Here is a 72,089-nt window from a genome sequence, read left to right as displayed (position 1 = left end):
AGTATTTTTCACCAAATGAGCAAGTGGAGCATTTCTACTAAAAAATTCTTTGAAAAAAACGTCTAAAGATAAGTTCACGTTTTTCAACATTGAGCACTATATTATTTGTTAGCACTTTTTGATTTAGGCAATAGAACTTACACTTGTGATTAAGAGTTACCCCTATGAAAGATGTGCTATGCCACCGGGCAAAACCAATGATATTGCCTTAAAATAGGTGGATTTTTCTGAGGGTACTCTTTTAACAAAAACATTGAGTGACTTATCAATTTACATCATGAGTACTGTGGTATAAGTATTGAATGGTATCAGGCACAGCATAAATAAGGCACATTGGAGCCCTTTTACTAAGCTGCGATAAGCACTACTGTGAGCTTATCACAGATTAAAATGTGTACCTCGGGACGCGCTGAGGTATCCTGTGGTAACTGCCAAATTGGCTAAAAATGGTTTTTATTTTTTCTTGGAGGGGGTATGTCAGGAGGCAGAGAGTGGGCATTAACTCTGACCTTAATGCGTGGGAATTCCTATGCATGGACGCGCTAAGGTCACTTTTCACCATAGCTTACTAAAGGATTCCTTTATTACTTACACTATAAAGTTCTGGGAGAGAATTTTCATAAGTGGAAAAAATAACATTTTTAAAAATCAGATGTTTCATTCGCTAGAGTCAAATTAGGACAGGATAGTTCATCATTTGGGTGAAAGTGATTATATTCTTTCATTTATTCATTCACAAGCTCTTGCCTATGATATCCACCATTAAATTAGCTACTTTGAGTCTAACAATTACAACTTTTTTCAGGCCAGGAGTACTGCAAGCATTAAAGTATTTAAATACACCAATTTTGGAGCTTGATAATTTTTAAATATGCAATTATCTCTTATTATAGCACGATTAGATTAAAATGAATGCACTATTAACCCATGATATGTTCTTACCACTGAAACTTCTGGATAAGCTCAGATAGCAGGACTTTCCTTTCTACCATTCGCAGGTCCAAGTTAATTAGATTCTCTTTAATTATAATTTACTTTAAAAGCTCCACTTTTACCATTTTTATATCTGCAGAACTTTGAAATTAAAGAAAGGGCTTGAAAATGGTCTTCTATAGGAACACTAAACTGTCAGTGAATTCAGGCAAAATTAATTATTTCAGCTTGATAAACCTTTTCATCTACTTGACTCCTTGCGCAGAAAGGCCAATTAATAACGTCAAACATGCTTTTGCCTCCAGGGACCAGCAAGTTCTAATGAGTCTGTTTACTGTAGACTGGCTAACAGAACGAGCTTCATGTAGAAAATTTCTAATCGAGACACACCTGTCAAGTTCAGTCTTATTATCTGTATACCAAGGGCAAACCTCATTTTGTCACTAGTGGTTTTCGAAGAACTAACAACTGCCTGGGGAAGCGCATGGGACTGTCGGCCAGTAGATAAGTCACTTAATTACCAATCAGAGAAGCACAAGTGAATGCCTAATGCGCTTTTGTACCAGCCCTGCTAATCGCTAGCAGTGAAATATACACGCAACTTACCTCCCCCATGTACCAGGGGCCAGCCATTTGTTTTCAGCGCCAGGCTTATTTACTTCTTCTCAGTGTGCGCTAATAATGACACAATCGATACTGAAATCCACTGCACTGCTAGTAAAGCTCTTCTGCATTGTAATATTGACAACCTGCTGCCAAACAGTTCTGAAACATGAAATCCACTGAACTTGCCCTTGACTTTAGCCAGTAAAGGAGATGAGACGAACTAACAGAAATAATAACAAAGCAACACAATAGAGATAGAAAAAAAATATATGTTCTGCTTACAATGTAAAACTTTGCACATCATGTTATTCCTTTAGAGAGAGGAAGTCTATCTTACTTGTACTTCAAAGTGCAAGCTCTCTGGCTTAGTAAACTCAGTGCGTTTTTTCTAACAGAAAAGGTGCCAGTACTCAAATGCCAGGCCATTCTTCAGGGGTGGGGTGATCACTGAGGGACCCACCCCACAATAGCCAGGCCCCCTGCAACCAGTCACAGAATCTATGACAAGGCAGAATTGGTGTATTGAACCTGAGCTTTTTCATTATAATTTGGGGACCATGGGTCAATTTTAGCAGACAATGGAAAAGGTGCCGGTACTCAGTACCTCCAAGTACCCCCTCAAAAAAAGCCCTGAGTAGATTAAAGTTAGTATGTATGATGCCATGGGTTGGACTGTGGAGTGGAGAAGTGGCCTAGTGGTTAGGGTGGTGGACTTTGGTCCTGGGGAACTGATGAACTGAGTTTGATTCCCACTTCAGGCACAGGCAGCTCCTTGTGACTCTGGGCAAGTCCCTTAACCCTCCATTGCCCCATGTAAGCCGCATTGAGCCTGCCATGAGTGGGAAAGCGCAGGGTACAAATGTAACAAAAATAAAATAGATACTATTGGAGATTCTACATGGAATGTTGCTATTCCACTAGCAACATTCCATGTAGAAGGCTGCGTAGGCTTCTGTTTCTGTGAGTCTGACGTCCTGAACGTATGGGCCAGCTTCTACATGGAATGTTGGAATAGCAACATTCCATGTAGAATCTCAACTAGTAGCAACAGTGGAGGAGTGGCCTAGTGGTTAGGGTGGTGGACTTTGGTCCTGAGGAACTGAATTCAATTCCCACTTCAGGCACAGGCAGCTCCTTGTGACTCAGGGCAAGTCACTTAACCCTCCATTGCCCCATGTAAGCCGCATTGAGCCTGCCATGAGTGGGAAAGCATGGGGTACAAATGTAAAAAAAAAAACATACTATAACTTACCAAGCAAGACTGCAGTGTGCAGTTTGAGTATATCTAGCTCCTCCTGATACCGGTGTTCATTTCAATATTATAATTCTGAAACGTTTATGCAGCTAACTGTACATTTCTGGTGCATGGACAGCACTAAGGAGCCCTTTTACAAAGGCACAATAGGCTCTACACGCATGCAGAGTGCACCAAAACAAAACTACCACCAGGCTAGTGTGCCCCCCCCCCCCCCAGAGGTAATTTTGGATTTGGCATGCCGGGACAAATTATTTTTTAATTTCCTACCACGTACCGTGCTTCCAGCATTAATCAGAAGTTGGCGTGCACCAACCGGTCACCATGCATGTAGCGCGTGAGCCCTTACTGCTAGATTAATGTGTGCCATTAAGGGCTCAGGTCGTAAATAAGCGCGTGCTGATTTCAGTTTTATTGCAGGCCCTTTTCCTGGCCCATTGTAAAAAAGCCCTTTTGGTAAAAACTCGCCCAGCCCATGCCAAAACATGCGCCCATGCTACCGCAGGCCACTTTTTGCCGCAGCTTAGGAAAGGACCCCTCAGTCTTCTAAAGGGAGGGGGAAAGAAGAAACAGTGCTGTTTTTATTAATATCCATGTATAATAAGGTAAATGGAGGCAAAGTGATTTGCTCAAAGTTGCATAGACATGGGCAAAGAAAAGACTTCATCTCACCACTCAACATTTCTCAAACTTGTATTTCAAACCTATAACTACTAGACCACACCTCCTTGCTACCAGAACACGCCTTCTCGCTACTAGACCACATCCCCTCATTTCTAGACCACACCTCCTTGCTACTAGAACACGCTCCCTCACTACTAGACCACACCTCCTTGCTACTAGAACACACCTTCTTGCTACTAGACCACACCTCCTTGCTACTAGACCACACTTGAATAGCAGGAAGTTTATCACAATTGGGAGGTTTTTTCTGGCCGATGATGAAGAGAAGATCAGTTTGATCTGGTTAGCTCTATTAGATTTTTATCATCTAGGAGCTCTTTGAGGCCTTTTTCCTTCCAGGTTTGAGCTATATGATTCGCAGATGGTGGGTCAAGCACTGTTATACATGTGGAGGGGCATAATCGAATGAAAACGTCTATCTCCATGGGCGTTTATCTCTGAGAACGGGTCCGTGAAGGGGTGGACCGAACCGTATTTTCGAAAAAAAAATAGACGTCCATGTTTTATTCAACAATGTGTGAGCTGGGCGTTTTTGTTTTTCAGCGATAATGGAAAATGAAAGCGCCTAGCTCAAAAACGAATAAATCCAAGGCATTTGTTCATGGGAGGGGCCAGGATTCGTAGTGCACTGGTCCCCCTCACATGCCAGGACACCAACCGGGCACCCTAGGGGGCACTTTTACAAAAACAAAAAAAAAAAGGTAAAAGAGCTCCCAGGTGCATAGCACCCTTCCCTTGGGTGTTGAGCCCCCCCAAATCGCCCTCAAAACCCACCGCCCAGAAGTCTACACCATTACTATAACCCTAAGGGGTGAAGGGGGGCACCTACATGTGGGTACTGTGGGCTTGGGGGGCGGTGTGGAGGGCTCCCATTTACCAGCACAAGTGTAACAGGTGGGGGGATGGGCCTGGGTCTACCTGCCTGACGTCCACTGCACCCCCTAATAACTGCTCCAGTGACCTGCATACTGCTGCCAGGGAGGTGGGTATGACATTTGAGGGTGAAAATAAAAAGTTGTGAAACGGCATATTTTGTGGTGGGAGGGGGTTTGTGACCACTGGGGGAGTCAGGGGAGGTAATCCCCGATTCCCTCCAGTGGTCATCTGGTCATTTAGGGCACTTTTTGGGGCCTTATTCATGGAAAAACAGGGTCCAGGAAAAGTGCCCTAAATGCTCGCTAAAAACGCATATTTTTCTTCCATTATCGGCGAAAGGCGCCCATCTCTGATCGCCCGATAACCACGCCCAAGTTCCGCCTTCAAAACGCCCCCATCAACTTTGTCCGCATCCGCGACGGAGTGCAGTTGAAAACGTCCAAATTCGGCTTTCGATTACACCGCTTTATTCGTTTTTGTGAGATAAACGTCTATCTCTCGATTTGGGTCGCAATATAGGCGTTTTTCTTTTTCAATTATAAGCTGGATAGCCTAACAAGGACATGTTCAGTTTGTGGAAATCTTTGATATTTTGTATTCTAGCGGTGGGATAATGTGGGATACAAATGTAATAAATAAAAAATATATTTCCACACCCTACTTTATTCAGGTTCATGCGATAAGTTGAACATTTCCTGCATGGCCATTTCCTTGCCCCAGCTCCCTATTGTGTCTGATAGCTTGCTGGCAACTGAGTATTATTGCTGTATGAGATAAGCTCTAATGCCTATTGGAAATTACATAGTAACATAGTAGATGATGGCAGAAAAAGACCTGCATGGTCCATCCAGTCTGCCCAAGATAAACTCATATGTGTATACCTTACCTTGAATTTGTACCTGTCTTTTTCAGGGCACAGACCGTATAAGTCTGCCCAGCAGTATTTCCCGCCTCCCAACCACCTGTCCCGCCTCCCATCACCGGCTCTGGTACAGACCGTATAAGTCTGCCCTCCCCTATCCTAGCCTCCCAACCACCAACCCTTCTTCCCCCCCACCTGCTCCGCCACCCAATTTCAGCTAAGCTTCTGAGGATCCATTCCTTCTGCACAGGATTCCTCTATGCATATCCCACGCATGTTTGAACTCCGTTACCGTTTTCATCTCCACCACCTCCCGTGGGAGGGCATTCCAAGCGTCCACCACCCTCTCTGTGAAAAAATACTTCCTGACATCTTTCCTGAGTCTGCCCCCCTTCAATCTCATTTCATGTCCTCTCGTTCTACCGCCTTCCCATCTCCGGAAAAGATTCGTTTGCAGATTAATACCTTTTAAATATTTGAACGTCTGTATCATATCACCCCTGTTCCTCCTTTTCTCCAGGGTACACATGTTCAGGTCAGCAAGTCTCTCTTCATACGTCTTGGAACGCAAATCCCATACCATCCTCGTAGCTTTTCTTTGCACTGCTTCCATTTTTTTAACATCCTTCGCAAGGTACGGCCTCCAAAATTGAACCCAATACTCTAGGTGGGGCCTCACCAATGTCTTATACAGGGGCATTAAAACCTCCTTTCTTCTGCTGGTCACTCCTCTCTCTATACAGCCTAGCAATCTTCTAGCTACGGCCACCGCCTTGTCGCACTGTTTCGTCGCCTTCAGGTCCTCAGATACTATCACCCCAAGATCCCTCTCCCTGTCCGTGCCTATCAGACTCTCCCCGCCTAACACATACATCTCCCTTGGATTTCTACTCCCTAAGTGCATCACTTTGCATTTCTTCGCATTGAATTTTAATTGCCAAACGTTAGACCATTCTTCTAGCTTCTTCAGATCTTTTTTCATGTTTTCCACTTCCTCCGGGGTGTCCACTCTGTTGCAAATCTTGGTGTCATCTGCAAAAAGGCAAACTTTACCTTGTAAGCCTTCGGCAATGTCACTCACAAATATATTGAACAGAATCGGCCCCAGCACCGATCCCTGAGGCACTCCACTACTCACCTTTCCCTCCTCCGAGCGAACTCCATTCACCACCACCCTCTGGCGCCTGCCTATCAACCAGTTCCTAATCCAGTTTACCACTTCGGGTCCTATCTTCAGCCCGTCTAGTTTATTTAAGAGCCTCCTGTGGGGAACCGTGTCAAAAGCCTTGCTGAAATCTAAGTAGATTACGTCCATAGCACGACCTTGATTTAATTCTCCTGTCACCCAGTCAAAGAATTCAATGAGATTCGTTTGGCACGATTTCCCTTTGGTGAAACCATGTTGTCTCAGATCTTGCAACTTATTGGCTTCTAGGAAATTCACTATCCTTTCCTTTAGCATGGCTTCCATTACTTTTCCAATAACCGAAGTGAGGCTTACCGGCCTGTAGTTTCCAGCTTCTTCCCTATCACCACTTTTGTGAAGAGGGACCACCTCCGCCGTTCTCCAATCCCTCGGAACCTCTCCCGTCTGCAAGGATTTATTAAACAAATCTTTAAGAGAACCTCTCTGAGCTCCCTCAGAATTTTGGGGTGGATCCCGTCCGGTCCCATGGCTTTGTCCACCTTTAGCTTTCCAAGTTATTGATACACACTCTCTTCTGTGAACGGTGCTCTATCCACTTCATTCTTAGGTGTACTTTTGCCAGTCCCTCTCGGTCCTTCCCCAGGATTTTCTTCAGTGAAAACAGAACAAAAGTATCTATTTAGCAAATTGGCTTTTTCTTCATCATTTTCTACATAGCGTTTCGCTGTATCTTTTAGTCTCACAATTCCCTTTTTAGTCTTTCTCCTTTCACTAATATACCTGAAGAAGTTTTTGTCTCCCCTCCTTACATTTCTAGCCATTTGTTGTTCCGCTTGCGCCTTCGCCAGATGTACCTCTCTCTTGGCTTCTTTCAGTTTCATCCGGTATTCCTCCTCGTGTTCTTCATCTTGAGATTTTCTATATTTCTGGAACGCTAACTCTTTAATCTTTATTTTCTCAGCCACTTGCTTTGAGAACCATATCGGTTTCCTTTTTCTCTTGCTTTTATTTACTCTCCTTACATAAAGGTCTGTGGCCCTGTTTATTACTTCTTTCAGCCTGGACCACTGCCCTTCCACTTCTTGTATGTCCTCCCAGCCCATCAGCTCCTTCCTCAGGTATTCCCCCATTTTGTTAAAGTCAGCTCGCTTGAAATCCAGGACTTTGAGTTTTGAGTGGCCGCCATCCACATGAGCCGCTATATCAAAACAAACCATTTGATGGTCACTGCTTCCCAGGTGTGCAGCCACTCAGACATTTGACATACTATCCCCATTCGTGAGCACCAGATCCAATGTGACTCCCTCCCTTGTGGGTTCCATCACAATTTGTCTGAGCAGAGCACTTTGGAAAGCATCCACAATCTCTCTACTTCTTTCTGATTTCGCAGACGGAATCTTCCAATCTACATCCGGCAGATTGAAATCTCCCAACAACAGCACCTCTCTTTTCTTCCCCAACTTTTGAATATCAGCGATCAGATCTTTATCTATTTACTAAAAAGAAGATCTTGAGCAATTCCATAAATTAGATCTTTCCTGAAATTTCCTGGTCCATTTGTTCCTATTTTGTTATCTACAACGTCTACTGAGTCATACGCCAATCTGACAATTTATGTTTTTTAAAATCCCAAGTCTATAATATGGAACCGGCCTAGTAGAGTCTTGTAATGGTGTTAGATTATATCAAACACAAATAACCCCAAAATCACTGGTTATAGTTCCAATAATGCTTTAAAAAAAAAAAAACAGGAAAAATGCTACAAAGTCTTTCTTTCAAAAAATATATACATTTTTGAGAAGAGTTCCCTCAGAGATATCCACTTTCTGTAACGGTTAATAATAACCTTTGCCTAGTGATATAGCACTTCATTCATCGGGTTACTCTTCAGTTAACACCATGCTCCGTGCTATTCGTGTCACTTGTGATTGTGTGATCCAACATAAAAAGCACACTTCAACACGCTATCCAAAAATACTAGGACTAGAGGGCATGAGTTGAAGCTACAGTGTGGTAAATTTAAAACGAATCGGAGAAAATTTTTCTTCACCCAACGTGTAATTAGACTCTGGAATTCATTGCCGGAGAACGTGGTACGGGCGGTTAGCTTGACGGAGTTTAAAAAGGGGTTAGATAGATTCCTAAAGGACAAGTCCATAGACCGCTATTAAATGGACTTGGAAAAATTCCGCATTTTTAGGTATAACTTGTCTGGAATGTTTTTACGTTTGGGGAGCGTGCCAGGTGCCCTTGACCTGGATTGGCCACTGTCGGTGACAGGATGCTGGGCTAGATGGACCTTTGGTCTTTCCCAGTATGGCACTACTTATGTACTTATGTACTTATGTAACACCTTCACAAACCCTTCTTAAACAATGGCCAGCTATCACTTCGCTGAAGTTGCAAAATCAAAAAACAAAAGTAAACATATTTTGAGCCTGCGTCCTTATAGATTGGACATTTTTTTTGTTACATTTGTACCCCGCGCTTTCCCACTCATGGCAGGCACAATGCGGCTTACATGGGTCAATGGAGGGTTAAGTGACTTGCCCAGAGTCACAAGGAGCTGCCTGTGCCTGAAGTGGGAATCAAACTCAGTTCCTCAGGACCAAAGTCCACCACCCTAACCACTAGGCCACTCCTCCACTGTTGCTACTATTTGAGATTCTACATGGAATGTTGCTATTCCACTAGCAACATTCCATGTAGAAGTCGGCCCTTGCAGATCACCAATGTGGCCGCGCAGGCTTCTGCTTCTGTGAGTCTGACGTCCTGCACGTACGTGCAGGACGTCAGACTCACAGAAACAGAAGCCTGCACAGCCTTCTACTTGGAATGTTGCTAGTAGAATCTCCAATAGTAGCAACATTCCATGTAGAATCTCAATAGTAGCAACATTCCATGTAGAATCTCCAATAGTAGCAACATTCCATGTAGAATCTCCAATAGTATCTATTTCATTTTTGTTACATTTGTACCCTGCGCTTTCCCACTCATGGCAGGCTCAATGCGGCTTACATGGGGCAACGGAGGGTTAAGTGACTTGCCCAGAGTCACAAAGGAGCTGCCTGTGCCTGAAGTGGGAATTGAACTCAGTTCCTCAGTTCCCCAGGACCAAAGTCCACCACCCTAACCACTAGGCCACTCCTCCACTGTTGCTACTATTTGAGATTCTACATGGAATGTTGCTATTCCACTAGCAACATTCCATGTAGAAGTTGGCCCTTGCAGATCACCAATGTGGCCGCGCAGGCTTCTGCTTCTGTGAGTCTGACGTCCTGCACGTACGTGCAGGACGTCAGACTCACAGAAACAGAAGCCTGCGCAGCCTTCTACATGGAATGTTGCTAGTGGAATAGCAACATTCCATGTAGAATCTCCAATAGTAGCAACATTCCATGTAGAATCTCCAATAGTATCTATTTCATTTTTGTTACATTTGTACCCTGCGCTTTCCCACTCATGGCAGGCTCAATGCGGCTTACATGGGGCAATGGAGGGTTAAGTGACTTGTCCAGAGTCTTAGGGCTTCTAAGATGCTGTAGCAAAAAACTGCTCTCCCCTGGAATCGCCCAACGCTGCGGGTTTCACACTGCTTTCCTCAGGGACTCGGGAAAAAGCTGGCATCGGTTAGATTATATCAGACATGTGTAAGCAAGACTGGTAGCCAGTTCAGCCAGGCCTGTTTTAAATGATGTTAATTTGTTGTTTGCAGGATAACTTCCTCAACTCATTACCTCCCAAAATATATGATTATTATGGCATACACTGCACAAACTGCTAATTAGCAATGTATATACAAGGGGTTGTTACTGTTGCATCACAATTCAGCAGTAACAGGGTGGAAAGGAACCAATTTCAAGTGATCAGTCACCACACCAGGATAAGATGCGCCAATGAAAATTTTATTTGGACCCAACACTTGTTCCGGTTGCATGCTATACCAAATTTTTACCAAGATATTAAAACGCTCCACTATCAATCGATACACAACTGAGCACTCATCGATTGACTCCTGAGGAAGGCTGTTATAGCCGAAACACGGGCCGTGTTGGGTCCAAATAAAGTTTTCTTTGGAGCATCTTATCCTGGTGTGGTGACAGATCACTTGAAATTGGTTCCTTTCCACCCTGTTACTGCTGTGTTCTGTCCTTGTGGAGAGTGCGAACCTGTTACAGTCATGACACTGGTCAGGGACAATATACCACATAGATATAGCTTAATGCCAGTATTCCCATTTCTGTATTGGTTGCTTCTGGGCAACCTTTTAGCTTTTCTGAGTGTGTTCTGAAACCAGAGGTGTCATGCCTGTGCTTAATAAGTTTCTGCTATCTGATTAAAGTTACTACTGAGCTACTACTGAAAAGGTGTGAGCAAAGTCTAAATAAAAGTGGTAAGAATCTTATGAATTAGCCTCCCCCCGATAGATGGATGCTTATGTAACATTGTAAGTTGTCAAAAGTTTAAATAAATTTGGGTCTTGGGAAGGAGTGATGAGCTGACTCTGTAAGCTGATCTGTCTCGAATCAATTTTATCCTTATCTTTGCCCGCTGTCTTGGCAGTTACATCACTGATACCCAAACTATCTGCACAAGATGAAGGTTTAGGTAAGTCTTCTAATATACTTAAGCTTCACGCAGCACAGAATGCCAACATGAAGGCTGTCCATATTAATGCAGTTTTGAATCTGGAGATACATGTGGATTCAAACTTGTGCCATAGTAACAATAGCTTTGTGTGTGTTACAGATCTCTTCTTGTCTGCTTGTGGATAGATATTGCATTCTTTTATCAGATTTATTAACTAGTAAAAAAGGCCCATTTCTGTTTTAAAGGAAACGGGCGCTAGCAAGGTTTTTTGTGTTTTGTTTTTAACCATACAGAGTGTGTCTGTGTGTGATAGAGCCCTCTTCGGTCCTACTTGAAGACAGGGATTATTGTATTTAGCGATGGTGCCCTCCCTACTTACCTTTCTTCTGTGTTTGTGCGCGTTGGCCAGCACAGCGTTAACTGTGGAGGGAGGGTGTTCATCGCGTGCGGGTTTTTTCTTGTATTTTTGTCGCGAACGCCAGCTGAATTGAGAAGGGAGTGTGTTCAGCGCTTCACTGGCGGCACCGGTGTTCCGAGGGGGGGGTGTTTTCAGCGCTTCACCTGCCGGCACCGGTGTTCCGAGGGGGGGGTGTTTTCAGCGCGTCACTCACTGCTTCTTTTTTCCGCTTTTGTTTTGTTTTCTTGTCGTCCGTGGGAAGATGAGCTGAGCGGTTTGCGGTTTGAGCTGGAGGGGGGAGGGGTAGGGGCTTGGGTGATTCGCCGGGGGGGGGGGGGGGGGGCAGCAGTGAGAGCTGGTTCATAGGCAGCTCAGTGACGTCAGCTGAGGCTTCGGAGACCCAAGTTACGGACACAGGCAGCCAGGTTTTAGAACGTTGGAGGTGAGAATTATTATATAGGATTATCTACACATGGGAATGACGAGTGAGGTGATTAAATTTGCAGATAACACAAAACCATTCAAAGTTGTTAAATGCACGCGGACTGTAAAAAATTGCAGGATGACCTTAGGAAATTTGAAGACCGGGTGTCCAAATGGCAGATAAAATTTAATGTGTACAATTGCAAAACATTGGGAAAAATAACCCAAATCACAGTTACCTAATGCTAGGGTCCACCTTAGGAATCACCATCCAACAAAAAGATTTAGGTATCATTATGGACAATAAGCTGAAATCTTCTGCCCAGTGTGTTGCAACGGCCAAATAAATGAAACTGAATGCTAGGAATTATTAGGAAAGGAACAGACAATAATACACAGCATATTATATTGTCTCTGTATCATTCCATGGTGCCTCACCTTGAATACTGTGTACAGTTCTGGTCGCCGTACCTCAAAAAAGATGCAGCAGAATTAGAAAAGATTGAAAGAAGGCTTAAGAGGTTAGGGCTCTTCAGTTTGAGAAAGAGATGGCCGAGGGGGATATGATAGAGGTCTACAAAATCCTGAGTGGTGTAGATCAGTTAAACGTGAATTGATTTTTTCCTCTTTCAAAAATAACAAAGACTAGGGTAAAGCCAATGAAGTTAAATGGTAATACTTTTAAAACGAATAAGAGGAAATACTTTCTCACAAATGAATAATTAAGCTCTGGAACTTCTAGCCACAGGATGTGGTAACAGCAGATAGCATAAATGGGTTAAAGGTTTGGACAAGTTCCTGGAGAAAATGTCCATAGACTGCTATTGAAATAGACATGGGGAAAGTCACTGCTTGTCCATGGGATTGGTAGCATGGAATCTTGCTACTATTTGGGATTCTGCCAGGTACTTGAGACCTTGATTGGCCACTGTTGGAAGCAGGATACTGGGCTAGATGGACCATTGATCTGATCTGGTATGGCTATTCTTATGTGTTATTTTTTTTTTGCATTTATTAATTATTTTATTTATTCATTTTATATTACATTTATGTCCAATACATAAATGGGAAAGAAAAGAGAAAATATCAATTAAAACAAACATTAAGGAAAAATATCATCTTTGTTAGTCCACATTATTGTCCACAATTGGGGGATCCAAAATCAGGAAAACAATCTCAAAGAAAATAAGAAAAACACGGAATGGTTAATCTTACAATTCATATTTTCTGAGGGAGGAAGGTTAATCGGTAATTGCAGCCAGGACAGTGGTAACTTAAAGGAAGTTGCTGCAGAGGGTTCTTCATCTGTTCTTTTAACTCCACAAACTCTTGTAATTTCCTGGGTTCAACAAATAAGTAATCAGGAAATAGAACACTTACAAAGGAATCGCTTTAGGAAGGTCCCACCTAGGGCAATGATTCTTGGCTTAAAAGCCAAGAGTTCACACCTCCTAGTCTGCGATTCCCTTGATATGTCAGGAAATATATTTATCTTTGAACCCAAAAAAACTATCAGCCATATGTCGGAAATACAATTTCAAAACATTGTTCCTATCTAAATCAAAGGCAAAAGTCACTAATAATATAACTCTATATACAGGGTATTTTAGGAAAATTTATCTTTCTCAAGTTATTGTTCCTTAATTGGTTCTCCAGTGTTTTAATCATGAAAACGTTACTGAGATTATCCTACCATTGACCTCAGCAAAAAAAGGAGAATCATGCTATCTGAAAGGATATGGTTGCATGATTAGATTATTTTAAAATCTGAGTTCCATGAGTATTTTGGAAAGAGCAGACCCACAGGAAAAGAGGTTGCTCTCTTCTCAGAGGACTCAGAGCACAGTAGAGGGGTTTTATTCTAGAAAGAAGATACCTGGGATTTATGCAGATTGATTCAGTGGGGAAGGTCATGATGTAGTAATAATGAAGAATAAAACATTATTTGGCACTGTATATAATTTCTTCCTATCCCCATCCAATAAATGATAGCCTATGATATTCTACATGTATTGTTCTGTCCTTTGTCCGTCTCTATCTTCTTTCTATTTTACATAGGGCTTGTTTTCTCTCCCTGATCTTGGAATTATCCCGTGGGACTCTATTTCTCCTTACAGCTATTTCCTCCCTGTAGGTTTTAATGCAGCTTGAATGGCTGCCATATTCTGTCCGTTGACTAAGGCATCTAAATTATCATCAACAAGAGGAGCAAGGCAATGAGATACCTTCCAAACTAAAGTTTATTAAACTTCACAAAAGTGGCATCATGTGGAGGAGGAAGGGAGGATTCGACATAAGGTTTTCATCTGCTCAGAAGATTACAGTGGAGACTGCACTGGCAGCGATATTGTCCCTGGAGAAATCAGTTACTTCATACAGACCAGGTTTTGGAGTAATTCTATAATGCACTCTGTCATCAGTGGGTCAGGAATGTAGCTTGGCATCTATTCTCAGCCAGAAAAGCCTCACTACCTACCAGGAAGCAAAAGTTTTGTGTTTGTTTCAAAATTGCCTCCAGAGCAAGGTGGATCCACTTTAGAAGATAATGAGAGCACCCACAAGGAGATTTTGCACCTTCTTTGGGCTCCCTACGGCTTCAGGGGCTGCTTGGGTGGAACCAATGTGAAATTTTCTGGGATTCAAACCCATGATCCTGTGTATCAGAGATTGAAGTTTTGCAGCTGAGCTGTTTACCTATAGCCCAAGTTCAAGGAACAGGAGCTGCGGTGGTAGAAGAAAAACCTGCTTCGTGGAGGAGCCCATTAGACTGCAAGAGGTACACTGCATAGTGATCACGTATAAGGAGAGCCAGGAAGACACAATGTTTCTGGTACATCAGTTCTTGGTGGGCCTGCCCTATGTTTACTGCTAACCAGCATCTTTTTACTACGTAGTAGAGATTTCTACCCTGCTGTTCTTGCTCCTAGTTCTTGCTTCATACGTGGTTTCTGCTTCACACCCATTTTCTGCTCCGTGCCTGCGTTGCTTTCTACTCCAGGGGCAGGCTGACCATTCGGGCAACCGGGCAGTGCCTGAGGGCCCAGAGGCCCGGTTGCCCTTGCCTGCCGCTGCTGCTTCCTTCACAGACTGCTGCTGCCTGTGTTCTGTGCCGGCTCCTGCTCTGCGGTTTAAAATGGTGACTGCAAACTCTCACAAGACTAACATAAACTGTGGAGCCACCACAGGCAGCAGCAGGGATGGAAGAAGGTGAGAAAGGGAAGAGAGCAGAAGATATGCTGCTGGACATTGAGGAAGGTAAGGGCTGTGGGGATGGTGGCAGCGTGTGAGGGGGCAGAGGCGGTGGGGGGCCTAGAGTACTGTCGGTGCCCGGGGGCCCAGAGTACTCTCAGTCCGCCCCTGATCTACCCTGCCTTGGACCTAGAAGCTCCATCTCTGCTTTAGCCCAGTTTATGACTCAAGCCACCAAAATTAAATGTGAGCACTGACTTTATTTTGCTTTATGACATTCTAAAACGTCTGAGCTGTAAATGAAAACCACACTACGCATCCCACAACACTGCTGGTGGCTCCCACATCACAGACTGGGTAACCATTGATAAAACGCAGAATTTCATTTCATTTCATTTACAGATCACATACATTGAAGCAACTCAATGTGATGCACAACAAGCAATTGAACAATTCAAATCGTTAAGACTCGGCATGCAAATTATGGTGAAAGAATGGCAAACATTTTTTCTTATCTCATTTATATTACTACTTGTTTAGTGAATGTAAAATTTAAATTGATTTTATAAATAAAAACTTTTTAAAAAGAGAGAATGCTGAAAGAAGAGCTTTCTGAGTCCCATATACCTTTGAAACATGTGAATATTACAGAAATATAGGTGGGCTAAACTTTTCATGTGTTGGTATTAGTTTTGTCACTCCATACATTTTAAGCTTGGAATGATGTACTTGGGTTTACCAGCTTGTCGAACAGGTAGTAGAGATGGGCATTTATTTCCAATGATATGCTATAAAAACAATAAAATGACCTGACGCAGTCCTGCGTTTTGGCGCCACATGTGCCTGCTTCAGGAGTTAAATAAATTATTTCAGCCACAGATGACCAAATGCAAATGTGAGAGCAAAAACCTCCAAAGTTGAGCCATTTTATTGTTTTTCTTCAATAAACCACCTGTTTTAGAACCACACTGGTCTGCCCTCTTCTTCTCGTTTTTGTACCTGCCAAGACGTATCACTGCATTTAGACAAGGTGTATTGGAGGAGATATAAAATAGGGGAAAATTTCCCAAACAGTTGCAGAATGAAGGCTTATAATGTCAGATCCCGGCCCTGGCTCCAATGGATCTGGAAATTTGGGTGACCTTTAAAGGAATCTGGGAGTGTGCTCTGCTTCCACTTACTCGCATAAGTTTACACTTACATGTTGTCAGTTTTCTGCACATTTCAGACTCAAGTGGCACTGAAATTTAGGTGCCCTGTTGTAGAATTATTCTTCACTTCTTTGTTTTGGCCCGGCAGTTTCCTCAAGCTTCTTTGAGGAAACTGCCGGGCCAAAACAAAGAAGTGAAGAATAATTCTACAACAGGGCACCTAAATTTCAGTGCCACTTGAGTCTGAAATGTGCAGAAAACTGACAACATGTAAGTGTAAACTTATGCGAGTAAGTGGAAGCAGAGCACACTCCCAGATTCCTTTAAAGGTCACCCAAATTTAAGCATGGAGCCCAGATATGTGCACAAACTTATTAGTTAATGAACCATTAATTATTGACGTTAATTGGCACTAATTAGGACTTAGAAATGCATCTGCCTGAGCGCTATTCAATAACAGTGTGTGCCTAAATTGTCTTGCGTGCAACTCAAAAGGGGGCATAGCCAGGAAGAGGGGCATGGGCAGATCAGGAGTGTTCTGAAAATTTAGATGCAGTGTTATAGAATAGGTTAATTTAGAGGGGCATAATCGAACGGGGCCGGCCATCTATATGGGCGGCCATCTCTAAGGCGGGCCCTTAAAGCGGCATACCCGACCGTATTATAAAAACAAGATGGCCGGCCATCTTTCGTTTCGATAATACAGTCGGGGCCGGCAAAATCTCAACATTTGGGTCGGCCTTAGAGATCGACGCCATTGGTTTCTGCAGATAATGGAAACTAATGGCGGTCATCTTAAACCCGGACAAATCCAAGGCATTTGGTCGTGGGAGGAGCCAGTGACCTAATGCTGCACAGGGAACACCTATTCTATAGTGACACTTGGGTGCCCTGATTCCATTATAGAATAAGGCACGACCATTTACTCCAGGTCAATGGCAGGTGCAAAATAGGCACATGTAACTTATGGTATTCTAAAAGTTGCGTACTTATGCTGGAGACAAATCCATGCCCCTCCCACGCACCACCCAGGTAACATAGTAACATAGTAGATGACGGCAGAAAAAGATCTGCATGGTCCATCCAGTCTGCCCAACAAGATAAACTCATGTGTATACCTTACCTTGATTTGTACCTGTCTTTTTCAGGGCACAGACCGTATAAGTCTGCCCAGCACTATCCCCGCCCCCCAACCACCCACCCCGCCTCCCACCACCGGCTCTGGCACAGACCGTATAAGTCTGCCCAGCACTATCCCCGCCTCCCAACCACCAGCCCCACCTCCCACCACCGGCTAAGCTTCTGGGGATCCCTTCCTTCTGAGCAGGATTCCTTTATGTTTATCCCACACGTTTGAATTCCGTTACCACAATAGAGTAGTCCTGGATGCACATGATGCACCCCAAGTTCAGGTGTACACCCCCTTGTAGATATGAACTGTAGTATTTATGTGCTCTTATAGAATCAAACATAGTGCACTTCCACATGCAAATGCCTCTTTTCAGTGCCTTTATGTGCACATGTGACTGCACATTTCCAGTTATAGAATTGCCTTTCATCTGTGTAGTATTGGGTGAAGTTAGGACACAGCATAGGTGGTAATGAATAGCTACATGGATAACAGCACAATATCACCGCTGTACATATATCCACTGGTGGTGACGTCATAGGTTCCATTAAGAGTAGCTGGAACAGTTCTCCCTGTAGAGAATCCAGGATCTCGTTACTTCTAGATGACACCACGACAGAGACTGCCCAATCAGCTTCTGGCAAATTGAAATCATGTATGATTAGCATCTACCCTCTCATAGCAATATTGTCTTCAATTAAATCTCTTATTACTTCTGCCCGTGAGAAAAGTCTCTGTATTACATCAGTATAAACAGATGTTCTATTCCATCTTTCCAGATTAATCCACAGTGGCTCTTCCTTACCTCGTAGAAATTAGGCGTGTGTGTTCTTTGAAACATTGGAGATGCCAACTACACATCATTTTCAACCCAAAAAAACCAGGAAAAATAAACCCCAAAATATCAGTTTTTTTCAGTATAGTTAAATTTCTGTTTGCTTTATCCTTTCTCCCAGAGCCACACAGTCAGTTCTGATGTGTTTGTAGAGAATACCTAGTAGTATAATTTGTGCTAACATGGACGGGCAACATCTGATCATAGTAGGTTTGATAAGTCTTGGCAACCTTTCCATAACATCTGTGATCTTTGCACCAGGCAGGCAGACCAGGACATCATATCTGTTCAGTAGATAGATGTGTTTGTATCACTTAGCGAGGAATCACCAATCACCCCTACTCTTCACTTCCTAATGATCAATACTGGTCACTGGTCTTGCAACTATGGGGTGTTTGAACTCCAGTTCCTTCTATTTTGTATTTGTATTTCCATTCATTCTCTTATAACCGGCTTATCAAAATTACTGCATAATGTATCACATAAAAGAGATAAAAAATGCAAAGAACAATTTTAAAACACAAACAATTATTGGCATATACATGGAGGGGCATTTTCAATATGACATCTAAATCCAAATTTGGATGTTTTGCGGAAAACTTTCAAAAATCCTGTAGTGAACATGGCTATTTTCAAACCAGAAAAATGTACAACTTGTTGATTTGAAACTGGCCATTTGCTAGATGTTTTTGTGCTCAGAGTGTCTAAGCATCTAAGGGAAAAAAGCATCTAAGGGAAAAAAGCATCTAAGGGAAAAATGCACAAAAACAAGCCATTGGGATGTAGGAGGAGCCAGCATTCTTAGTAGACTGGCCACACAGACATCCCAGCAGAGCATTAAGGCACTCTAGGGGGCACTGCAGTGGACTTCATATAAAGGTCCCAGGTATACATCTCACTGTTATCCTCCTATATTGTATGGTGAGCCCTCCAAAACCCACCAAAACCCTACTGCATCCAACCATACACCACTACAATAACCCTTATGTCTGCAGGTGTCACCTATGTGTGGGTACAATAGGGTTTTGGTGGATTTTGGAGGGCTCACATTTTCCACCACAAGTATACCAGTTAGAGTGGGATATGGGCCTGGGTCCCCTTCTCTACAGTGAACTACACTGACCACTAGGCCACTCCAGGGACTTGCTTGCTGCTCTAATAGGACTGGCCATAACACCTGACACTGTCATAGAGGCTGGTATGTACTGTGTCTTTCACATCTTTGAGGGGTTGGAGGGGGTCAGTGACCACTGGAGGAATAAGGGGGGTCATGCCTTAATCCATCCAGTGGTCATTTAGGGCACCTTTTTGTGACTTCAGTCATGATTGAACAGATGTAGACCAAAGTGTCTAACTCTAAATCCCGGATGTTTTTGCTTTGTCCCATTATGGCAGCAAAAGGTCCAAGTTTTGGTAATGCCCAAATCCCAACCACAACATGCCCCCCTTGTGATTCAGATGCACTGCATAGAAAATCTTATTAAAATAGGTTTCAAAAATAGCGATCTGAGACCCTTTATATGGCAACATAAATAAATAAATAAATAAAAAATAAACAAATAAACCTGTCTGCCACTTTGTAGATGTTTTTCTGTTTTGAAAATGAGCCACTAAATAGAATAACATTAACATAAAACAGAATAAAATACCAGTCTGCTGTGGTAGATACTTTACCCCTTCCTTGATAGGTGGATGGCATCTCTACTCAGCAGACCTTGGAATATCATCCTTTGGTTAATGGCATTGAAACACCATCTATGCAGCCATGCACTCATCTCCAGGATGCAAGCATCTCTGCCCCAGGCTTTTACCCTCAACAGGAAGGATCAATAAGAGCCCCAGCTGCCTACCTGTGTGCTTCACCCTCTCCTCTAGAGTCATGAAGGCACTTTTGGTACATTAGAGGGGTACCTAGCAGTATCATTAGTGTCAACATGAATAAGCTTCACCAGATAATAGTAGGCTTGATGATTCTTGGCAAGCTCTCCATAACACACTTCCTGGACAGACAACACACTTCCTGGCAGGGCCGTGCCTAGGGTCTCCGGCGCCACCCTGCAGTTGCCCCCCCCCCCCGAAAACGATCGCTACACTACCCGCCCTCTTCTCCCCAGATCCTTTTCCTTTTTTTTTTTGTTTAAATTTACCTCTGTCCGGCGGCAGCGTAGCATTAGTGAGAAGGAGGCAGCGCTCCCCCGCCCCGACGTGTCAGTCTTCCCTTTGCTCAGTGTCCCGCCTTCTTCTGACGTCATTTCTGATGTCAGAAGAAGGCGGAACTGAGCGAAGGGAAGACTGACACGTCGGGGCAGGGGAGCGCCGCCTCCTTCTCACTAATGCTACGCTGCCGCCGGACAGAGTTAAATTTAAACAAAAAAAAAGGAAAAGGATCTGGGGAGAAGAGGGCGAGGTAAGCATGGTGTGGCGGGGCGCCCACCAGAGGATGGCGCCCTCCTGCCATGCTTACCTCGCTTACCGTGTTGGCATGGCCCTGCTTCCTGGGGCATCATGTCTGTACGCAGATGGATTTCTGTGTACTCATCAGGTGCGAGCCATCAATCACCACTACCCTTTATTTCCTAGTGGCCACAGTTCTGGCAACTTAGGGATTTTAGAGCTCTGGATCCTCCTGTTCCTGGGATGACCTTGCTTCCTCAACCTATAGAGCTGCATACTGGTTCTTCAGCTCAAAGGAGGGTAGAGTTAGAGTGTTGATTCTGCAGGCTCAGGTGACCTGTATCTAGTTGTCCTCTTTCAGTTCATTTTCATCTTCCCCTCTGGTGGAGATCCTTGACTCTTTAGGAAGGATTTCATCAATGTATTGTTCATTTACTATGAATGTTTCTAAGCTTTGCTACCTCCTCTGCTAGTTCCTCCACTTGTTTCATGAGGGATTCAACCTGCAGCCATCTTGCATTTTTTTTTTGTTACATTTGTACCCTGCGCTTTCCCACTCATGGCAGGCTCAATGTGGCTTACGTGGGGCAATGGAGGGTTAAGTGACTTGCCCAGAGTCACAAGGAGCTGCCTGTGCCTGAAGTGGGAATCAAACTCAGTTCCTCAGGACCAAAGTCCACCACCCTAACCACTAGGCCACTCCTCCACTGTTGCTACTATTTGAGATTCTACATGGAATGTTGCTATTCCAACATTCCATGTAGAAGTCGGCCCTTGCAGATCACCAATGTGGCCGCGCAGGCTTCTGCTTCTGTGAGTCTGATGTCCTGCACGTCAGACTCACAGAAACAGAAGCCTGCGCAGCCTTCTACATGGAATGTTGCTAGTGGAATAGCAACATTCCATGTAGAATCTCCAATAGTAGCAACATTCCACGTAGAATCTCCAATAGTATCTATTTTATTTTTGTTACATTTGTACCCTGCGCCCCACTCATGGCAGGCTCAATGCGGCTTACATGGGGCAATGGAGGGTTAAATGATTTGCCCAGAGTCACAAGGAGCTGCCTGTGCCTGAAGTGGGAATCAAACTCAGCTCCTCAGTTCCCCAGGACCAAAGTCCACCACCCTAACCACTAGGCCACTCCTCCACTAACTAAGAATAAGTTCTAATAAGAACTAACCCCTCCTCTTGGATCCTGCCAACAATCTGGATGGAGGCAGAAGCTGTAGCGGGGCTGAGGATTGGTGACACAATATTTCCCAGCCATTCTTCAGCTGTTGGAACACTGGGACCTGTTAATAGAAAGTAGACAAAGACCTGTAAGTTCTGTACGTCAAAAGAAGCAGGTAACCTCTTGAATTTGAGATCTAACACCTGTGTTCTGATTCACTGTGTGCATTCCTGATTGCTTGATCACCTATTATTGGAGTATGTAACAATATATCTTATCCTTCAAACATAAAAAGTGTGTGTTTTGAGGTGTGAAATCTAATATGTTTGTTCCCTTTGTAGACTTATGTCACAGCCCCCTGAAATATAATTACCTTTTCTCTTTTAACAGATAATAATAATAATAATAATAATAATGATACACATCTTTTATATTCTGCATACTTCCAGTATGAGTTCAACGCAGATTACAAACAGAAGCAAGGTCAATTAGCCTGGAAATTACAACAATTTATTTTACATAAATTTAAAAAAATCATCAAATCGGTCTAGCTACCATTTCTTATACAGATTATAATTCAAGAATAAAGCTGTTTTTAATGCCTTTCTAAAAAGACAATAATTTGGTTCTGAAGTTGTCTTTATGGATAAAGAATCCCATATTTTTGCTGCCAAATATGAAAAAGAGAAGAGATAAATTTTGGATAATCTTGGACTTGGGGAAAATCAACTTTAATGGATTTCTAACAGATCGTTTTAACACTTGATCTGTAATATGAATCAAATTCACCATATATAGCGGGGCCATTCCATGAATGATTTTAAAAATTAAACAACATAGTTTGAATGTAATTCTTGCCTCAATCGTAAGCTAATGTGATTCAACATAATAGGCTGATACCCTATCCAATCTACTAAAAATGGTCTGCAGTAGTGTAGGCGGGGGTTATGGGCATGCGCAAATCCAATTTTCAGCGCACCTGTAAAAAAAAATGCCTTTTTAAAATTTTTGCTGAAAATGGACATGCAGCAAAATGAAAATCGTCACATGTCCATTTTGGGTCTGAGACCTTACCACCAGCCATTGACCTAGTGGTAAAGTCTCACACGGTAACCGGGCATTAATGACCTACACGCATCAAATGCCACTTGACGTGCGTCCAATACACGTGTCTGAAATTATTTTTCGGATGCGCATATTGCATGCATGCCAAAAAAGAAATTATCGCAAGAGCCATGCGGTAGCTGGGCGGTAACCTCATTTTGGCTTGCGTAGACGCTTATGTGGCTTAGTAAAAGGATCCCTAAGACAGTATACCAAATGAATAGCTGTATTCTGAATTGATGGTAGTTTCTTCTGGATTGTATGTGAGCAACCCAAATAAGTAATATTACAGTAATCTAGCTTTGATAACACTAGAGCCTGAACTATCAATTCAAACTTTTATTGATTTATCTATTTCTGGATCCTTCTAAGCTTTCATAATGCCCAGAGACATATTTTGCTAATAAATTCACTTGTAACTTGAAAGTAAGATTACAGTCAAGGTGGCAAGATGGCGGTATGTGAGACGCTGATCTCTGGCTGAGTTTTTTCCTGTTAATTTACCTTCAAAAATGCCTCATACAAAGAGAAAAGGGACGGTGAGGTTTGTTCCCCCGCCTACCTCAGTGTCGTCCCCAATCCAACAGAGATTGGATCGTTTCCTCACCGGAGCCTCTCCAAGTGAGCTGAAGGTGGTGAGTCCCGCTGCAGAGGAAATCGGAGGAGCGGAACCTCTGTTGGGACATGAAACATCACTTTCTCCCCCCTCTGCTTCCAACATTCCTCCTTGTCCGGCGTCAGCTGCTTCGCTGGGAGATAGCCTACACGTTTCCGGAAGTGTGGCGTATGAGGTCTCTGGCGAGGATCCTGCGTTGCAGTGAAAGAACCCAGAGAATGAGATCCAGGGTTCAATCAGAGTCTCAGATACGTCAACAGAGGTAAATCTTGGAAAGATTTGGTTAATGCTCAATAAGATGGGCTCAACTCTTCAGAAATCCTCAGGTGAGGTAACTGCTTTGCATCTTAAATTTGAAGATTTGGTCAAGACAATTGAGTCAGTGAAAGAAGATCTCTCCACTCGGATCAAACAAATCCAAAATGAAGTGGAACAGCTTCAAGATTTCAGGTTTATCGCGGTTAAAGATAATCTGGCTTTCCATAAAAAGATTGAACAGATAGAGAACTTTACGAGGCATTTGAATCTTCGCCTCTTGAATTGCCCTAAAGTCTCAGGGACTATGCCTGTGGATTTATTTAGAAGATATTTGGTTGAAAACTTGAAAATAGCACAGGATGCTATTCCCCCTATCAATAAGATTTGTTATTTACCTAAAAGTTCAAGGAAGAAAGAAGGAGAAGGTGGAGACGGAGAAAATATAAATATTGATGTGAACAATATATCTGCTATTTTGGAGCAATCGATAGAAAATGCTATGGAGAAAGCCACACTTTTAGTTTCCTTTGTGTTTGAACAAGATCTTAATACCGTTTTAAGACTTTAAACATTCAAATGTGTTTTTCGGAGGAGGGAAAATTTGGATTTATCCAGATGTTACCAAAGTGACCCAAGAACGGAGAAAAATTTTCTTGGCCATGAAACAGGAAACATTGAAACTGGGGGGGGGGGGGGGGGGGGACTTTTTTCCTTGCTTATCCATGTAAATGCTTGGTTCAATTTGGAGAGACGAAGTATATCTTTTATCCCCCTGAGCAATTAAAAGCTTTTCTTGATTTAAAAAAGTTAAAATAATGTTGGAAATAGTAATATAGGTGAGGTAATCACACGTAGCCTTTATGTTCCTATTTGAAGTTGCTTACGATAAATCTTCTATGATCCAGCCACGTTCCCCAATTAATGGTGGTCTAAGAAAGCTGACTTTATTTCACATTACTATGTTTCCTTTATTTGCTTATTGTATGCTGTGTTTCTGTTTGACAAGTGTATGGCTTGTAAAAAGTTTGTAAAATTATCATAAAAAAAAGATTACAGACAAAATTTATTCCCACTATTTTTGAACCATAGCATCTAAAAAATCCACACGGAGCTAAGCGTATTCTATAAAATTTAGGTGTGGTATATAGAATACATTTAGTTGATAACATAGCGCCTAAGTCTACACTCATTCATTTACACCAATAAAACCCTGGTGTAAATCCATGCGCAAAGATTTAGATGCACTGACCCATTCTGTAATTACATGTGGAAATTTTGGAACACCCATAAATACGACCATAAACACACCCCTTTTAAGCTATGCATGTTTATTTTGAACTGCGTGCTTTGCAATTTAGGCGCAGTTCATTATAGAATACGCCTAGCGATTTGTACACATAAATTGTAATTATTGCCAATTAGTGCTTGTTATTGACTGTTAACTGCTGTTAAAAACTCTGATTATCTTGTTTTGCCAATTAAGATACGCGCGTATCTCTGCGCGGAATCTAGGCACCATATAAGGAATCCGAGGATAAGTGTGTTAAATTTTCAGTGCCAATTTTTAGGCGCTACTTATGGCCCTGAGTGAAAAAAATATTTTCTCCTATTTAAATGTGCTACTGTGTAACTTCATGGAGTGTCCCCTAGTATTTTTTATAGGGTAAACAATCAATTTAAGTTTACCTGTTCCAGTGCCGTAGCGAGAGCGCCTGACACCTGGGGCGCTTTGCTGCTGCACACACACCCCCAGTGCAGCACGGCGCATCCCCCTTGGCGCATGCACCCCCCCTCGGCGCGCACCCCCCCTCAGCGTGCACCCCCCCTCAGCGTGCACCCCCGGAGAACATTCTTACTAAAGGAGGCAGCCGGGAAAGCCGCTCCGCCCTGAGTTCACGTTGCTGGGAGCTGTGTCGGCTCCGCTGGTTCCCTGCTCTCTCTGCCCCGGAAAAGGAAGTAACCTGTTCCGGGGCAGAGAGAGCAGGGAACCAGCGGAGTCGACACCCCCCCCCCCCAGTGGCGTGCACCCGGGGCAGACCGCCCCACCGCCCCACCGCCCCACCGCCCCCCCTTCCTATGCCACTGACCTGTTCCACTCTATTCAGGATTTTATCTCCCCACAGCCATCGCTTCTTCAAGCAGAAGAGCCCTAACCTCTTTAGACTCCACCCTCCCACGTGCCTAAAACTTTTATCCATGCATCTTCTGTTAATTAAATAATCATGTTTGCATTTTCGTAGGTTCTGTCTGTTCTTTTATGTAATTCATGGTAAAATTCTCAAGTCATAATACAGTATATTTATTTTGTACTTCCAAAAGAGTGTCAAGGATCTCAAACTGTATCCCTGTCTAGTTAAATTCTTTTCTTTGGCAAAAGAAAAAAAAGGTATGGAATCTGATATCAATCTTCTTATTTTAAAATATTATGCTGCTTATAGAATTATAAGATCTGGCCGTAACCAATATACTCAGGGGAAGATCAACTGCACGGCAATAACGAAAGCCAGATGTGGCTGTCTGTGGTTATGAAAACTCTTCCAATAAACCCTAACTGTAAAACAGCTATAAAAAAAAACTAAAATTATCTTATTTTTAAAATGTTTAAATTAAAATATCCAGCTACCGTACATAATCGGACTGTTTCCAAGCAAGTCATGTGAAGTATAAGAAGATATATCAATTGTAGAGGATAGAGTAAGGAAGATAAAAGTGAAAAGGGTTTCAGTGATCTTTTTTTTGTAACTGTCTTTATTAATAAGGAAAAACTAGTTTTTGAGGGCCCCTCTTACAAAGTGGTGGTAAGCTCAATGCGGGCTTACCGGTCGCTAAACAGGAAATACCACTGGGCTACCACAACAGCCCAGCGATACTTACCACGCACTGTCATATCTGGTGATACACGCTTTCCAAAAATACTAGGACTAGGACATGCGATGAAACTTAAGTGTAGTAAATTTAAAACAAATCGGAGAAAAGTTTTCTCTGGAATTCGTTGCCGGAGAACGTGGTGAAGGCGGTTAGCTTAGCAGAGTTTAAAAAGGGGTTAGACGGTTTCCTAAAGAACAAGTCCATAAACCACTACTAAATGGACTTGGGAAAAATCCACAATTCCAGGAATAACATGTATAGAATGTCTGTACGTTTGGGAAGATCGCCAGGTGCCCTTGGCCTGGATTGGCCACTGTCGTGGACAGGATGCTGGGCTCGATGGACCCTTGGTCTTTTCCCAGTGTGGCATTACTTATGTACTTATGTACAAAAAGTGCTGGGGTGTACTGGTAGTAATTGGGCAGTGCAATCGGCAGTAGGGGACGCATGCCAAAAATGAAATTACCACCTGGCACATGCAGTAGCCGGGTGGTAACTCGGAATTGGCACATGTTGGGTGCGCATAGGCCCTAACGCAGCTTAGTAAAAGGACCCTTAAATTTGGTCATGTAAAGAGGCACTCAGCACAATTTTATATACTGCGTGGAAACGTAAGCCTATTCTATAAAATTTAGGTGTACTATAGAGACTACGCCCAGGGGTATTTTTCCCAAGTGTAATTTTCAGGCTCATACGCTAATCCCAAGCTAATCAGTTAGTACGTGGCAATTAGCATAGAAATGCCCACTCTCTGCCCCAGACATGCCTCTACTGTGGTAAAAAATAAATGAAATTTTTAGCATGTGATTTGCATGTGCATATTGCTAAATTACCACAGACGTCTCAATGTATCCGCAGTAAGCCCTTTTCAACTACAGTAAGCATGCACTAGTGCTCACCCGCAACTTTGTAACAGGAGCCGTATGTCCATTTCTTAGCACATCTTAGTAAAAGGGCCCCTTAGAGTGTGCAAAATTGATTTATGTTAACTTAGGGGCCCTTTTACTAAGGCGCTTAGGCGCCTATGCACGTACAACGCGTGTCAGATTAGAACTACTGCCTGGCTACCGCGTGCCCCGGGTGGTAATTCAAATTTTTACGCACGTCCGATACACGTGTCAGAAAATATATTTTTATTTTCTGGCGTGTGGCACTAACCAGGCGGTAAATGGCAGTGTGCACGCGCTGACGATTACCGCCCGGTTAACGCATGAGACCTTACCGCTAAATGAATGGGTGGTGGTAAGGTCTCAGGACCAAAATGGACATGTGCCAATTTTAATTTTGCCACACGTCCATTTTCACCCCCCCCCCCAAAAAAAGTCCTTTTTTTACAGGTGCGTTGAAAAATGGACCTGCGCATGTCCAAAATGGGCGCCTACACTAGCGCAGGGCATTTTTCGGCGCACCTCAGTAAAAGGACCCTTTAAAAATATTGATATGCATAGAGTTGATCTGCATACATGAAAAAGTTATAACACCCATTACAAATGTTTTAATATGAATATGTGAAAGAAAATGTTAAAATAATCTGAAAATCAGGGAAAGAAAGGCCAAAAAACTGAAAATAGTAACAAAAAGCTTTTCCCTTTGCACATACCTATTGTTCACCTTCATTTCTGTCATGTTCTGTGTTTCTACCTTCTATCTCATTGGTTTGGCAGTTTGATCACTGTATTTTAGAAACTCGGCAAAGTGGTTTCTGGCTGACATGGGAAATGCAACAAGAACCACAGTTAGAAGCTCAGAAAATGACAGCGGTGAAAGTCATGCAAGACCACAATATATTTTAATCACAAGTCCTGGATCAGTTACAAAGCAGAAATTATTTTCATTCTTTTCAAATGAAGCCAATTTAAAGTTATATGTCAGGAGAGTATTTCTGAATCAGTCATTTGGTTTTCATAAGGTGCCTTTTCAGTACGGACTGCCTCCTAAAAGTTATCCAATTATAATAAGTAGTGATAAATGAGTGTTATAAAAATGAGATCAGATAGAAGTAATGGGAAAAAAAAAACCACCTCTGGGCAAGAATGTGGATAAAATTTACTGGCATAACACAGCAGGGGCCTAGCCAGACTTTGGCGGGATGGGGGGTCCAGAGCCCGAGGTGAGGGGGCACATTTTAGCCCCCCCCCAGCGTCGCCGATCCACCCCGCCATTGCTGACTCCACCATTGCCGACCCCGCCACCACCAACTTTGCCCCCCCCCGCCGTCGCCACCCCTCTCGACCCCCCTCCCGCCGCCAACCCGCCGTCGCCTACCTTTGCTGGCGGGGGACCCCAACCCCCGCCAGCCGAGGTCCTCTTCTTCTACTCGCAAAAGGCTTCCTTCTGTTTCTGACGTCCTGCACATACGGGAGGGGGGGTCGAGAGGGTCATCGGCAGGGGGGTCTCCAGGGCCAAATCTACGGGGGCCCAGGCCCCCCGTGGCCTCACGTGCAGGACGTCAGAAACAGAAGGAAGCCTTTTGCAAGAAGAAGAGGACCTCGGCTGGCAGGGGTTGGGGTCCCCCACCAGCAAAGGCAGGCGACAGCAACGGTGGGTTGGCGGCGGGAGGTGGGGTCGAGAGGGTCATCGGCAGGGGTTCCAGGGTCAAATCTATGGGGGCCCAGGCCCCATGGCCCCACGTATCTATGCCACTGTAACACAGTAACCCTGGGATTCTATATTTAGTGCCTTAATTTCTATGCGGAAATCAAAGTGTATTCTATATCAGTGCGCTTAACTTATTTGGTTAACTAGTTAATCAGTGCGCTGTCAATAATTGGATCTTAACAATTCTACATGGCGCACCTAGATATATGTGCATTTCTGCATGTAAATTCAGGCATATTTTATAACTACGCATGTAGATTAATTGGTATAACAAAGTGTTAATCATTTACAGCTCTTGACAAGCAATAATGAACACTAATTGGAAAAAATTAAGATTTACATGCATACATTGCTAAGCATATTCCATAACGTACTTTGCCTGAATTCTAACACACACAGGCAAAACGGGTGTGGTTAAGGGTTGTGGAAATGGGCATTTCATGGGCATTCCAAAATCTATGTTCATTGCTGGCTAATGCGCATAAATCTATGCTCAGGGATTTACACCAGTTTTTCTTTGGCATAAATGAACGCGCATAGATTCAGTCGCATGAACTACACCTAAGCGTATTCTAAATACCGCGCATTGATTTACATGCGCGGTATTTAGAATACATTTAGGTGCGATTGCCAACCGTGAGTTAATTTTAGGCCCCATACATAGAATCCGGACCCAAGTGGACATTTCCTCTAGTTTTTCTGTAGAAATTATTAGAAAGCCAGGCTTAAATACCTCTTCAACTTGAAGTAACATTAATAGTTGTATGATGTACATTTAATCTAGTGCTTTTTTCCACTAATGTAAATGTTCAGGATGTAGTATTGTGAAATAAGTATGCAGCCTCCTGGTACAATCAATGGTACTCAGTCATCTAGACTACTGCAACGCACTCTATGCTGGCTGCCAAGAGCAAATAATCAAGAAACTTCAGACAGCCCAGAACACTGCAATAAACAAAATATGAAAGTGCAAAACCCCTAGGAGAAAAGCTACACTGGCTCCCACTTAAAGAATGCATCACGTTCAAAATATGTACCCTAGTCCACAAAATCATTCACGGAGATGCCCCTGCCTACATGTCAGACCTGATAGACTTACCACCCAGGAATGCTAAAAAATCATCCCGCACATTCCTCAACCTTCACTTCCCTAACTGTAAAGGTCTAAAATACAAACTAATGTCAACCTTTTCCTACCTGAGCACACAATTCTGGAATGCGCTGCCGCGCAACTTAAAAATGATCTATGAATTAACTAACTTCCACAAACTACTGAAGACCCATCTCTTTAACAAGACATACCACAAAGATCAACAAATGTGAACTCCTCTATATATATCCAGTATTGTCTTATTATATTTGCTTGTTATACTAATATCATACTTTTTCACTATCATGTTACCCAAGATCCTTCCATAATACTAATTGTTTATCTTATTATATATTTCCACTATTCATGATGTATTGTATGCCACATTGAGCCTGCAAAGAGGTGGGAAATGTGGGATACAAATGCAATAAATAATAATAATAATAATCTTAGGGAGATTATAGTTTAGCAGATTAGCTAAAAGGTTACCTCCAAGAAGCACACATCTTTACCAAGCTGTAAGGAAAGTTTTACACATAGTAACATAGTAACATAGTAGATGACGGCAGAAAAAGACCTGCACGGTCCATCTAGTCTGCCCATGATAAACTCATATGTGTATACCTTACCTTGATTTGTACCTGTCTTTTTCAGGGCACAGACCGTATAAGTCTGTCCAGCAGTATTTCCAGCCTCCCAGCCACCAGTCCCGCCTCCCATCACCGGCTCTGGCACAGACCCCGTATAACTCTGCCCTCCCCTATCCTAGCCTCTCAACCACCAACCCCTATTCCCCCCGCCACCCAATTTCAGCTAAGCTTCTGTGGATCCATTCCTTCTGCACAGGATTTCTTTATGCCTATCCCACGCATGTTTGAATTCCGTTACCGTTTTCATGTCCACCACCTCCCACGGGAGGGCATTCCAAGCGTTCACCACCCTCTCCGTGAAGAAATACTTCCTGACATCTTTTTTGAGTCTGCCCCCCTTCAATCTCATTTCATGTCCTCTCGTTCTACCGCCTTCCCATCTCCGGAAAAGATTTGTTTGCGGATTAATACCTTTCAAATATTTGAAAGGTATTAATCCACAAACGAACATATGAACACAACAACAAATGATGACTTATCAAATACATCTTATTTTAAAATTTTTCCTATAATTATGGGATTAAGTACTCCATGAATGAGAGCTTCCATTGCTGATTTTCTCTTTCATTTGGTTCTGTGATATTAAGGTGCGCTGAAAATGGCCTGTGGTAGTGTAGACGTGTGTTTTGAGTGCGTGCAGAATCATTTTTCAGCACAGCTGTAAAAAGTGCCTTTTAAAAATCTTTGCCAAAAATGGACGTGCGGCAAAATGAAAATTGCCGGGCATCCATTTTGGGTCTGAGACCCTACCGCCAGCCATTGACTTAGTGGTAAGGTCTCATGCAGTAACCGGGCAGTAACGGTCTATGCGAGTAAAATGCCAGTTACTGCCTGATTACAGCCCGCGTACCAGAAAATAAAAATATTTTCCTGTGCACATAGTGGACGCATGTCAAAAGAATGAAATTACTGCAAGGGCCACGTGGTAGCTGGGCAGTAACTCAAAATTGACGCTCTTTGGGTGCACTTGGGCATCCATGCGGCTTAATACAAGGGCCCCTGAAGACATACAAAACTTGGAGTTTGCAAAGTAGACTGTGCCTACGGAAATCTAACCAAGAACTGCCACCTTGCCTAGCATGGGATTCTGTGAATGATGACAATGATAGCAATAAAAAGAAGTTTCAAATGTTGAAAATGAGATTTGTTGAAATAAACAACCAAAATAAATAATTCCATATGGATGCCGAGAGAGCAAGTCTTAGTATACTGCAAGAAGTTTATACATTAAATCAATGTACGCAGTATGCATTTTGTACAAGCTAATTCTGAGTCCACATTGATCTTTTTTGTTGTTTTCATTTAGTGTTTATTCAATTTCCATTATCTTGAGGTCCCTGGAGTGCCAGCCTTACTGACACCTGCTGGGAAAGATAGGCTGGAGAGAGCACGTGTTATGCTGTCAAGACTGGCTCCAGGTCACCTACATGGACTGAAAACAATGGTGCAGAGTGACATGTCCAGTTTCCTCTCTTCCAAGGACAATCATTCTTATTTTCATAGTATTCTAGCTCTCAAACCAGAAAAATCGACATTAAGCAAGTCACCGTAATCTCTCTGTGAATACGAGTGCCACTTGGGACCTGAACTGGTTAATGTATGCTGATATATTCTTGCATGGGATTCTAGTCCCCAAGTTAGATTTTGTGCCATAAAGGGTGCATTTTCTTTTGTCTTTATAACATCAGATCCTTGCAGCTAAGGACATAAGTATAACCACCTTTAGATTTCTTCAGAGCTGTGCATAATAGGTAGCTTAGCAAGCTCATTAACTTGCTTGCCAACTATAGGTCTCAATAAAAAAACCTAGATAATTGTTTTCTAATTCAAGGAATACTGATTTACTACATTGAATTAAAATATGTAATCTACTGTGTGCACTTGATTGTTCATGTGTTATACAGCTACATACACAATGCAGTACCTCATTATAACATTAAAGAAAGAACGACATTGCAGTGACTTTGCACCAATTCCTGTTGTATTCTGTTTTGTACCCCAGCTGGCAAGGACAGGTGTGGCAGATGGTATACAAGCCAGCTTATTTTCGAAAGTGAAAGACGCCCATATTTCGACCCAAATTGGCAGATGGGCGTCTTTCTCCCGTGGGCGCCCAAATTGGTATAATCGAAAGCCGATTTTGGGCGTCTCCAACTGCAATCTGTCGCGGAAACGGCCAAAGTTGACTGAAAGAGTAAGGGGGTTATGCCTTGATCCCTCCAGTGGTCATTTGGTCAATAAGGGCACTTTTTGGTGACTTGAAACAGGTCTAGCCAAAAACATCTTAATTTTGGCCCTAGACATTTTCATTTTGTTCCATTATTGCAGAAAAAACATATCCTGCCCAAAATATGTCCCCAACACATCCCCTTGAAATTTGGATGAACTGTGGATCAAAATATCTAAAATCAGGGCGTTGAAAATCGCAACTTGGACATTTTTGAGAGAAAAATGTTTTTCTGCCACCTTATGACATTGTTTGGACTTTTTTTTTTGTTTTGAAAATAAACCCTTGTATGTTTATCATACCCAGAATGTCAATCCTTAGCGTGTCACATGTTTGGCCACTTTTGCTGTGTTAGTGGTGCATTAGTGCCTAACGCAGCTTAGTAAAAGGACCCCTATGCACTTCTATATGTGTATACCTATATGTGTGTGACCTAATTTTATGAAGCCTTTTATGCATATAAATTAGCATTTCACTTGTGAAAGAGGCTTATATAATTACCATCCGCATGCATCAGAAAGCACCAGATGTTATTGTGTAATGTCTAAGCAATAACACAGAAGAATTTTGACAGGTGAAAGTGACCATATTTTTCCATCTCAAAAGGAACAGGCTTGAGCCAGTTCTGGTGTTACCTTTTTATAGACATGAAAATGCAATTCTCATTTCCTTAAGAAAACCAGAACTACCTCTGCATGCACGCAATGGGGATACAACCAAGAGTTGGGCAAATTTGTCTGTTTCTGAGATTGACCTATTTAGTCACTCTTACCCAGGTGAGGCCTGCATCTAATGAATGGTAACATAGTAGATGACGGCAGAAAACGACCTGTACGGTCCATCCAGTCTGCCCAACAAGATAAACTCATATGTGCTACTTTTTGTGTTTACCTGACCTTGGTTTGTATCTGCCATTTTTCATGGCACAGACCGTAGAAGTCTGCCCAGCACTTGTATTGACATGTCACATAGGGCAGGTTGAGTCATTAATAGCAGATATGGAGTCATATGGTTTCTCTTATCATATTACTTATCTCTGTGATTTGTGGACTGGTATCCAAGAATCTCCAGTAGACTGTGATCTGTTTTGTTTTTTTGTGATCCTATCCTTTTATAGCCCTTCTTTTAGCTAGCAGAGTCCAAATGCCTCCTGGGTATATAAATGTTACTTTTCAACACTTGATTTATAGCCCTAGACTCTCCTGTGAGGGAAAACATCTCATTTTAGTTCTGGCAGAAATCAAAAAAACTGCATGTCTACACAAATATGTTTGTTCCCAAGGACTTTACAAAGGGAATGAGGTAGATGTAACAGATAAAATTTACAGCCTCTTTTCAGACATTTTTGCAAGATGCTTGAATACAATGCAAACATCTTCATTGCAGGTATTTCTGTTGCCGGAAGGAGTTGCAGATCACCATTCCATTATCTTCTGTTCCTATTACCCTGTTTCTCTATGTGGAGGGGCAATTGTCCAGGTTGCCAAACTCTAGAAGGCACAGTAGGCAACTATTACAACAAGCTGGTAACAGATCACTCCAAGCGCTGGCACAGTTTATATTATTCAAAATAGTACGTACGTCTTCCAATGTGTAAGGTCGACAGTGAGAGACTACTCATTTTGTTATATCATTCAAGTTTCCATCCAGGACACAGCAAAGAAATACTCTAGGTTCCTCCATTGCCTCCCAGACAGCTACATTCAGAGGCTAGACTGGGATGTGAGGCTCTACACAGATCTTACGTACATGACCAGTGTTAAACTGATTCCACGCTCTGATAATTTCTATCCACACCTGTATAGCATCTTTGGAAGATCTTAGTACTGTTGTCAACCTGGAATCAGCAGTCCCAAGTTTAACTTATGGGCAACCATAATACACATAATTTTTAGTTCAGCTGGACCTTCCACTGAGATCTTTCCCTAGTTATACAGTTAGATTCTCCTTCTTCTGTAAGAACGTCAATAGAGATTCTTACAAAATGTATTCAGTCATTTTCGTTCTATTATTGAAGACTGTATCTTTCTTCTTACTGCTTCCACAGTGGCATACCAAAGCCCTTTTCTTTATTTCCCTGCGAAATCTCAGTAATCCCAGGCAGCAACAGTCTCTGCTAAATCAACAAAAGGGCTGGAATGTACCATGCTGGCCTTGGGATAAGGAATAAGAGTTAAGCACTCAGTCTCAGTCACATGAGCAAACTTTGATTTGAATCAGATTGTGGTTTCTGATTTTATGATCATTTTGGGAAATTTCTCTGTGACAGATTTACTGAATTTGCCAAAGTCCAAGGGATGCTAGGGTGAATAGAGAGAAAGGCATATGTAGTAGAATTAAAGGAAGTGATTACACCATTATCTAAAATGTTAATCAGACCTTACCTGGGGCATTATATTTAGTGCTGGAGGGATATCAATAGAGCGGAAGCAATTCAGAGAAGAGGTATGGATCTGGTACAGTTTGCATCAAAAATCCCATCAGATGACATTAAAGGACCTAAATATGCATAACCTAAAAAAGAGGAGAGATATGATAAACATAACATAATGTCTTTTATTCCATGATTCCCCAATAAAATCGGTTCAGTGCAGGTGATAAGGAAGCTAGAACAAACTCTAGGAAATTATAACAAATAATATCTAAACATATCATATATACTATTACTAATAAAAAAAATCCAGTAAGAAACAATGAAATGTCCACATACTAGGAGATGTGTTACATCTTAAAAGTTCCTACTTACGCAACAGTGGCAGTGTGGAGTCAATTGTCTTATCCACCTTCGCTAGGTTAACAAAACATACTGATTCATCCATCCCCTCCCCCATTTAATTCAGAGAATTGTAGTTGATCAAAACTTCAAATCCATGTATGTGTGGGGAAATCTATCTCTCTCTCTTTCTCTCCTGATCATTTGGTCAACTTCTTAGACTGTATAATGCGTTGGGACAAGGCCTCTAACTCCACTATCAAACATTTTTTGTTTGGTTTTTTTTCTCCAGAAACCCTTCCCCCTCACCCCAGCATTGCCCAATTTCTCCCTCCTGCTTTAGGATCTCCTCCAACCAAGTGGGTCTCAGTCATCCAAGTACTTCCTTAACTTGCCCTTTGAGCCTCAAAGTTTGAGGGCATTGCCTTAGCACAAATAGGTCCATGCTCCTTCAACAAAGGCCATATCAGCATCCTGCTTCATTATGTAGAAGTCTCTTCCCCTTTTTCAGCAGGTAGTTGGCACCCAGAAGTTGGGAACTTTTAGTTTTGCTTACCTGAGATTTGGTATGGAGGAGTAGTCCATACACATGGGGGAGCATTTTCAAAAGGCAAGGGAAAGGGAACTTGATATACCGTCTTTCTGTGGTTTTTGGAACTACATTCAAAGCAGTTTACATATATACAGGTACTTATTTGAACCTGGGGCAATGGGGGATTAAGTGACATGCCCAGAGTCACAAGGAGCTGCAGTAGGAATCAAACCCAGTTCTCCAAGATCAAAGTCCACTGCACTAACCACTAGGCTACTCCTCCAAAGGATATCCAAAGACAGAATTGGCACAAAACAAACTTGGAAATTAATCACTTTGACGTAAATATACCAAACCAAAAAGAAGTGAAAGAATATGTAAAAAAAAAGACCTTCTTCCCCAGAATTCAATATGCAGGAGGAGCATAAAAATGGAGGAAAAAAAAGACCTCAGTTGGCTGTGGTACTTTATACAAAGTGTTTGCTATTCACATCAGTTTTTTGACCGATGATTGATCCTGTGAGCTGTGAGATGAAGTATGCTATGTCCGCTGCTGTGAATAGCAAACACTTTGTATAAAATACCACAGCCAACTGAGGTCTTTTTTTCCCCTCTATTTTTTAAATGCTCTTCAAGTCAGAATTGGGACATCCTGCTCATAATGTCATCCTCCCAAGTATAAGGGTCTGAAATACTAATCAATGCATGCATCTACCTTTTCCTATACGAGCATGCAGCTCTGGAACGCGCTGCCACGTAACCTGAAAACGGTCTATGAATTGACTAATTTCCGCAAACTATTGAAAACTTATCTCTTCGAAAAGATATATCACAAAGATCAACATGTGTAACTTACACAACAGTGACAGTGTGGAGTCAATTGTCTTATCCACCTTCGCTAGGTTAACAAAACATACTGATTCATCCATCCCCTCCCCCATTTAATTCAGAGAATTAAATCTTAAAACTTCCAGAACTGTCTTATAATGTCTTTTGCTTTATCACCATCATGTATTTCACCACCATGTAACACAAAACCCTCTGTAAACCAAATGTATATTCACTTCCATTTCCAGTATCCATGATGAATTGTAAGCCACATTGAGCCTGAAAAGAGGTGGGATAATGCGGGATACAAATGCAATAAAATAAATAAAATAAATAAATAATGTCAAAAAAAGAAAACCCTGTCCATCTCACAACCATTTTGTTCAAAAATATGTAAGAATGTCCAAAATGAATGGCCATTTTACAAATTGAAACACCCAATCTATGAATGCCAAACATCCAGGAAGAAGGACATCTGTCTTGTAGCCAACACATAACATTAGAAACAACAAATTTTAAAAATAAAGATGGACGTTAATGCTGCATGAATCTGGCACATAAGTGTCCGTTTTCCTGTATTTTAGAACAGATTCTATGATGTCAAATTCTGTTCTAAAGTACAGGTGAAAACTGAAATGCACTGGCCTATACATTTTTATTCCTACTTCTACGAACTAACTAAAATGGGGCTCTTTATTCTGTAAACTGCCTAGTGGCATTATCCCCCCAGATTCTATATAGTGCGCATAGAGTTACACGCGGTTCTGCATATAAATCTAGGCGTATTCTATAACTAGGCCCCTAGGGGTAAACTGGCAAGGTAAACAGGTCAGTGTGACAGTACTACTACTACTACTTATCATTTCTATAGCACTACAAGGCATACGCAGCGCTGTACACCATACACAAAAAAGACAGTCCCTGCTCAAAGAGCTTACAATCTAGATAAGACAGGCAGACAAACAGAACAATTAAGGGTAAGGGAATAAAGAGGTGAGGATAAAAGGCCAGGGCAAGTGAGCAGTGGTTAGGAGTCAAAAGCAGTGGTAAAGAGGTGGGCTTTAAGTTCAGTATCAGGAACATAATTGGTTATGTTTCTAAGGTCACAGTTAACTGGTTGTGTGCCAACACATAACATTAGAAACATAACCGGTTACGTGTTGGCTTTCAAAACATCTAACATCTATACTGTATACATTTTTTAAATAAAATTGATGTTAATGCTGCACGCATCTGGCACAACCTATATTTATTTATTTATTTATTTGTAACACTTATACCCCGCGCTTTCCCACTTATTAGCAGGTTCAATGCAGCTTACATAATATAACAGGTTTACAAGATAACATAGAATGGATAACAGCGGTAATATATTGTATAAAGAGGTGGACAAGGAGATGTGGGTAAGTAAGATGGGTAAGGGAGGAGGATGGTAGAGGTAGGGAATGGGAGAGGGAGTATATAGGATAGTGTGTTGTTAATTAAGGAAGAATGTATAATGAGGGTTGGAAGGGGGATGAATTCAGAAAGGATTAAGTAGGGAAACATATTTCAAGTTCTGTCTTATAGTCTAATCCAGGTAGCGCAGATGGATTTCTAATTTAAGTCGAGTCATTTGTATAGGCTTGCTTGAAGAGGTAAGGTTTTAGCAGCTTCCAGAAGGGTAAGTGGTCATTGACTATACGAATAGCTCTTGGTAAGGCGTTCCAGAGTTGGCTGCCTATGACGGAGAAGTTGGATGCATAATATGTTTTGTACTTAATTTCTTTACAGTTGGGAAGATGTAAATTTAGATAAGTACGAGAAGATCTAGAGCCGTTCCTGGGTGGAAGGTCAATCAGATTGTACATGTAGCTTGGGGATTCTCCATAGATAATCTTATGAATCAGCGTGTGGACTTTGAAATTAATTCATTCCACAATAGGGAGCCAATGAAGCTTTACACGGAGAGGTGTTGTGCTCTCAAACTGCGACTTACCAAAAATAAGTCTGGCTGCCGTGTTCTTGGCGGTTTGGAGTTTTTTCAGGATTTGGGCAATAATTCTGAAAAGTTGGCTCCTATGAGTAATGCGCATCACTTTATAGAATATACTTAGCAAGTTGTGCGTGTAAATTCTAATTAAAGCCAATTAGTGTCAATTGCACGCGCAACTCATTACATTATATAGAATCTGGGGGCATATGCTTGGATATGAAACAACCTCGCCCTTGTTGGAGTCCTAAAGTTCCTGCTGAGTCTAAGAGTGTGTGTGTGTCCTATTAAACACAAGGGTTAATAAGACATGTACTTACGCACACACTCACTCAACAGACATACTCTCTCTTATGATATAACTAGATATGTTCTTTGAATGAATATTCCTCATTGATTATTTTTTTCCAGCACAAGCTACTTACTCTACCCCCAAATATACGTACAGGAATATACTGATGTTTATGTTGAATAATACGTTTATGTTTTTAGTAGGTATTTCCCCCCCCCCCCCCTTATATTTGTCACCCTCAAGGACTAGGACAGTGTTTCCCTAAATTTGCATGCACTATCTCCACTGCATGTAAATCTAACATATACATATTCATTTGCAGATATCCTGAAAATCCAACTGTCTGGTGTCCCCCAGGATGGGCTTTGGAAACAACTTGGCTAGATTTTTTTAGCACCATTCTTCTATTTACCTATAGGAAAATATACATTTCAATTGCAAACTTACAGCAAATGGTCTCTTACTTGTTTAGGTGTGGTTAAAGGGTCATGGATTTAATATACTGCCTTTCTGTGGTACAACCAAAGTGGTTTACATTTATTATATGCAGGTACTTTTCGCTTTCACTAGTGGGTTCACAATCTAAGGTTTTGTACCTGTGACAATGGAGGATTGAGGGGATCTTTTACTAACGGTTAGCTTGAGTTATCTGCAGCAGGGCCCATTTTATTCCTATGGGCCCTGCTGCAGATAACTCGAGCTAATCGTTAGTAAAAGATCCCCTGAGTGATTTGCTGAGGGTCACCAAGAGCCATGGAGGGAGCTGAACCCACTTTCTCAAGTTCTCAGCCCAGTGAATTAGCCATTAGGCCAATTCTGCTGGCAGAAAAAGCTGAATTGTCTCAAATGACTTTGCAAAGGGAATCCTAAAATTCTAATATGCATTTTCCTTTTACTTGAATTACATTGCTTTTTTTTTTCACCTGATGTAACAAATCCCCTTTGTACCTTTATTCCAGAAGTACACAGTATACAATGCATGAACAGAGAATACAGGAGATCCCCAATGATCTGTACAAACATCTAAGAAAAAACTTGTGTCAGACTAAGAACTTTTTTCTCCAGTTCATTCCTTTGTGTGTTACGAACATAAATAAATGCGAAGCTTTACCTTCTCAGAAAAGTTGACTACAGAAAGAGGAACACAACACAGTGGACTGGCTCTGTATTTTTTTTTTCTGGATATTTTCTTTCCAGTAAAGAGATCAAGAAACAAGAACCTTCTTTGTAAAGCACAATTATTTACCAAACTTCCATAAAAGACAGATTTGGCTACTGTGGAAATGACTTGCCTTCAATTCTGTGAACCAAATGTCAGTAAACGTTTGAGCTCAGCATTTGCTTCGCTCTCTTTCATTCATGATCACTATCAGACTTACTCAGAAACCTAACCAACCAACCAGATTCTTCTACTTCCCCCAAAATAGCTGAGAAAATTCTGATGTTTTTTTTTATGAGGAAGCAGATGGCAGAAGAAAGGGTCAAAGTACTTACCTTGCATCTAAAATGCGTTATTTTTGTTTCATCTTCTGTACTTATGTTGATATGCTTTTTGTATTTATGCCGAAACACGGCCATGTCGGGTCTACTAATAAAGGACTCTCGATTGTCCCATACTTCCTGGCCCTTGGTGCTTTTCCCCTTCGTATCTATGAGGAAGCATCACATGAACATGCTTCAGAATCTTTTAATTTGATTTCAGAACTCTAAAAATGAGCCGACATGAGTGAATGTTGGTGACGTTTTTCTTTCGCCTGTCAATGCATAGATAATTTTACTCTCAAATAATGTTAAAAATTAAAAACACCTCAGGCAAGAAAATCAGATCCTAAAGCTAAGCACTGCTTAGCTCCATCAGTCTGCATGAAGAACTGCATTTTCTGCAGTTTAAATGTCTGGGCAGTTTTATATTACCAAAGTGTAGCTGGGATGAATATCCTTATGTTTCACTGGTGATTTAATAAAAGTTAGCCCACTGTAAATATTTGTAAGGTCGCTAATGCAGAAAAAAAAGATTACGTGGGCTCATCTATAAATGTGTAAAATATACATCTAGATCATGAATACACAGATATATATGTTTCATTCTACAGTCTGGAAGAATTCCAGGCAAAAGAAACTTTTATGGACATTTCCACTGGACTCATAACAAGTTTTGACGAAACGAACAGCGTTTTGATGTCCAAGTATAGAGAAAGACAATTCATACGACATCTGATGGAATATCAGTAACGATGGATAATATCTATACGATTTAACACTATATGGGACAACAGATACTATTTACGATAAGATATGTCAAGATAGTCAAATATGAATGTCCAGTTGATATGTGAAGATTTAATATGGTTTTAAGAATTTATTAGGAAATCATATTTAGATTGAAGTGGTTGAATGATAGAATGATTGAAAGTGTATGTGATCTGTTTTATTGAATGTATGTGATATATATATAAATACTTTTTGAGATAATAAAGTTGGCATTAGATTTAAGAAGAAAACGGTTGTTTTTAATATTAAATATATATATATATAAGGTATTGACCGCCATAAATTCAAGCTTCCTCTTTGTGGATTGATCTCACTGATGGTTAGGCTTATGTCTAACCTAGAAGGAATAAGTGTGTTTAGTGTAAGCAAATAGTAGGTTATAAACATTTCATATAACATCTTGCACTTTCCATGGCATTTGCAGAAGAAAGCTTTGTTGGGGTCTTCTTTATCCCAGCCCTGCTAATCTTAGTGGAAACAGCCAGTGAATGTGTCCTGCCTTCACTAGTGGGAGATTACAGAATATAAAAGGAAGAAGGACACAGGCAGCGCTTTGCCCATTTTCACTACATAAATGCCTCTGGTAACAATAGCTAACCTGTATTTAATTAGATTTCCAGCACACATAAGCCCAAAATATATATTGTATTTATGGGTCTAGTTGCTTTTTAATCTTCAAGGCATTCAGTGTATCAGCTGTGCCCTAGCTATCTCAGTAGTGACTCATAGGTTCCACATATGCTGAAATTTGTACTGGGGGGGGGGGGGGGGGGGGAGAGACAGAGGTGGGGGTGAGGGCTTGTATGTTAATACCTCCACTGAGCGAATGAAAGGAACCGATTTGTTCCCTGGAAGAAAAAAAAAACGCTGTCATTTCACATTTCAACACTGACAGAGAGTGCCACTGAGCAGGAGTTATAAATGTCTGCTGAACTCTGCTTCTGTATTACAGAGATAGACCAATTTTAATTACTTCCCCTTTGAGCGCTGCCGTTTTTCCTCCTTTTTTGGGGGGCTGGAGTTTACCCAGGGAGAAGCAGTACAGCTCATTTCCTCAGTGGATTAGCTGGGGCAAGGAAGAAACAGAAGCTTCTGCCTCCATTCTTTACTCAACCTGGTGTTGAAGGGCGACCTTTCACCCGCAGCAGTTTCAAGGATTATGGCTGCTTTGAAGTGTGGGGCTGGCTGCTAATCCAGCACTTTTGCTTGATGTTAAGTAAGCATTTCCCGACTTACCCTTTAAATCCTGTAAACATAATAAAGCGCAGTTTAACCTTTACCTTAGGATTTTAACACTCTTCATATCCACCCCCCCCCCCAACCCCCCGTCAGACAAACCTTATCAAAAGAATGGAAGGGAAAACTCATAATATCCAGATCATCTGTCATGGGAGCTACAGGGAAATATTACAATATTTAACATATTAAGTCTCAAAAACTGTAGCCTTGAGAAAGAGCAACAAGCCCCTCACCACCAGCTATGCCTAAAAGCAACTCTACCTCCCAATATTTTGTCTATGACATGTGGTTTATATGTTAGAATCTGCTTTGGTACAGCACCAGTTGGATTTGACATAGGCAGTTTAATAACCTATGTCAAACTATAATCTGCTATTTTATTTTGAACTTGTCATCCCAAATTATTTATTCTTTTTGCATTTTATTGCAGACAGAATAACAACAGGTTAGTTGAAAAACGCAATAGGTTTGCTATGAACAAATGTAATGCATAGGGTGAAAGAATCAGATGCCTACCTGGACTTCTCTGTGTATTTCAGAAGAAAATTAGTCACAGATCTTTGGTGTAATACTTTTTTTTCTGTTCCATATAATCTATAGCTGTGAAGGTCAGCTGCAGGGCTTCATTTTATAAATTTGGGATGCCAAAAGATCCTTTTTTAATTTGGAAGCGCTTCTGTATTTTGAGAAACACAGGTGATAAGACAAGACTATAAATGTTAGTACATAAGTACATAAGTAATGCCATACTGGGAAAAGACCAAGGGTCCATCGAGCCCAGCATCCTGTCCACGACAGCGGCCAATCCAGGCCAAGGGCACCTGGCAAGCTTCCCAAACGTACAAACATTCTATACATGTTATTCCTGGAATTTTGGAGTTTTCCAAGTCCGTTTAGTAGCGGTTTATGGACTTGTCCTTTAGGAAACCGTCCAACCCCTTTTTAAACTCTGCTAAGCTAACTGCCTTCACCACTTTCTCCGGCAACGAATTCCAGAGTTTAATTACACGCTGGGTGAAGAAAAATTTTCTCCGATTTGTTTTAAATTTACTACACTGTAGTTTCATCGCATGCCCCCTAGTCCTAGTATTTTTGGAAAGCGTGAACAGACGCTTCACATCCACCTGTTCCACTCCACTCATTATTTTATATACCTCTATCATGTCTCCCCTCAGCCGTCTCTTCTCCAAGCTATATAGCCCTAGCCTCCTTAGTCTTTCTTCATAGGGAAGTCGTCCCATCCCCGCTATCATTTTAGTCGCCCTTCGCTGCACCTTTTCCAATTCTACTATATCTTTCTTGAGATGCGGCGACCAGATTTGAACACAATACTCAAGGTGCGGTCGCACCATGGAGCGATACAACGGCATTATAACATCCTCACACCTGTTTTCCATACCTTTCCTGATAATACCCAACATTCTATTCGCTTTCTTAGCCGCAGCAGCACACTGAGCAGAAGGTTTCAGTGTGTTATCGACGACGACACCCAGATCCCTTTCTTGGTCCGTTAAAGGCAAAACATATTTTGGAAATCAAGTACTCGTTTCCAGAGTTTTTTTCGGACAGTTTTTAGAGGGGGGGGGGGGGTTAACCCCATTATTTTTCGCCATATGCAGTACTTTAAATGAAATGTACCCATTACCTGGGTCTCACAAGCAATTGAAAAGGTAAAGTCCAAAACTTAAGTACTTTTTTTAATGAGTTCATATAGGAAACAGACTGCTTTTATAGATAGTCATAGGCTGAAAGTAAGTATAATGGTTAAAACCTGTTAAGTATGCTATCATGAAGCCCCAAAAATCTTATGCGGTTCTAAAAACCTGTTAAGTTAGAACCTTTCTTATGTAAACTAGAATTCTTAAAAATAAAAACTTGCATTTATACAGAGAGCTTTCTGTACACTAATTACTTTTTAATCTAGGCATTCAATCTATCAGTTTTGGAACTAAGCCATTCATAGCAACCCAGTAAATGACGGCAGATAAAGACCTGAACGTTCCATCCAGTCTGCCCAACAAGATAAACTTATTTTACATGGTATGTAATACTTTATATGTATATCCGAGTTTGATTTGTCCCTGCCTTTCTCAGGGCACAGACTGTAGAAGTCCGCCCTGCACCGGTTTTATTCTCCAAATACCGGCCTTGCCACCCAATGTCCGCTAAGATTCCATAGATCCATTCCTTCTAAACAGGATTCATTTGTGTTTATCCCACGCATGTTTGAATTCCATTACCGTTTTCATCTCCACCACCTCCCGCGGGAGGGCATTCCAAGCATCCACCACTCTCTCCGTGAAAAAGTACTTCCTGACATTACTCCTGAGTCTGCCCCCCTGCAACATCAATTCATGTCCTCTAGTTCTACCACCTTCCTGTCTCTGGAAAAGGTTCGAATGCGGATTAATACCTTTCAAATATTTGAACGCCTGTATCATGTCACCCCTGTTTCTCCTTTCCCCAAGGTATACATTGCTTTTGACTCGTAACCACTTGTAACCACTCGCCTCCACCTACCCTCCTCTCTTCCTTCCCGTTCACATTAATTGATTTGATTTGCTTACTGTATTTTTTGTCTATTAGATTGTAAGCTCTTTGAGCAGGGACTGTCTTTCTTCTATGTTTGTGCAGCGCTGCATACGCCTTGTAGCGCTATAGAAATGCTAAATAGTAGTAGTAATACATGTTCAAGTCGGCAAGTCTCTCCTCGCACAGTTTGCAACGCAAATCCCATACCATTTTCGTAGCTTTTCTTTGCACCGCTTCCAGTCTTTTTACATCTTTAGCCAGATCCGGCCTCCAAAACTGAACACAATACTCCAAGTGGGGCCTCACCAACGACTTGTAGATGGGCATCAACACCTCCTTTCTTCTGCTGGTTATACCCCTCTCTATGCAGCCTAGCATCCTTCTAGCCATGACCATCGCCTTGTCACATTGTTTCTTCACCTTCATATCCTCCGACACCAACACCCCAAGGTCTCCCTCCTGAGTCGAGCTTGCTAATCTCTCCCCTCCTATTCGGTATCTCTCTTTTGGGTTTCTACACCCCAAATGCATCACTCTACACTTCTTGGCATTACATTTTAACTGTCAGACCCTCGACCATTCTTCTAACTTTCGGAGATCCCTTCTCATCGTTTCTAATCCCTCCAGGGTATCCACTCTATTGGCTATCTTCGTGTCATCCGCAAAAAGGCAAACCTTTCTTTCCAACCCTTCAGCAATATCTCTCACAAATATATTAAACAAAACTTCTTAAGAGATAGTGGTTGTGTTTTGACTTTAGTACTGTACCACGAGGGTAATGTAGAATATTTCAAAAGCACTTGCTGATAAAAAGGCAAAATCATGTTGTAAGTGATAGCTTTTTAGTAGAGTAACTCAACACATCTTGGACTAACTTTCGAGAGCTATGCTATACTCATTGTGCACCGACATGGTATAGAAAGCATAACTTTTTAAAATTAAGCACAGATACACTCATGTAGTCCATTATTCTTGAACAAAGAATTAAGGTTGCCAGGTTAGGGAGGAAGTTATCAATGTTAAGATAGTTTATTTTACTGTTTACCCCAGTTATTAGTAACTAGGTCTCATTATATAAAATGGGGTCTGTGCTAAAATACCACATGTTTGTGGTAAAGTAGCTTGCCTTAACAGTAGCCCATGCTGATAACTTGCCCCCTTAATGTGACGAGTTGCAGTCTGTGATGACCACAGCTGATATTGTGATATCATAATGCCTCATTCCACCAATGCCTAAGAGCCAACCTCACCAGTGATACCACAATAGCTTGATTATCCTATACTTGGCTCACTTTTATTACACATAACAGTGATTTTGAATTCTAGGAATTTTTTTTTATTAAGAGGGGAAAACAACACCAACACTAGAACTCTAATGAATTTCCTAAACCAATGGAACTTCAAAATAGCACAAGGCGCCTCATCTCACACAAAATACCAGCTATTAGACATACTAGCTCACAGGTTCTCAGCAAACAATCATATATTAGAAAACCACAAATGGGAAGAGATATTATGGTCAGACCACAGCAAGCTCACTTTAATGCTGCAATGGAAAGATAATGGTAAGAACAGAGAGCCAAGAACATAATACACTTTCACAACTGGAGGGAAGGTGGACAACCTTACCTTCTGGACAACAGTGATGAAAGAATATAGTAACATATCACCCAAGGACATCTACGTCATGAGAAATTGGGGCGAAGCAAATGAAACACACTAAGCAAAATAGCACCACTGAAAACGAAAATAAGAAATAAAAAAAAAACACGTCCCTGGTTTAATGATAAACTACTACACATGAAAAAAATTGGGTAGGAAACTTGAAAGAACATGGGCCAAAAAAAAAACAGACATAAACAAACCCAAATGGAGAAAAGCTATAAGAACATATACACTCACAATATAAAGAAAGCTAAAGAAGAATATTTCAGCTCATTTGTGAACCCAGAACATAAGTACATAAGTATTGCCATACTGGGACAAACCAATGGTCCATCTAGCCCAGCATCCTGTTTCCAACAGTGGCCAATTCAGGTCACAAATACCTGGCAAGATCCCAAAAGTACAAAACATTTTATACTGTTTATCCCAGAAATAAGCAGTGGATTTTCCCCAAGTCCATTTAATAATGGTCTATGGACTTTTCCTTTAGGAAGCCGTCTATACCTTTTTAAAACTCCGCTAAGTTAACCGCCTTTACCACATTCTCTGGCAACGAGTTCTAGAGTTTAATTACATGCTGAGTGAAGAAATATTTTCTCCAATTCGATTTAAGTTTACTATATTGTAGCTTCATCACATGCCCCCTAATCCTAGTATTTTTGGAAATTAATACAAAAAAATATTCGAACTCGTGAACAATCTACTGAAAACCAAGATGTACTGGCATCAATTGAAACACCTTGACCTGTCTGAGGATAGATTCCCCAAGGCAGAAAAATGACTATGTGGAGCTGCTCAGAGAATCAATATAACAGTTAGACATGAGAGGTCAATGCTTGCAGCTAGATGAAGCCCACAGCAGCTACAGTAATAATTACTGGAAGCCAAAGAGCTACTAACTTAGGAGGATTTAGAATCAGAACATTTCAGAGAGCCACAAAGAGACATATCAAGGCATGCTTGGTTAGGAGAAATATCAGGGGCCAATGGATCAGTATAATACAGAAGAAGAATGCCATTCACATAATAATAAGTGCTGATTCCAAAGGTTTTAATAACAATAGCAAGAGGACTTAAAATATTAAACAGGAATGGGGAGAGTAATGAACCCTACTGGACATCAGAGGGTAAGGTACGGACCAAAGAAGATGATTGATGAAATGAGAGTTGAAATCTGTGATCTGAAAGAAGAGAAACAAGCAAGTACTGTCGATGACAAACCAATCGAATGCAGACAGTTCAGGAGACATATGTGATCAATCATGTCAAAAGCAGAGGTGAGGTCAAGTGATTCTGCAAGTGCTTCCTTGCCCTGATCAAATGCTCTATGAATTTCATTCAAAACTGCAGTGAGAATGGTCTCAGTTGCTATGCCCTGTCCTGAAACCTGATTGGCAAGAGTGTAACACCAGAGATTTCTCTACAAACTCTGAGAGTTGCTGAAAACCCGGATATTCTAGCAGCTTAGATATGTACCCCAGGTTGGAATCAGGGCAATAATTAGCACATTCTGAGAAATCAAATCCTGTTGTTTTTTTTTTTTTTTTTTAAATATTGAGCGAACCAGACCCAATTTCCATGTTTCAGGAAAAACTCCTGTTGTAAGATTAGAGTTAAAAAAATCTATACAATAAAAGGGAGTAAATCTAGTTCCTGAATTCCCAACCAGGCTGATGAAAAAGGATCTAAGGGGAAAGTAGTTGAATTTGCTGAGGCCATAGTCTTCTTAACTAAAAAGTGAGTGTCTGAGTTCAAAGTTGCCCAAGAAGAGGCAAATATGGTAAATCGTTTAGTTTGGTTTAGTTACCCCCCTCTGTAGGTTTTATGGAGGTGGTAGCTGGCACCCTTGGCTAATGAGGCCCTTTGTTTAAATCAACTATATATATATTTTTGAATACAGCACAGATAATTCATTGCCAATTAGAGCAAGTTGTTTTTTAGTTTCTTACCTTTATTGCTCTAAGCAGATTTGTTAATTTTTCTATAAATCATTAGAAGAGCCTTGTCACATGGAAAAACTGGTGAATTTATAGAGTCATCAGCTGTTAGTACATCAGAGCCAAAAGAAACACATTTTATTTTTGTTACATTTGTACCCCATGCTTTCCCACTTATGGCAGGCTCAATGTGGCAATGGAGGATTAAGTGACTTGCTCAGAGTCACAAGGAGCTGTCTGTGCCTGAAGTGGGAATCGAACTCAGTTCCTCAGGACCAAAGTCCACCACCCTAACCACTAGGCCACTCCTCCACTCATAGGGAGATCACCTTCTATCTTTGAAGTAATGTGCTAAGACATCTGCTGTTGAGGAAGAAGTTGGGTCATCAATATTTTGTGGAACATATAATCCATGTAATAAAGAAAAAAAAGTGGGGTTTTTAAAAATGATTTGGGGCTGAATTAATAAGATTTCCATAATAGAACCTTTTCAAATTAATTTTTCTGATAGCAGTAACCATCATGCTGCAAGCACAGAATCCTCTCACTCGCTGGCACTTTCCTTTAAGAATCTTCTCTGACAAGGGCAATACAGTCGCAGAATCCTTGCTGGCTAGCTTCACATAACCCAGCCATTCATCTGTATCCATCCTATCCAACTTCTTCTCTCCTGTTATGTCTTCTAAAATTCTGGAGACCTGTCCAGTTTTTCCAGTGAAACTCAAAATGTATTTGAATAAGCCTTCCAGGTGTTTAAACATGTTCATACCAACAATACCAGGAGTTTGGGTTTCTTCCACCTGCCCGTTTTTGAAGTTGCCTTGCACCACAAAGATGCAATGGGAGGGTATGACTTTTCCCATGCATTGCACATCTGCAAAGATGCAGCCTAGCACTGCTAAGACTTTGCCATTTGCTACAGACACCGTGATTCAGTTTACTTCCTTTAATTCTGCTGCGTTCTCGGAGTTTTTGTAATAGTGGCTTGCGAAAATAATGGAAACTATAAACCCAGTGTTTACCACAAAAACAGTGTTTACTCCTTCAGTCCTCATATGTAGATAACCTCACTTCGCCAAAGCAACTCCTCTTCTATATAACCTACACTGGTTACCAATAAAAGATAGAATATCTTTCAAATTCTGTGTTTTTATTCGCCAAATTCTATATGGTTCTGCTCCATCATATATGAACAATCTTATGGAATTACCCCCATGTAATGCTGTATCATCATCCAGAGAATATCTCATTCTGCATTTGTAGCCTAGTGGTTAGTGCGGTGGATTTTGATCTTGGGGAACTGAGTTCAATTCCCACTGCAGCTCCTTGTGACTCTGGGCAAGTCATTTAACCCTCCATTGCCCCAGGTACAAATAAGTACCTGTATACAATACGTAAGCCGAATTGAGCCTGCCATGAGTGGGAAAGCGCCGAATTGAGCCTGCCATGAGTGGGAAAGCGCGGGGTACAAATGTAACACACAAAAGAGAGGGCAGCAGATGATGTTCAAACTAACACCTTTATTAAACATCCAGGACTCAACACGAAGTTTGTGCTCCTGAGAGTTCAAGCGCTTTACAAGGCTAATTGAAAGGAAACAGTAAGATTTCGAACATCACCTGCATCACATTGGGATTAGCTTTACATCAGCATACAGCCAAAGACTCCTGAGGAAGACCTCTGCGGGCTGAAACACGACTCGTGTGGAGTCCTGGATGTTTAATGAAGGTGTTAGTTTGAACATCGTCTGCTGCCCTCTCTTTTGTCACCCTTGTTGTGACTGCTTCGTCTGTGCGACTACAAGGGTTTTTGGTCTTCTGTTGCCCTGCCGTGTCCTAAAGGAATCCAAACCAGGTTTTGCCATTAGCTGCCTGCAGGATCTATTTTGCCTCTGCTTCTGGTTTTACTCCAATCAAGGAGAAGAAAAACTCCTTAACTTTGTAAGGCTAATACACAATTCTTTACAAGATGAAGAGACTGGAACTACTTTTTAGTGAGGCCTGTACAGAACTTTTCAACGGGTGGAATTTCTTTGCATTTGCATTCATTTGCAGGTTAAATGCCTTAATGAACCGAATGAAAGCTAACGAATGCACATACCCGGCAACAAAAAATTATCACCCTTTAATAAATGGACCCCTGCTGTTTTCCTAGAATAAGATGTTTTATAATTTCAAGAATTCTGCTCACAAATTGCTTCTATAGAGCTAGGCTGGGATAAAGAGTTGATGCCATCTCCTGGTTTCTTTAGCCAAGAGCCCTCTTAACAAAAGAATACAATTAGGCTAGTATGATTCTAAGACCAGGGAGCTGCCTGAGTCCTTGGCACCTTCTGCTGTTTTCTTCATTAAATTACAAACATGGCTTGCACCTCACAAATATCTGATTGTTTTGTTGGCCTGGTTACCTCAGGAAAAGAAAGACAGGGGTAATCATTAGTACACAAAGAAAGGGACTGCTTTGCCTACATTGGACTGCCTATTGTCTCCTGCTGTCACCACTGAAATTAGCTGAGAAATGATTGAGTCCTAGCCCATATATTTGAAAATTTTCAAGCATTGGCACAGTACAAATTTGAAACTGTGGCTGACAACATACATCCAAATCATGCTTGTCATGATCTGTCTGCCATTGCTTGCAACGATAAATTGTCTAAGCATCTGGAGTTAAAGACTGGGGAAAGCCGGTACGTCAAGCTCCATCTCTGGCCGTCTTCAAATCTAAGCTAAAAGCCCACCATTTTGATGCTGCTTTTAACTCCTAACCCTTATTCACTTGTTCAGAACCCTTATTTTATCACCATCACTTTAATATTCCCTTATCTCTTGTTTGTCCTGTTTGTCTGTCCTAATTAGATTGTAAGCTCTGTCGAGCAGGGACTGTCTCTTCATGTTCAAGTGTAAGCGCTGCGTACGTCTAGTAGCGCTACAGAAATGATAAGTAGTAGTAGTAGTAGTAGAAAGGTTCAGTTCCACACCGAAATGAGATTCCTCACATTTTCTCACAGCTTAATCAGTTTAAGAAATAACCGAACAAGGCTCATAATGAAAATGGACAAAGAGTTGCCAAGTTACCCAGTTCCAGGTGTGAGATTTTGGGGTCAGCCCTGGATTTTGGGCCTTGTCACCCTGCAGCACCGATTTTAAAACTAGGTAATATGGCAACGCTGAACAGTATATCAGTATTTCGGTTTTTAATAAACCTTCAAACTCATGATGATTTGTGACATTGAGGATAATTTTGTAAGTGATTTGAGTTTGTATAAACGTGTGAAAAGGAGGTGCACAGAACAGCTCCTACTTTCATGCAATGTGCACATTGCTTTCTTGAGGTGGTGAATAAGTGGAGTGGGGGGTGGGACTAGCATTTGTGCACATCCTATATAATAATTCTCACCTCCAACAGGATGTGCTTGGGACCGTGCCTGCCGGAAGTGGTCTGCTAGGCAGGCATGCTCTGACCTCAGTGACATCAGTGACAGACAATTTGGCAAAGCAAAACAATCTGAGTGCTGGCCATTAGGACACAGGGTTGATAGGAGAGTTTTAAAAGACTGAAGGAACCGAAAGTGTTAAATGGGGGGAGGGGGGGGAGTTCTGAACCACTGAAAGACATGAATATTTGGGAACAATCTGAATGCTGGCCATTAGCACACAGGGTACATAGGAGAGTTTTAAAAGACTGAAGGAACCAAAAGTGTTCGGGGGGGGGGGGGGGGGGAGGGGCAAGTTCTGAATGAATGAAAGAAATGAAAATTTATGAGAGGAACACAATCTGAATGCCGGGCATTTGTACATAGGGTAGATAGGGCACTTTTTAAAAAAAAATGAAGTACGTGAAAGTATTACATCTTGGGGGAGGGGTGAGGAGGAAAGCGGTGGGGTATCCGGATACTGGGCGTTAGGGCCACGGGGGTACATAGACTTTTGAAAGCCTTAAGGAACCCAAAGTGTGGGAAGGAGGAGGAAAAGGAGGGGAGGGAACGGGGTGAGGGGCATTAGGAACAGGGGAGGGGGCCCTGTCACACACTCTCATTCTCACACACACACACTGTCACACAGACAGTCTCACTCTGTCACACACCCGCACATTCTCTCTGGCTCTCTCTCTCAAACATACACACTCCCAGGAAAACCTTGCTAGCGCCCGTTTCATTCGTTCCAGAAACGGGCCTTTTTTACTAGTATTTTATAAAATATTGTAGATATGCATCTATTTTTACTGGCATATAGGTGCACACAATTCTAACTGCCTTGTAGCAGACTCTGTTCCCTCTAAGCTGGGCAGGAGTCCTCCAATTGCATTGCTGCCAGTAGGGGGTGCTGCTTTCAATTCTGTATTTTCAATCACTAAGGACAGGCAGGTTTCCTGAAGTCCTGCAAGAGATTGCCTGTCCCTCACTATTGAAAATGTAATAATGAAACAGCACCACTCACTGGCAGGAGTGTGGGTGGAGGAGTCCAGCTCAGCTTAGAGGGAACAGTGATAGCAGGTGTACATGTGTGAATCAAATTTCCCTGGGGTAATGTTAACAAGGATTTTAGCTCAAATAAACCCAAACACTACTCTGAGAACACTATAAGCAATATGTCAATAAGAGTTCTCAAAAAGGTTTTGAATAGAATGTCAATCCTATGAGACCCACAGGCTCATTTTTGAAAGAGAAGGACGCCCATCTTCTGACACAAATCGCGAGATGGGCGTCCTTCTCTCAAGGTCGCCCAAATCGGCATAATGGAAAGCCGATTTTGGGCATCCTCAACTGCTTTCCGTCGCGGGGACGACCAAAATTCATGGGAGGGCGTATCTGCATCGTACCGAAGGCGGGACTGGGCCGTGATTTAGAGATGGGCGTCCTTGGGCGATAATGGAAAAAAGAAGGGCGTCCCTGATGAGCATTTGGCCGACTTTACTTGGTCCATTTTTTTTCACAACCAAGCCTCGAAAAGGTGCCCAAACTGACCAGATGACCACTGGAGGGAATCGGGGATGACCTCCCCTTACTCCCCCAGTGGTCACCAACCCCCTCCCCCCCAAAAAAAAAATTTTTCAAAAACATTTTTTGCCAACCTCTATGCCAGCCTCAAATGTCATACCCAGCTCCATCACAGCAGTATACAGGTCCCTGGAGCAGTTTTTAGCAGGTGCAGTGCACTTCAGGCAGGCGGACCTAGGCCCATCCCCCCCACCTGTTACACTTGTGGTGGTAAATGGGAGCCTTCCAAACCCCCCTCAAACCCACTGTACCCACATGTAGGTGCCCCCCTTCACCCCTTAGGGCTATGGTAGTGGTGTAGAGTTGTGGGGAGTGGGGTTTGGGGTTTTTTGGGGGGCTCAGCACCTAAGGTAAGGGAACTTTGCACCTGGGAGCAATTTGTGAAGTCCACTGCAGTGCCCCCTAGGGTGCCCGGTTGGTGCCCTGGCATGTGAGGAGGACCAGTGCACTACAAATGCTGGCTCCTCCCACAACCAAATGACTTGGATTTGGTCGTGTCTGAGATAGACATCCTCGGTTTCCATTATCGCTGAAAACCGGGGATGACCATCTCTAAGGTCGACCTAAATGTTGAGATTTGGGCATCCCCGACCTTATTATCAAAATGAAAGATGGATGCCCATCTTGTTTCGATAATACAGTTTGCCCTGCCCCTTTACGGGGCCGTCCTGCGAGGATGCCCTCATGACAATTTGGGCGCCCCGTTCGATTATGCCCCTCCAAATGTTGCGTTACTCAATTAAATGGTTTATTAAAAATTATTAATGAATAAAGTGTGATCCCTCAGTTTTAAACCCCGCACCAGCTGTTAAGCAGAGCAATCTCAGGGTTCCTTTTACTAAAGGTTTGGTGAGAGGCAATGGGCTTGCCATGCGCTGATCCATAACTACCTGCGGGCTGCCATAGGAGCCCAGTGGTTGTTCCCACCCCCAGCACGTGTCATTTCTGGCACTACAAAAATATTTTCTATTTTTATAGCACTGGTGCTTACCTGGCAGTAATCAGGCAGAGCTGTGCGCTGCCTGGTTACCACCAGGTTAGTGTGGGAACCCTTACCACCACCTCAATGGGTGGCGGCAGGGGCATAGCTGCATGGGGCCACGGGGGCCTGGGCCCCCCCCAGATTTGGCCCTGGCCCACGCCGACCCTTTCGACCCCCCCTTCCCGCCGCCGCTAACCCTCCCCCACCGCCGCCATCGGGTACCGGTGCTGGCGGGGGTCCCTAACCCCTGCCAGCCAAAGTCCTCTTCAGCCGGTCTCCAGGCTGGCGCATTGCTGCAGCTGATGTGGAAGCCTAGGATTCTGTTTCTGTGTGAGTCAGCAGCTAATTATTAAATTAACCAACACTATTTTATAACTAATTGTAAAATTGGACACATGAGTTTATAGAATTAGGGGTTTAAGGTCAATAGTCTGCCTCTGAAAACCCTCCACCATCCTTCTCTTTTAGTACATCTAATTCAGTCAGTGACCCATCAGGACCAAATAGGGCAGTTTTAGAACATTTTGAAATATGTGTCCCTCAAAAATTGCTTGAAGCGTGGAAAGCTTGAAAACCTTCAGTGCTAGGCGGACATCTGAGAAAGAAGACGTCTCAACTCACATACAGCAATGTCTTTGAATAACTCTTGTGCCATTCAATAAAAGCTATCATACCATGCAAAGAGTTTCCGAAATCTTTCTGACCCTAGTTGCCAGACTGTTGGAATGAGCAGTTCTAGAAAGGAACCTGCTTTGTATAGGGCAAAAGACCTTCAGCACAGAAGTCTCTGGAGGCTACAGAAGGTCACATCGTTCAGCTGCACACCTGCCCGAGTTATTTAGCAGAAAACTCATCCAAGCTGCAGAATCATTTTAGGATGGCTCCACATGTATCTCTCACAGAGAAGCATTTGCAGGTGTACACTTTAAGTTCAATGCGGACTTTTCAACCTGCTTCAGTAAGGGCAAGGTCCTTCTTCCTAATGAACCTCTCTAGGGTACGGATGATCAAAAGAGCTCCGAGTACAACTGTAGACAATTTCTCCTCGAGCCCATGCAGTAGAATTACTGTTTTAAAACCCATAAATTACTGGTGTCAAGGGAATAGTCTGATTCCCTATAGCTTAGATGCACTTTTGCTGCCTTAGTATGACTGCTGGCAAAGAAATTAATGGGTGAAAGTAGTGGCAAAGGACGTTTTGAAACAATTTGCCTAGATGTGATCAGGACTTAATTCAGAACTAACTAGGCATTGTTGCAAAGACTGATGGGCAGAATTTCTTAGATTCCTGATTTTTATTTGCTGTTGCAGTCTTTTGGTGTGGTGACTGGCGGTTGTAGATTTGAATCTTTAGGTGTTTAAGCTTGCCCATGCATTTACAGTACGACTATGCTCTGTTTTGCATTATTTGCCACTCTGTAATTTCTATAGTATTTAATTCTTATGTAGATAGGGAAGGAACCGGGATAAATTGTTCCTGGGTCTAAGAATACATTTATTTCCTGACATTTCGAAAGAGACCCAGAAAAGACGTAAACAATTTTTGTTATTAAAACCTGCCGTTCTACAACCTGGAGGAGTATTTTATTTGAGGTTTCCTTGCAAATGCATTATTCAGTTTTCATGGACCCTTCGCAACTGTCGTCTTTTATTGCTTCGAAAAGAACTGAAGGAGTTTAAAATAATATTATTCTGTTCAACTGGGTGGGAGCTGATTAATCTTAGTAACCTTTTTCCCTTTAAATTACCTGTAATTAATAACTTGGATCTAATAAAAGAGGACTTGAGTGTTGGAAACTAAACATAATTTTGTTAATATATTTCCTTTATATATATTATTTGGAATGTTAACACACTTTGCTGAACAAGAGTGTAATCTTGAAATTGTTGAAAAATTCTGAAAAAAAAATGTAGATAGGGAATTGGAACTAATAGATTTTATTTCCAGTGCAACCCTGTGGACTTTTTGTTCAACCCAAAATCATTTAAATGCACAGTTGCTCCTTGTTGGAAAAAAATGCAGGTTTTCCAACAAGGACAATATTTTTGCAAGACACAGTGTAAACTCATCAGCAGTTTAAGATGTGTATTTTTTTTATTACATTTGTACCCTGCACTTTCCCTGGCAGGCTCAATGTGGCTTACATGGGGCAATGGAGGGTTAAGTGACTTGCCCAGAGTCACAAGGAGCTGCCTGTACCTGAAGTGGGAATTGAACTCAGTTCCTCAGGACCAAAGTCCACCCCCCCCCAGGACCAAAGTCCACCACCCTAACCACTAGGCCACTCCTCCACTGTTGCTACTATTTGAGATTCTACATGGAATGTTGCTATTCCAATAGCAACATTCCATGTAGAAGTCGGCCCTTGCAGATCACCAATGTGGCCGCGCGTCTGACGTGCAGGACGTCAGACTCACAGAAACAGAAGCCTGCGCAGCCTTCTACATGGAATGTTGCTAGTGGAATAGCAACATTCCATGTAGAATCTCCAATAGTATCTATTTTATTTTTTTTTACATTTGTACCCCACACTTTCCCACTCATGGCAGGCTCAATGCGGCTTACATGGGGCAATGGAGGGTTAAGTGACTTTCCCAGAGTCACAAGGAACTGCCTGTGCCTGAAGTGGGAATTGAACTCAGTTCCTCAGTTCCCCAGGACCAAAGTCCACCACCCTAACCACTAGGCCACTCCTCTTAAACAGACATAATCACAAAAACAGTTTATAGAATATTATACCAAATGAGCTTGTATGTGTATCACCATTAATTACTTCTGAGAGAAAATTGGATACCCTACCATTTGCCATGATTAAGTGTGGATTATAAAAATAATGAAGGATAAGAGGGGAGCAACACTGTAGGGCAGATGCATAAAGCTGTGCGTTGGAGCTGCTGAGTGTGCGGCTTCTAACACAGGTTTCAAGTTATTTCACACTTAATATACCCCTCACAGGAAAACTATCAGAGCAGTTGACAATTCCATAATATCAGAAAGAAAAGAAAAGGATGTACAATAATAAAGAAAAGGAAAAACAAAAGAAGCAAACGTTAACACTGCCAAACATCAGACCACCCCCCTCTGCCGGATAACAACCAAATGTGTAAGTCCCAAATGCTTGTCAAATAAGCTTTCAAGGTTTCTGCAACGATTTACCACAGAGATCAATGAGTATGCAAATCACTGCACCTTTTTCAGCAGTAGCTCAAAATGAATTATATTCAGGTAGACTTAGGTATTGCCCTGTTCCTGAAGAGCTTAATATCTAAGGGGTCCTTTTACAAAGGTGCCCTGAAAAATGGCCTGCGGTAGTGTAGGTGCGGGTTTGGGGGCGCACATAGAATCATTTTTCAGCGCACCTGTAAAAAAGGCCTCTTCCCCCCCCCCCCCGAAAATGGACGTGCAGCAAAATCTAAATTGCTGCACGTCCATTTTAGGTCTGAGACCTTACCGCCAGCCATAGACCTAGCAGTAAAGAATTTGGGCGGTAATAACCTGTGCGCATCAAATGCCACTTGGCGCGTGTCCGCTATGCGTGCCAGAAAATAAAAAATATTTTTCAGACATGTGTAGCGGACATATGCCAAAATTGAAATTACCCCAATGGCCACGTGGTAAACTGGCAGTAACTCCAATTAGGTGTGCGTTGGGCGCATGTAGGCGCCTACGTGGCTTAGTAAAAGGGGCCCTAATTTTGTACTGAGGTAATAGAAGGTTAACCGACTTGCCCAAGATCACAAGGAAAAGCAACGGTATTTGCGTTGGGCTTCCCTGGTTGTCGTCAGCCTGGTGCTACAATCACTAGGTTACTCCTCCAGTCTACAAAAAAACAGACAAACTGAATTGACACGTAAGTTGAAAAACAGGGCGGAGCCAAAAAGTCTCCATCCTGAAGCTGGGAAACTTGGCAGCTCTGGAACAATGTGCTGAAAAACCAGGTATAAAAGTATAATTATGAGACTGCAGAATAGAACCTACAAAGAAAGCCCATATAACAAGATAAGTGCTAAAATCTGTAAAGTTATAAGTAAACTATTTGCCAGTAAGCAACATAAGACGAGTTTAAGACTAATGAGGATGCCCGTTAGTGACCGCACTGGATAACTAAAAATCCAGTGGCTAAACGGAGTGGTGAGATCTATAATTGAGGGATCTACACCGGGAATCTGAAGTCTATTTACCTCTTTATACAAGACAGAGAGTGTGTGTGTTTTCACAGTTTGCTTTTAGATACTAGATTTAAATAAATAAATATACAATATTTTTCATCTAAAAAAAAAAAAAAAGAATTGTAGAAGCCTGAGGAATTCAAGAGAGAAGTGTTTGACTGAATCTTAGTGCTTCCACTTTAGTCAACCAATAGAATAAAACCCTTTGGCTGACCTAATTTTTAGGCAAGCAGACTGGTATCCTTCAGGTGAACTTTTTGACTTTCCAGAGAGAGATGGAAGTTACAGGACAGTGGTAGAATAAAAGGAGTGTCCAGTAGTATAATCACTGGGAGGCTCTGGTGGTAGCAGAATCCTCCTCTGACTATAAAATAGTGATTTATCATAGAAGCAATGTCATAGGGTTTACATCTCCTGGCCCCTGACTTTCTATGTGATAGGGCAGTGATTCCCAAACTTTTTATATGACGGAACTCCTAAAATATTTTTTGTACACCAAGGAGTCTTACTCCTTTCCCCTCCTCCTCCTCCATTTCCCTGACACAGAAAACCACCTTCTCTTACAACCACATGTAGCCCCCCACCCCCGTGTATCTACCATATTGTTGGTGGTTTAGATGGGGCGGGATTAATCCCCAATCACTCCTGCCCATGCCTGCTCCACTGACAAACTGGCTGCTGGGACTTCCCACAGCAGTCTTGCAAGACTGTCACTGGAGGGCCCGGAAGCCATTTTGAGATTGGGGCTGGCATGGGCAGGATCAATTGCTCCTATTCATGTCGGCTCCAATCTCAAAATGGCTGCTGAGACCTCCAGTGGCTGCAGTCTCACGAGACTACCGTGGAAGACCCCAGCAGCCATTTTGTAAGTAAATCTAGCATGGGCAGAGAACCCTTGGGTTCCACAGAACCCAGTTTGGGAATCATTGTGATAGGGAGACCCTTCAAGCCATACCTTCTCAATGTAGGTCTCAGAAATATTGAACTTTTTACTGTGTCATCCAGACCATACAATAAAAAGGCATACAGAGTGATACTGAAATACAAGAAACAGAACCTATAAAGTTGCTCACCTGTGTGGATGCATGAAGGTGGGGGCCTTCCTGCATTCCCTCTAATCACTTTCTCAGGGAGGAGGAGAATCCAAGCGACTTTGGGGCCCATGCAAAAAGCATTACAGTGGATTTTAACTGATTTTACCATGAGATTTATTGGCTGAGCAATGCTGAAATGGTTTCAGTGGGAGCGTTAACTCACACAGAAACCATTACGACATATCATGTTATAAGCATGGTAATATGGTCATTAACAATTCTGCAGTCATTCAATTCTAAAAAAGTTTCTGATGTACATTGTGACCTGGAAGTTTTTCACCAGGTCTGGAGCAGCACAGAAGGGTCATTTGAGAGGAGTGGGTGTCTAGTGGGACCCAACCCACTCCCCTTCCCCCAATATTAAAAAACAAGGAAGGGTCAATATTCAGCTGTCAGCAGTGAGCGTTTTGCTCATGAGACACATGTCAACATGGATTTAGTGAGGGAAATCTTGCCTCACCAATCTACTACATTTCTTTGAAGGAGTGAACAAACAGGTGGATAAAGGTGAGATGGTTGATATTTTGTATCTGGATTTTCAGAAGGAGTTTGACAAAGTACCTCATGAAAGACTCCAGAGGAAACTGGAGAATCATGGGATAGGAGGTAGTGTTCTATTGTGGATTAAAAACTGGTTAAAAGATAGAAAACAGAGTGTAGGGTTAAATGGTCATTATACTCAATGGAGAAGGGTAGTTAGTGGGGTTCCCCAGGGGTCTGTGCTGGGACCACTGGTTTTTAACATATTTATAAATGACCTAGAGAAGGGAGTAACTAGTGAGGTAATTAAATTTACTGATGACACAAAGTTATTCAAAGTCGTTAAATCGCGGGAGGATTGTGAAAAATTACAAGAGGACCTTACGAGACTGGGTGTCTAAATAGCAGATGATGTTTAATGTGAGCAAGTGCAAAGTGATTATAACGTCCTCATTTTTGTTTTCCATTCCTTTCCTAATAATACCTAACATTCTATTTGCTTTCTTAGCCGCAGCAGCACACTGAGCAGAAGGTTTCAACGTATCATCGCCGACGACACCTAGATCCCTTTCTCAGTCGGTGACTCCTAACGTGGAACCTTGCATGACGTAGCTATAATTCGGGTTCCTCTTTCACACATGCATCACTTTGCACTTGCTCACATTAAACGTCATTGACTGGTTTTTATTTCGCCACAGGTCCATTTTGTGGCATCTTAAAAAAGGCCCCTTTTTTGTGTGTTTATCAATGCGCAATGCCATCACGGCTGATGTCAGTAAGTAAGTAATTACATCATGTTAGAAACTGAAACTTGTGACCGCAGTTTGTAAAAATTAAACATCTGTTAAATGGGACAAGGGATTCCACTTTGTGCAGATTCGAGGCTGTTACTGCAAAATGTTTAAGCGGCTCATTTTTTTCCGAACAGTCCTCCTGACATTCAAAAGCATTAAACCAGCCAGGATCGGCATCTGGCCAATTAAATGCTTCATATCCGGCTATCCGCGATATTCAACTGGTGATAGCTGGCTATTTCCCTCTGAATATCGCCAGTTAGCGGATAGCAAATAGCTGGTTATATAGAGCAATATAACCGGCTATCCACCGATTTTTAGTACCACTTTAGTGGCTATTTGTAGCCACCAACCACAATTTAATTATTGTGTACTCCCAACTGTGACCAAGAAAGGTTTCACCCCACTTACAGGTTTTTTCGAGGGAGAAACATGTTCTCAGGTAACTGTTTCAAAATTAATGGCAAACAATTTGTTGGTATGCCTCCAAAATGGTGATCTCCAAATAAAAGATACATATATACACGTATTTTGATTACACATCACACTATGAAATAAAACTTTAAAAATATAAGACCCATAAATAACTGATCATTCTGCAGAATGATTAAAATTATTATTCAAATGTGTGAAATGTGCTCAGATTCTACCACCTCTCATTGCATCATGAGACATGAAAAAGGAATCATCACTGCACATTGATGTCCCAACCAAATATAATGTTCTTATCCTACTCCTATGAATAATGAAATAGATTACTTATCTGAGCAATGTCCTTGAAGAATCTACACATTAAAGATGTACTCATGCATATGGTCATTGATGGTCTCGTCCACATTTTGTATCACATCAGATAATCTCAATCTCGCTGTTTTAAGGTGGATATAGTAATCCTTATTTTTATGAATAATTAAAAATGTGTGGGTATGATGATGAATGTAGACCCTGCCATGATAAAGCCTTTGGGATTTATAGACAGTATGTTTTTAGGGCTCTTTTGGGTGAGTACACACAATTAAATAATTTATAAATTATTTTAAGATTTGGGTGAGCAAGTCTACTAGATTTCATATGATTATTGGAAAGATGCACATTTAGAACTAGATTCAGTAAATGGCACCCAAATTTGAGTACCAAAAAACATGCAAGCTGAGTGCTGTTCTATAAACGATGCTTTGAGTTGGGCAGCATTTATAGAATAGCACTTAGTTCCGGGATTTGCAAACAACGTTGGGCATGAGGATTTACACCAACTGAAAACAGATGTAAATCCTCATGCATAAATTAGACTCACATCCCCTGAATTCTATAATACTGTACGCTTCTTCAGTGAACACCCCTGACCCATTCCTGCCCCTCCCATATCCATGCCCCCTTTTCAGTCGCATGCTAAAAGATTTGCGTGTGAATCTTCATAGAACAGCACTTAGCAAGATGCATGCGCAAATCCAAATTGCTGTCAATTGATACCAATAATTGATTGTTAGCACCCAATTATTGGCACTAATTGGCTTGTTACTCAATTAAATTGCACCCACAAATTCAGTACAGATCCAAATTTGAACACATAATTTTGGGCGCCATATATAGAATCCGGCAGTTAGTCTGTGATGCTGAGTGTTTAGTTTGATGGCTATTGTACAGATTATCCACATATTTGTTTTGATAGTGGCATGCATCTTTAGTAAGATATGCAAATACACTACACTCTGGTCCAGCTCTATCCAAACTATACCTCTGGGTTTACCTACACACAGCAGGAATATAAGTATGCTTCACTTTGTTGGCACATGCACACATGGACATACCTAGCCGAGCAGAGCCCTCTTCTGCTTGCAAAATCATGCTTTACATGCAGGAAATGCTTCTTAAAATTAACTCCATCAAGTTATCATCAGACCAGCTGGTCTAAAGTATATGCTGAACAACCACTGGGCAAAAGTGATCCAAGTCATCTTACCACAGACTGAAATTTCCCTCGGGAGAATGAATAGACCTGCTCCAGAGTACACCCATGCATTGTATACAATGTCTGCAGGCTGGTCAAGAAGCTCTATAGACAGTCATGCCAAAGGCAGTTGACGGATAAAATGTAATCAGCATGGACAGATGACCATAATCCATCACTAGGAGGAAGTCACAAGATCTCAAGTTTCCACTGAACCACAGACACATGCGAGGCAGTGAAGCATACTGCTACCCTGGTGCAAGACTGACTTAATTAGTTAATTAAGTTAAATAATTATTGATGGGGGAAAGGGTTATTTCTTATTTGCAGTGAGCGGGTTTTACTCTGCCATCTGGTGTCTTTTACAGTGCTACCCAGTGCACTGGGCCATTTCCTGGCCAGGTCTACTCTATATACTATGCGAATTCAATAAAATAACATAAAGACCATCTGCTCTACTTTGCAAATTCTAAAGTAAAAACTCAGTTCCGAAAACCCCTTCTTCCTTTGCCCTCTTTTCATATTGTTAATTGTGCAGGACACTGCTCCTTTATTTTACATTGTGTGTCAGAAAACCCCCTTATCTTTGCTACATAAAACCCATTATAGGCTTGTTTTTCTGTTTCTTTTTTTAGCTAGGGTACCGCAAATTGCAATAATTCGGCTAAAATTCTGTATAGTGTCACACTAATGGCAATTTCAGTATTTTAAAGTGAAGTATATACACTGTGATAATGACTTGATAATGACCAGTAACTCATATCCCCTCTGTGGTCTGCTTTCTCTCTTTTAATGATGCCACTAATGATGTCACAGGCCAATATCTATTGACTTTCCTTGATAATGAATTGTCTCATTACCAAGAATAAATTATTTCATCTCCAGAAGAATTTCTCAAACTACTCTAAACACTTTGTTTGCTGCACATGTTCAGTATTCAGGATCAATGAGAAAGGAATTATAGAAAAATGTACTAGATTTCTAGTCTTCTACACAATTAGGAGCTGATATAAAACCACAGAATATTCTGTTAAGGTGTCTGACTATCTTTAGCTGGGCATTCAAAAACGTCTCTGGTTAATTCGCTGCCACTGAATATACCTGTTCAAGTTAATCAGACAGATAACTTAGGGACCCTTTTACTAACTGGAGGTAGGGCTACCACTGGTGCAGCAAATTGACCCTACCACCAGGCTTGCCCAGGAGCCCATCAGTAGTTCTGGTTCTGCCACCTGCCCAGTGGCGTACCAAGGGGGAGGCGGTCCGCCCCGGGTGCACGCCGCTGGGGGGGTGCCGCGGCGCGCGCCTGCTCCGAGTTCGCTAACTTGCTCGTTCGCTGCAGCTCCCTCTGCCACAGAACAGGTTACTTCCTGTTCCGGGGCAGAGGGAGCTGCAGCGAACGAGCAAGTTAGCGAACTCAGAGCAGGCGCGCGGCTCGGCACCCTGTTCCGAGGCAGAGGGAGCTGCAGCGAACGAGCAAGTTAGCGAACTCAGAGCAGGCGTGCGCTGCGGCACCCTGTTCTGAGGCAGAGGGAGTTGCAGCGAATGAGCAAGTTAGCGAACTCGGAGCAGGCACACGCCGCGGTACCCCCCCCCCCAGCGGCTTGCACCCGGGGGGTGTCATTTCGCCGGAGGGAGGAGGTGTCATTTAGCGGGGGGGGAACACTGCACCCGGGGGGGGCGCATTGGCGAGCCGCCCCGGGTGCCATCCAGGCCAGGAACGTCACTGCACCTGCCACTTCCTGTGCTAGAAAATAGATTTAGTTTTCTAGCGCCTTTGGGCGGGGAGTAGGCATGCCCGGCAGTACAGCAGTAACAGCTCCAGCATTAAATGGCCGTACGCCAATTTTCTAAGTAGCACATGGCCATTTACTACCTCTTTTGAAAAACAATCCTTTTACCCACTGCGGTTAAAGGTTGCCTCAGTGTGTGGCAATCCTACGTGCCGATGCCACCTGAGGCCATCTTTTATCCCCTCTTGGTAAAGGAGCCCCTTACATGGTTAACTTCAGGACAGGTGTTTTTTTCTTACCAGAATTATATAATTTTAACTGAATATCACAGAATATCAGAGCTATCCTATTAACATTTTATTGTGCCTGATGGGAGATCCAAGATGACTCACCCCTCCATTTCTTTTAAAGATTTTCCTATCTTTACCTAAATGGGTAAAAAATGAAAGGGCAAGCAACAGAGCATGAGTTCCTTAGCTGTAGTGTCAGCTGTCAGGCCAATGGACAGTTTTGTTACTTGTCCTGATTCAGTGGTCGTTCGGCTCCCGGAAATTCACTTGGGGCATTACCTGCAGAAAGGGGCCTCATGCCTTCACTTAAATCTATTCTTGTTCGCCCCTTACTATATGGAATATTGAGATTCCTACCAGCTATGACTCTCAACCCTTCTACCCTTTCCCTTCTACCCTCCCCTCCTTATTTCTCTTTTAACGTATTGTAATTCTTCCCCTCTTCCCTCTATTCTTACTCAAGGTGAAGAATCCTTTGGGAACAGCTCAGGGCAGAAGAAAATGGCCTGCGGGAGCACTATCGGTGCCTAGACCTGAGACCAGAGATAACCCTCTAGCGGGGAACCCTAAAACTTGCGGTTGCAGAACCCTGTTAAAGGCTGGTAGTCCTAAACCCCAGCAGGGAGAAACCCCAGATAGGACCAGTGAGGATGAAGGCCTCTGGGCTGTGATTGGCACTAGCGGCCCAGCGAAGGAGAAAGCTCCCTAGGTATGACCAACCTTAGTAAGCCAGAGGTGGAAGACAGCTCTTGGGAGGATAACCAGTCCCCAGAGCCCACGGAGAGCCTTCAGGAAGTAAAGGGACTAGAAGAGGGTAGACTTGCAAAGCAAGGAGAGGAGGGACCTAGGCCACTCACGTCAATGCCCACACACATTTAACTAAGCAGCACGGAAGAGCTTACAGCTACTATCTTGGCAAGCAAGACTAACAGGGTCTGAGCAGTGTGTGTGAAGGACTAAATCATTGACGCTGAATACCTGAGTCCAAGACTAACTGTTAAAGCCAGAGAGTATAAATTAAGTAATATTTGGATTAAGAGGTTAATTGCCAGTACTATTGATTTGTTTATATTTGCTGAAAGAAGTTAAGTGTCAACTATATATATATTCAGTTATTATATACAACCATCACAAGACTTGTGGTGGCTGTATATAATAACTGAATATATATAGAAAGAGGTTTATTTATTTAGATTTTGCTCATACCTTTTTCACTAGTAGTTCAAGGTGAGTTACATTCAGGTACACTGGATATTTCTCTGTCCCAGGAGAACTCATAATCTAAGTTTGTACCTGAAGGGATAGAGGGTTAAGTGACTTGCCCAAGATCACAAAGAGCAGCAGTGGGATTTGAACTGGCCACCTCTGGATTGCAAGACTGTTGCTCTAACCACTAGGCCACTCAGCAACATTCCATGTAGAATCTCAAATAGTAGCAACGTTCAGTGCTCCACTGCACTAACCACTAGGCTACTCCTCTACTAGCAACAATCCATGTAGAAGCCTGCCCTTGCACACATAGTCAGACTCACAGAAGCCTGCGCAGCCGCATTGCTATTCCAATGTAGCTCAAGGCGAGTTACATTCTGGTACTCTGGATATTTCTCTGTCCCAGGAGGGCTGACAATCTAAGTTTGCACCTGAGTCAATGGAGGGTTAAGTGACTTGCCCAAGATCACAAGGCGCAGCAGTGGGATTTGAACTGGCCATCTCTGGATTGCAAGACTGTTGCTCAAACCACTAGGCCACTCCTCCACGCTATAAATTCTATAAAAAGCTAAATAAAACCTGTTTAATTTATTAACCAGCCCTGTTCACAGCAGTTCTTCATTTTTTTAGACTTTTCCTTGGGGGAGGAGAGGGTAATCCCACCAGCTAGCGCTTTTCTTCCCCAGGTGGAGGCATTAAGTGCTAAGTAAGTAAGGGACCGGCAGAGACTGGCCTCAGGAGGCTCCAGTTAGGTCAGTCCCCACATCCAGGAGTGCCCAGTAAGGGGAGGTGGGGCGGTGATATTTTTTTAGAGAACGGCTTGATTTTAAGTTGGTGCGTACTGAGGTTAAGGAGCATGGCGAATGTGTTGTAATTAAGAATGTGATGTTTGTGCTATGCTTGGTTTATTTCCCCCCCAGGGGTGGTTGTGTCTGCTCATTTTTGATGCATATTTTAAAACCAGATTAATGATTGATTTTAGTAAATTGTATATATTAGAGGATTTTAATATTCTATTTGCAGCAGAGGAATCTGCTTTTATTCATTGAGAATCATGAGTGTTTCAATTGATGGCTGCAATTGCTTTGGATCAGGTAGGTACTCGCTCCGCAGGGCATGTCCTGGATTTGTTTTTGTTTTTTTTTAGGTGAGGGCGTAAGGTCTCCCTTTCTTTGTATTCTGACTCGACTTTCATGAAGGTTTTTATGTTTTCCTATTTTTTATGTCTTTATTTTATATTTTTCTTTCTTCGTGTAGGAGTCCTTGGGACCCTTTTACTAAAACTTAGCCCGTGCTAATGGACATTAGCGTGTGCTAAGTGCCACATGGCCCGTAGGTATAAAATAGGACGTGCAAGATTTAGCGAATGTTAGTTCTGTTAGTGTGTGCTAAGCTTTAGTAAAAGGGTCCCCTTTGATTTCTGTAACAAGTCTCTGTAAGCTTGTTCAAATTTAATAAAAACTAAATTAAATTGTGCCTGTGGCATGCCTCCGACTTATCCCAACAAATTGCCTGAAAACATACTAACATAGTAACATAGTAGATGACGGTAGAAAAAGACCTGCATGGTCCATCCAGTCTGCCCAACAAGATAAACTCATATGTGCTACTTTTTGTGTATACCCTACCTTGATTTGTACCTGTCCTCTTCAGGGCACAGACCGTATAAGTCTGCCCGGCACTATCCCCGCCTCCCAACCACCAGCCCCACCTCCCACCACCAGCTCTGGCACAGACCGTATAAGTCTGCCCAGCATTTTCCCCGCCTCCCAACCACCAGCCCCACCTCCCACCACCAGCTCTGGCACAGACCGTATAAGTCTGCCCAGCATTTTCCCCGCTTCCCAACCACCAGCCCCACCTCCCACCACCAGCTCTGGCACAGACCGTATAAGTCTGCCCAGCATTTTCCCCGCCTCCCAACCACCAGCCCCACCTCCCACCACCAGCTCTGGCACAGACCGTATAAGTCTGCCGAGCATTTTCCCCACCTCCCAACCACCAGCCCCGTCTCCCACCACCAGCTCTGGCACAGACCGTATAAGTCTGCCCAGCACTATCCCCGCCTTCCAACCACCAGCCCCACCTCCCACCACTGGCTCTGCCACCCAGTCTCGGCTAAGCTCCTGAAGGAATGGATCCTCAGGAGCTTAGCCGAGATTGGGTGGCAGAGCCAGTGGTGGAAGGCGGGGCTGGTGATTTCTGTAACAAGTCTCTGTAAGCTTGTTCAAATTTAATAAAAAATTAAATTAAATTGTGCCTGTGGCATGCCTCCGACTCATCCCAACAAATTGCCTGAACCCCCCCCCCCCAAAAAACAATTAAGGGCTCTGCTTTCTAAGCCGTGCTTGCCTTTTTAGCATGCGCTAAACGCTAGTCGCCCATATGTTCCTATAGGTGACATAGCTTTTAGCGCATGCTAATCATTAGCTTGTGCTAGAAATGCTAACACACCCTTAGCGCTGCTTAGTAAATGGGGCCCTCACTGGCCTACGGAGCAAGAAATTTACAATGTAAGATTATATATGGGTTATTGTTGATTTTTGACTATATACTACTACTAATCACTTCTATAGCGCTACAAGGCATACACAGCGCTGTACACCATACAGGAAAAGACAGTCCCTGTTCAAAGAGCTCACAATCTAAATAGGACAGGCAAACAGACAGAACAACTAAGAGGTAAGGGAATTAAAGAGGTGGGGATAAAAGGGTACAGGGCAAGTGAGTAGTGGTTAGGAGTCAAAAGCAGCGTTCAAGAGGTGGGCTTTTAGCCTGGATTTGAAAACGGCTAAAGACGGGGCTAGACGTACAGGCTCGGGAAGTCTATTCCAGGCGTGAGGTGCAGTGAGATAAAAGAAACGGAGTCTGGAATTAGCAGTAGAGGAGAAGGGGACAGACAAGAGAGATTTATCCACAGAACGGAGTACCCGAGGGAGGGCGTAGGGAGAGACAAGAGTGGAGAGGTACTGGGGAGCGGTAGAGTGAATGCACTTGTACGTCAGTAAGAGAAGTTTGAATTGAATGCGGAAACGGATAGGGAGCCAGTGAAGTGGGCTAATGTGAGCCTAGTGAGCATATACCAAGTTAAGGGGCCCTTTTACCAAACAGCAGTAAAAAGTGTCCTTAGCGCACCCTTACATAGGTATTTCCCATGCATTAAGGCCATTTTTACTGCCGGGGTAAAATGGCCAAATTTACTTAAAAAAAAAAAAATGAATGGCCACATGCTAATTTTGCCATTAGCACATGACCATTGAAAAAGATTAGTGTGTGAGCCTTTCCTGCCACCCATTATGTAGGCAGTAAGGGCTCACACACTAAGCAGGCACTAAGGGGTGATTCTATATAAGGTGCCTAAAGATTTTCACCTAAGCGTATTCTATAAGTGACTCCTAGATTTAGGCACAGTATATAGAATATGCTTTGTTGATATCCCAGTGCCGAAAACTATGCGCGTCCATTTACACCAATGACATCATGGCTTAAATCCCGGCACGTAGATTTAGGTGCAGAGGGCCATATTCTATAACTATGTGTGTAAATTTTGGAACACCCATGCCCCTTTTTGTCTAGGCATGTTAGAAGCTAGGCGAGTTGTGTGTGTAAATTCTCATTATTGCTTGTTAAGTGCTGATATCAATGATAATTAGCATGTTAAGCCAATTAAGTTATGCACATTGTTATAGAATCCACCTGAATTTCGGCATGGATCTCTAGACACGCTATATAGAACCCAGGGATAATTGATTAGCGTGCAGCAATGTAGCTGTGCTAACTGATTAGCACAGAACACGTCCATTCTCCCCACACCCCCTCCTCTCCGACATGCCCCCTGGACCAAAAAATAAATTTCATGCACATTTCAAAATTTCCTCAGTGCACCCTCCTTTATTCCATTTATTGTTGTGGTAAGTACATGTTAGTGCATACTGCAGCTTTACAAAAGGACCCCTAAGTTTCTCCTTTACTAGCTAGCTTCAGTAAGGCAATTAGTCCCATTACCGATTAGCGTATACAACCAACGGTCTTTCTAAAGACCATTTTTCCGCTTTTGTTGCGGATTGTTTCATTTCACCTTTTAATATTTTTATTCTGAGTTTGCACAGAGACTCCTGATGCAGACCCTTTGGCCGAAACACAACGTTGTGTTGAGTCGTTTTTGATTTTCAATAAAACCTTGTTTTAATACAAGATTTTGTGTGCTCCAGTCTCTGGAACCCGTGGTCTCTGTTCCCACTTTTCTTCTCGTTATGAGTTACTCCTTGGGACCTTTTAAGTTCTCTACATGCGTGGATTCTCTTTGGACTGTTGTAATTATAATATACTATTGAATGTGGATGAAAACAATTGTCCTCAAGAGTCCCAAATAGGATGGATGGATAGAACCTTTCTGAGAGAAGCCTGGATCTAGATTTCAGGAATATTGCCACTGACTGCTGTTTAAATGTCCCTTCTTCAAAGACCTCCCCCTGCCCCTTTCACACCGGGGGACTAAAGGTACTTATTTCATATAACAGGTTCTGTATAGTTTCCCTGACCTCCATTGTCACCCAATCACAAGGGGGTCTGTTCTGGGGTGGCATTAGGAGCCGTAATTGAAAACTAATTCCCATAACTACTGCTTTCTGTCCAAAACTGAGTGTCACTTGTATGGGATCTACCTTGTAGGCTAAATAAATGTAAGGTAAAGAGAAGATAGAATCAATAAAAATAGAGGCAGAGATAGGTTTAGATAGATAGGTACATTTTATTCCTTACCCAAAGACAAGTCTTCAAGTTGATACAAATACAGACATCAGACAGATTCTGGGTTCATCTGCACAGCGCCCTGCCGTCTGAGAGAAGCGTTGGGGAGGACTCCGAAACTAAGGCAAAATCTCCCCTCTTTTATACACAAACCTCTCCATAGAAGTACATGGTGAGATACCTTGCTCTCAATTTCTGAGATGATACTTTCCCATGCGGTCTTATCAGCATGTTTTGGGAACAAGTTGTTTTTCTTATCTTGCGGTTGAGATACCAGTGTCACATCTCCCTGTTGCAATACTTTTCATACCATCTTATGAACTCTGTATGACCTCTGTATCATTTTATACAAAAATAATAAGCCCCATTTTATTCATCTGATCCATCATTCTTTCATTACAGGTGCTGTATTTGATTTAAAAATTGTACCAATTTGTGGCAGGACTCATTGTTCAGACCTGCTTTTTGCAGATTCTCAAATATTAAATCATTTACTTGTTGTTTGGCCTAGTCAGTACTTTTTCAGTTGTTTTAGGCTGCATAGCTTTGGCCATCACTATTCCAGTGGTAGCCTTAAAGCCAGGCCATATATTAACACTGCTGAGCT

Source organism: Microcaecilia unicolor, unplaced genomic scaffold (genome assembly GCF_901765095.1).
Source record: "Microcaecilia unicolor unplaced genomic scaffold, aMicUni1.1, whole genome shotgun sequence".
NCBI classification, from domain to species: domain Eukaryota; kingdom Metazoa; phylum Chordata; class Amphibia; order Gymnophiona; family Siphonopidae; genus Microcaecilia; species Microcaecilia unicolor.
This window is presented reverse-complemented; position numbering follows the sequence as displayed.